Consider the following 69,395-nt stretch of genomic DNA (forward strand, 5'->3'; position numbering starts at 1 on the left):
TTAGGTAGGGTTAGATAGGGTTCACAGTGGGTTAGGTAGGGTTAGATAGGGTTAGCTAGGGTTAGGTAGGGTTTGGTATGGTTAGATAGGGTTTAGATAGGGTTAGGTAGGGTTCACAGTGTGTTAGGTAGGGTTCAGTGTGTTAGGTAGGGTTCTGAGGTTAGATAGGGTTAGATAGGGTTAGGTAGGGTTAGATAAGGTTAGGTAGGGTTTGGTATGGTTAGGTAGGGTTAGATAGGGTTCACAGTGGGTTAGGTAGGGTTAGGGTTATAGGGTTAGGTAGGGTTGGCTATGGTTAGATAGGTAGGGTTTGGTATGGTTAGTAGGGTTCACAGAGGTTTAGATAGGGTTAGGTAGGGTTAGATAGGGTTAGGTAGTGCTAGGGGTTAGGTAGGGTTTTATGGTTGGGTAGGGGTTAGATAGGGTTAGGTAGGGGTTAGATAAGGTTTAGGTGGGGTTAGATAGGGTTCACAGTGGGTTAGGTAGGGTTTTGGTATGGTTAGGTAGGGTTGGAATGGGGTTCACAGTGGGTTAGGTAGGGTTAGATAGGGTTAGCTAGGGATAGGTAGGGTTTGGTATGGGTTAGATAGGGTTCACAGTGGAGTAGCCAGTTAGCTAGCTGTACAGTCCTATATGAATGTTCAATTCTCACAATAAGTTGATCAGTAGCCAGTTAGCTAGCTGTACAGTCCAATATGAATGTTCAATACACACAATAGGTTGGTTATGGAGGTGATGTACCACATTCAAAGTCCTGCAATAAGAGCTAAGATGCTAATATATGTGTGAACTATACATAGTTGTGTTCTGTGGTTGTCACTGAGTTGGCTGATATCCCATTTCATGGGGTCACTCCATAGTTAAAGCTGAACAGTGACTATAGAACGTCTACACGCCTTTTAACTTCTGGTTCACGTTTTGCCTTAAAATTACATCTATAAAGGGATTAGATTAGATTTAATAGAAAATGTTGAACAATGTGTTTTGTTTTATAACATAATTGGATAAGTCCGTCCCCTGTCCAAGTTAATACTTGGTGGAAGCCATTACAGTTTCATTAAGATTCCACCAACTTTGTGCAAAATACATCCATCGTTTTTGTCAAAAGTGCTCATTGGTGGACAGCGATATTTAAACCAGATGGGTTTTTTCAGTACATTTAAGTCAGGACTGAGATCAGACCACTTAGGCACACTCAACAAGTCTTGGAAAGCCATTCTGGTGTGTCTTTTGCATAGAAAATGGTGTAATCCCAGAAACATAAAACCCTATCCCAGCCCTCCAGGCCTGGTGGTGGCAGCAGTGTAAACATCTGTGTAATTGTCCTTCAGAAAAATTAAACAATGTCCCAGGGTTAGGTTTTCAGAAGACTGAGGTGGGTTTTAACTTTTTACCTGGGCTTTGCTCCTTTCATATTTATTTTGATCCTGACAAGCATACCCATAACATGATGCTGCCACCACAATACTTATTGTGTGGTTAATGTGTGGTCTATCTCCAGGTCATCAGACTGTTAAATAGTCACCTCTAGCCGGCCCCCGCCCAGTACCCTGCCCTGAACTTAGTCACTGTTACTAGCCGTCTACCACCCAGTACTCCACCCTATATTCTAGTCAAGGCTCATCCTATATAACTACTACTGACACACCTTTTATATTCATATACGGTCCATAATGTCTAGACACACCATCATATACAGTAGGGCAAAAAGTATTTAGTCAGCCACCAATTGTGCAAGTTCTCCCATATTAAAAAGATGAGAGAGGCCTGTAATTTTCATCATAGGTACACTTCAACTATGATGGACAAAATGAGGAAAAAAATCCAGAAAATCACATTGTAGGATTTTTAATGAATATATTTGCAAATTATGGTGGAAAATAAGTATTTGGTCAATAACAAAAGTTTATCTCAATACTTTGTTTTATACCCTTAGTTGGCAATGACAGAGGTCAAATGTTTTCTGTAAGTCTTCACAAGGTTTTCACACACTGTTGCTGGTATTTTGGCCCATTCCTCCATGCAGATCTCCTCTAGAGCAGTGATGTTTTGGGGCTGTTGCTGGGCAACACGGACTTTCAACTCCCTCCAAAGATTTTCTATGGGGTTGAGATCTGGAGACTGGCTAGGCCACTCCAGGACCTTGAAATGCTTCTTACGAAGCCACTCCTTCGGCCCGAGCGGTGTGTTAGGGATCATTGTCATGCTGAAAGACCCAGCCACGTTTCATCTTCAATGCCCTTGCTGATGGAAGGAGGAAAAACTCACGATACATGGCCCCATTCATTCTTTCCTTTACACGGATCAGTCAGTCCTGGTCCCTTTGCAGAAAAACAGCCCCAAAGCATGATGTTTCCACCCCCATGCTTCACAGTAGGTATGGTGTTCTTTGGATGCAACTCAGCATTCTTTGTCCTCCAAACACGACGAGTTGAGTTTTTACCAAAAAGTTATATTTTGGTTTCATCTGACCATAAGACATTCTCCCAATCTTCTTCTGGATCATCCAAATGCTCTCTAGCAAACTTCAGATGGGCCTGGACATGTACTGGCTTAAGCAGGGGGACACGCCTGGCACTGCAGGATTTGAGTCCCTGGCGGCGTAGTGTGTTACTGATGGTAGGCTTTGTTACTTTGGTCCCAGCTCTCTGCAGGTCATTCACTAGATCCCCCCCGTGTGGTTCTGGGATTTTTGCTTTCTGTTCTTGTGATCATTTTGACCCCACGGGGTGAGATCTTGCGTGGAGCCCCAGATCGAGGGGGATTATCAGTGGTCTTGTATGTCTTCCATTTCCTAATAATTGCTCCCACAGTTGATTTCTTCAAACCAAGCTGCTTACCTATTGATGATTCAGTCTTCCCAGCCTGGTGCAGGTCTACAATTTTGTTTCTGGTGTCCTTTGACAGCTCTTTGATCTTGGCCATAGTGGAGTTTGGAGTGTGACTGTTTGAGGTTGTGGACAGGTGTCTTTTATACTGATAACAAGTTCAAACAGGTGCCATTAATACAGGTAACGAGTGGAGGACAGAGGAGCCTCTTAAAGAAGAAGTTACAGGTCTGTGAGAGCCAGGAATCTTGCTTGTTTGTAGGTGACCAAATACTTATTTTCCACCATATTTTGCAAATAAATTCATTAAAAATTCTACAATGTGATTTTCTAGATTTTATTTTCTCATTTTGTCTGTCATAGTTGAAGTGTACCTATGATGGAAATTACAGGCCCTCTCATCTTTTCAAGTGGGAGAACTTGCACAATTGGTGGCTGACTAAATACTTTTTGCCCCACTGTACATTTTAAACAAACTGTATATATTTATATTCCAGACTGACATTAATCGTTCCACTATTTCTATATTTCTTCATCCTTAAAATAACTTGTGGGGATTTGCATGTATTGTTTTGTTAGATATTACAGCACTGTTTCTCTACACCCGTGATGACATCAGAGAAATATGTGTATGAGACCAATAACATTTCATTTCATCTGATCTGTGGTCAGAGGTGTGCAGACAACAGATGGTGTTTATGGTGGAGAGGACTGTGGACTCAGTGGAGGACATCTCAGCCACTTAGCAGTGTTGACACTGCTACTTCCTACCTGACTGTTAGTAGGACTTCACTGCTACTTCCTATCTGACTGGTAATATGACTTCACTGCTACTTCCTATCTGACTGGTAATAAGACTTCACTGCTACTTCCTATCTGACTGGTAATAGGACTTCACTGCTACTTCCTATCTGACTGGTAATAAGACTTCACTGCTGCTACTTCCTACCTGACTGGTATTAGGACTTCACTGCTACTTCCTATCTGACTGGTAATATGACTTCACTGCTACTTCCTATCTGACTGGTAATATGACTTCACTGCTACTTCCTATCTGACTGGTAATAGGACTTCACTGCTACTTCCTATCTGACTAGTAATATGACTTCACTGCTACTTCCTATCTGACTGGTAGAAGGACTTCACTGCTACTTCCTATCTGACTGGTAATAGGACTTCACTGCTACTTCCTATCTGACTGGTAATATGACTACACTGCTACTTCCTATCTGACTGGTAATAGGACTTCACTGCTACTTCCTATCTGACTGGTAATAAGACTTCACTGCTACTTCCTATCTGACTGGTAATAGGACTTCACTGCTACTTCCTATCTGACTGGTAATAAGACTTCACTGCTACTTCCTACCTGACTGGTATTAGGACTTCACTGCTACTTCCTATCTGACTGGTAATAGGTCTTCACTGCTACTTCCTATCTGACTGGTAATATGACTTCACTGCTACTTCCTATCTGACTGGAAGAAGGACTTCACTGCTACTTCCTATCTGACTGGTAATAGGACTTATATTTCTAATTCTATTAAGCTGCACAATATGTTGAGTAAAGTTTTTACCATTATACTACTCCAGGTGTCTCTATCATGTATCCTACCATGACTATATCAACCCTACTCCATGTGTTGTCTCTATCATGTATCCTACCATGACTATATCAACCCTACTCCATGTGTTGTCTCTATCATGTATCCTACCATGACTATATCAACCCTACTCCATGTGTTGTCTCTATCATGTATCCTGCCATGACTATATCAACCCTACTCAGTGTGTTGTCTCTATCATGTATCCTACCATGACTATATCAACCCTACTCCATGTGTTGTCTCTATCATGTATCCTACCATGACTATATCAACCCTACTCCATGTGTCTCTATCATGTATCCTACCATGGCTATATCAACCCTACTCCATGTGTTCCACTATCATGTATCCTACCATGACTATATCAACCCTACTCCATGTGTCTCTGTCATGTATACTACCATGACTATATCAACAAACATTATTGGGTACAGAAGGCCGGCAACGCTGACCAGGATGGGTTAACACTGCTCTACACTTCTAGATAATGTGTTACTGTTGGGGGTAGTGGAGGACCAGGATGGGTTAACACTGCTCTACACTCTCCTAGATAATGTGTTACTGTTGGGGGTCGTGGAGGACCAGGATTGGTTTACACTGCTCTACACTGGCTCCTAGATAATGTGTTACTGTTGGGGGTCGTGGAGGACCAGGATTGGTTTACACTGCTCTACACTCTCCTAGATAATGTGTTACTGTTGGGGGTGTGGAGGACCAGGATTGGTTTACACTGCTCTACACTCTCCTAGATAATGTGTTACTGGTGTAGAGAGGAGTAGGCAGGATGCAGTTGCAGGTTTGAAACTACTGAATTTATTTCAGCACCATTTTCCAGGTTTCTGACATGTCCCTGATTTTCTGGTTAACAACAACATTGGATGTTCTAAGTTCACAACAATACTTAAACCACATCAGGAGACCACTTTTGAAGTCTGAGAAAAATCTAAGAAATGTTCATTTTTGTGTGTAGATACCCTTTAATTCAAGTGGCAACAGCAAGAGCCTTGCTTGGTAAGTGGTGTCTCTGTAGCACACATGTGATTGCAGAGTCTGCTGAACAAATCACAACTGGATTGATGCTAATATTCATGATATATTCTGCCAGGTAGGCATAGACTACTTTGTTGTTAACATTTAATTGACAAGGTTTGTGGGAAAGCTTTTTCATCAACCAGAAGATGGTTGTCATTAGCATCATCGCTAACAGCTACACATAGTGGTAGACTGCACTCAGACAGGGGCATTTCCTGGCTGTTTAATCTTCAAAAAGTTGAAGGGAAATACAAATCACATAGGCAAATTTAACGACAATTTTGAGGCAGAGAGTTCAGAATAAGTATAACAAAAAATGAATAAAAATTATACCAGGGCACTTTAGAGACTGGAAGGGCAAAGGGGCATGTGCTCTACACAGGTAGAGTCCTATCTGTCCATGTTGCCTTTTGCAAAGTGGGCACTGCTTCATGTGGTAACACCACCACTCACCTAAATAGCCCACATGCCGCTGAGTGAGAAGGTTTTTAAATTGTTTTTGGGCAGAATTATGTGAGGTGTTGTTAGTGATGAGCCTCGGTCCATTTAGGTCGGAATATGCCACCCTCGTCAATCTGTCACCTAATCCTGCCTAATGGGCAGGTCAGCCCTGGAGGAAAGTATTGGCTGTAAGAAGTAAGAGAAAATAACATCTGGTTGTTTTTAAATGACTTCTTTTGACATTGCATTATTTTTGTTCCGTTCTGTGTTGCTCACTCCAGTCAGCAGATGGCGATGTGAGTTTTTCAGGTGATGCTTCTTGCGTGACGTATAATCTAGTGGACGGAACACGAGGCTTCTTCAACGGAGACAAAAGGCTTCCGTTTCAACCAATGCGGTGGTTTGCTAGCGAACATAGATCCGGAGCATTTAAGCTCTTTAGACTAATCTTGTGTATATCAATCTTAGTGTTTAGAACACAATTCTGTTTACGCATCCACTTGTTAATTTAAACGTAGTTTGCTTCTTAAATTAGCGAATGTGTTAACTTGATACTGCACAAGGCTAATCGCCCGGAGCATGAGGTCACGAAACTAGACGGAGAAAGATCTGGTGAAAGGAGAGGAAGAAGCTTTCAGAATGGAAGAGGAGGCTATCACATTGAAACAAGAGGATGATATTACAGGGAAAGAGGAAGATGGGAAAGAGGTTGTCAGAGTGGAAAATGAGGAGGTAGAAGCTTTCAGAATCAAAAAGGATGAAGATCCCGTAACATTGAAGAAGGAGAATATAGTGAAAGAAGAGGAAGAACCTTTCAGAATCAAAAATGAGGAAGATGCCGTAACATTGAAGGAGGAGAATGTAGTGAAAGAAGAGGAAGAACCTTTTGGAGTAAAAGAGGAAGAGGAGGCTATCTCAATAAAAGAGGAGGAAGATGTTTTAGGAGTGAAAAAGGAGGAGTCAGAATATCCGATTACCATCAGTGAGTACTGTCTTAAAAACAGGGGCACAAACGATGCAATTGTTGAACTAATGTGGTTTTAAATGGGGCATTCTACTGAAGTTCTACACTTGAATATGTTGTTCAGTACTGCCATTGGTACATATATATTTTTTAAATGAGATGTATTTTATTCTCCATGTGGTCTATATTAAAGCTCACTTCATCTTGTATAACAGGATTCTACAATCCAATTCTGCTGCATCATTTCTACATAAAATATCAAAGGGATGTAAAAGCCACCCATTTCATGGAACGACCCTTTTACATTTGCATCACAAACAGTATTTTTTTTAAAGGCATAAATTTAGGCCCTTTTTAGACATATTAATGGCTCTGGTAAGACCCTATGATCGCAATAGAAGATCATAGGTTGACTGTCTGTTTGATGTTGTCATTCACACAGGAGAGAGACATGACGATCCTGGATCCTCTGGGGAACCTCAACAACATCCTGATCCTGCTGACGAGGCAGAGAAGAGTCTCTCCAGATCAGAACACCAGATGGTACAGCTTGGTCTGGTCTAGCATACAGCTTGGTCTGGTCTAGCATACAGCTTGCTCTATCTGGGTCTGGGCTGGGTTTCTGTAAAGCAGTTTATGACAACAGTGACATCAGCATCCATAATGATATGTGTCTGTGTCCCTCTTTGTGGTTACTAGGACAACGCTAGCCCTTCCTCCCTCCCGGAGTCCCCGTGTCGTGCCTCTCCCGGTAGCACCTTACTGCTGGGTATGAAGAGGTTGTCTGTGCTGCTGGTGGACTGCAGGAAAACAATGGGGCTGAGTGGAACTGTGAGAGGAGGAAAAGAGAAGAAAGGATCAGATTTGACTCATCAAAGTAAGTGCTGTAATTTAGTTTGAACAAATTAAATAGATCTGCCCACTGGAATCTGTTACCAGGACAACCAGCAGAGTTCTGTTTGTTGACAGGAAGATAGACTGGTATCTGTTACCAGGACAACCAGCAGAGTTCTGTTTGTTGACAGGAAGATAGACTGGTATATTTCCACCACAGTAGACAGTTCTGTTAGTTGACATGTAAAACCTTGATGTAAAACCTTGATGAATGTTAGCTTTAGAGAGAAACCAATAGACCATATAAAACCTTGATGAAAGTTAGCTTTAGAGAGAAACCAATAGACCATATAAAACCTTGATGAAAGTTAGCTTTAGAGAGAAAGTTTCAAGATGATCTGATGTAAGGTGCATGTTTTACAAAAACCTTTTCCATAAAACATGATGGATGTTACATTGCCTGTCCCAGTCAACCCCCCTATCTTTACAAGACTGTAGAACAGGAACAAGGCCCTGCATTAAGGACCAAATTGTGATAAATAGAAATGTTTACCAGTTCCATTTAAGGACCAAACAACTGACAGCTGTGCCAAATAAATGTCAAAATAGTTGGCAAGAGATTTTCATTGTACTGATTCCATGGCACATGGTTTATGAATTGACACGCAAAATGACGCCGGATTCAAAGCTTCAATTATTATACAAAATTCTTGCAACCAATATAATGTTATATATGGGGATACAATCTTCCCAGCTCTGCAGATTTTGCTGCGAGGAGGCAGTCATTAGATAATTTATTTTGGTACTGTCCATATGTAGCTCGTTGTTGGTCACAGGTCCAGGAATCGCTGAAGAATTGCAACATTTACCTAGAACTAACGCTGCAGATGGCAATACTGGGTGATTTGAAAAGTCCTATTCAATCAATCAATAATATTAGAATTATTTTAACAAAAATGTTTATCTTTAATTTACAATCTGTAGAAACTATGAGAATCGAAAAGTTTAGTACTTTTGTGAAGCATCACAGCACAGTTAAAATATAAATGGCAAATATAAATCCCATATGGATGTTAAGAGACAGACGGGAGGGGTTGAATGGAGCTGAAGGGACTGGATGGTGTTAAGAGACAGATGGGAGGGGTTGAATGGAGCTGAAGGGACTGGATGGTGTTAAGAGATGGGAGGGGTTGAATGGAAGGGACTGGATGGTGTTAAGAGATGGGAGGGGTTGAATGAGCTGAAGAGTGGGAGGTGTTAAGAGATGGGAGGGGTTGAATGGAGCTGAAGGGATGGTGTTTAGAGACAGATGGGAGGGGTTGAATGGAGCTGAAGGGACTGGATAGAGACAGATGGGAGGGGTTGAATGGAGCTGAAGGGACTGGATGGTGTTAAGAGATGGGAGGGGTTGAATGGAGCTGAAGAGTGGGACTGGATGGTGTTTAGAGACAGATAGGAGGGGTTGAATGGAGCTGAAGGCTGGGACTGGATGGTGTTAACTTTGCTTCTACTGCATTCGCGTAACAGGCAGGCTCCTCGTGGAGTGCAATGAGAGGCAGGTGGTTAGAGCGTTGGACAAGTTAACTGTAAGGTTGCAAGGCAGGATCCCCCGAGCTGACAAGGTGAAAATCTAGCGTTCTGCCCCTGGACAAGGCAGTTAACCCACCGTTCCAAGGCCGTCATTGAAAATAAGAATGCGTTCTTAACTGACTTGCCGAGTTAAATAAAGATTCAATAAAGGTGTAAAAAAAAATCTGCAAAATCGCCGCCCAAAAATACCAAACCTGAGATCGGCCCTAATTAATCGGCCATTCAGATGAATCGGACTACATCTAATATGGAGTATGTCAGTTTCAAATGTTACGGTCTTTGATTCAATTATATTTTTGAAACTCAGGCTGTGTGTGTTTATCTGCGTCATTCCTTGATCATTCCTTGTGGTCCTGTAGCTCAGTTGGTGGAGTATAGTGCTTGTTAAACCAGGGTAGTGGGTTTGATTCCTGGGACCATCCATATGTTAAGTGTTTGCAAACATGACTGCAAATCCCTTTGGATAAAAGTGTCTGCTAAATGGCAGATATATCCACTGATTATACCAAACATTTCGAACACCTTCCTAATATGGAGTTGGACCCTCCCCTTTCTCCCTCAGAATAGCCTCAATTCATCGGGGCATGGACTCTACAAGGTGTCGAAAGCTTTCCACAGGGATGCTGGCCCATGTTGACTCCAATGCTTCCTTTGGGTGCAGTGGAGGCTCCTCAGAGGAGGAAGGGGAGGCTCCTGAGAGGAGGAAGGGGAGGCTCCTGAGAGGAGGAAGGGGAGGCTCCTCAGAGGAGGAAGGGGAGGCTCCTCAGAGGAGGAAGGGGAGGCTATAAACTATACTAAAAATAATCACGTCACCAAATAATTGATGAAAACATGAAGGTCTACAGTAGCCTCAGCAGCATTCTGTAGGGTAGCACCATGGTGTAGCCTGGAGAACAGCGAGTTTCCGTTTCTCCTCTGAGTAATTTGACTTCAATACAAACCTACGAGGTTTTGGAAAAGTTTTTTTCACCTGGTCACATACAGCTGATGTGTTGTGCATTGAAGTCCAGAAGCGAAGGGAAAAGGTGAGAGGAGGAGAGAAGGAATACAACGTGGCTGTAATGAAAGTGAACTGTGTTTACACATGATCAGGGGTGTATTCATTCCGACGATTCTGTTGAAAAACATTTCTTAAACGGAACAAAACGGGGATAAACATACCTGAATTTGTTTTTAAAAAACTCTCGTTTGCAACTGCTGGACTAATGATTACATTCTAGATCAGTAGGCGAGAGTGGTATTGAATGTGTCACTGTCTGTCACCTTAAATTTTTCTCTCAACCTGTGTGCACCTACGTTGTAAACTTTCATTCATAGACTAGGTTGTAGCTACCTCATGATGGGTATAGGGAAAATGTTAGTATCATGTAGTAGTCCAAACCTATCACTGTTACATTGAACAGGGTGAATGGAATATGAATGACAGTCATCCAACATGCTGTAGTAGAAATAAGGCCATGCCCATGAAAAACAAAATGGTCCTCCCTCATCTTAACGGCACTGACCTCCACTGTTACGGTGGTGGACCATTCTTGGTACACATGGGAAACTGTTGAGTTGGAAAAACAAATCACAAATCGGTGCGCCTGGAACCTACTACCATACCCCGTTCAAAGGCACTTAAATATTTAGTCTTCCCAATTCACCCTCTGAATGGTACTCAGACACAATCCATGTCTCATTTCACTTAACAATCCTTATTTAACTGGCCTCCTCCCCTTCATCTACACGGATTGAAGTGGATTTAACTAGTGACATCAGTAAGGGATCATAGCTTTCACCTGGATTCACCTGGTCAGTCTATGTCATGGAAGGAGCAGGTGTTCTTAATGTTTTGTATACCCAGTGTATAGCACTACAGATATTCAAGTGCTATTTGCATGTGATGCATTTGCTCTGTTGTTTACAGGATGATTTGTATCTTATAGAGCGTGGCTTTAAGGGAATAGTATGGTCACATGTAGATAAAAAACGAATGTGAAAAATTAACAGAGAAAATGTGTATTAACACACTACCTATTCATATAAGTATTTATTCATCATCTACATATTCATATTAGCTTCTACGTCTGTGTACCGGAAAGTAGTAGTTGTAAGACGTAAGAGAAAATATATCAGCTTATTGTTAAATTATTATGACGTTCTTTCCAATACAAAAAGTGTAGTAACTATTGTTTCCAAACTGCGTTACCCACTCCAGTCAGCAGATGGCGATGAGCGTCTTTCAGGTGATGCTTCTTGCGTGACGTATAATGGACTGGACGGACGCTTCTTCAGGAACAACAAGGCGCCAACTCTTTCAACCACCTCGGTAGCTTGCTAGCCAACATAAAAGTGAAAGATTGACGCTTTAGACCATCTTAATGTACATTATCTAATCTCAGTGTTTTAAACACAGTTCTGTTGACGTATTAACTGGTTAACTGTAACCTAATTTGCAAACTTGTTAAAGATTGATGCTGAGCCTAGCACTAGGCTAGTCGCTAATGCTAGCTAACTAGCTAGCTAACATCCCTGACCATGAGTTCATTAAAGTACTCATCCCCTGCTATAGAAGAGGAGGTCTGCTGTTTGGAGAAAGAAGTTCTGGCGCTGAACATTGAAGAAGAGGATGAGGTTACAGTGAAAGAAGAGAAAGAACCTTTTAGAATGAAAAAGGAGGAAGATGAAACTGTTATAGTGAAGGAAGAAGATGCTGTTATAGTGAAAGAACATTTCAGAATGAAAAAGGAGGAAGAGGAGACTGTTATAGTGAAGGAAGAAGATGCTGTTATAGTGAAAGAACATTTCAGAATGAAAAAGGAGGAAGAGGAGGCTGTTATAGTGAAAGAAGAGAAAGAACCGTTTAGAGAGGAAGAGGATGCTATCTCAATAAAGGTGAAGAAGGAAGACGTTTTTGGAGTGAAAGAGGAGACAGAATATCAGATTAACACCAGTGAGTACTGTCTTCAACAGGGACACAAACTATGCCGTTGTTGAACTAATGTGTGGTTTTAAAGTGGCATTCTACTGAAGTTCTACACTTGAATATGTTGTTCAGTACTGTAGGAATTGTTAAAGGGTCAATCTGCCATTGGTTCATATATTTTAGGGACTTTTCAATTCGATGTATTGAATTCTCCATGTGGTCTACATTAAAGTTCCCCTCATCTAGTATAACAGGCTTTTAAAATTCAATATTGAAGCATAATCTCTACTTAAAATATCAAAGGGACATATTCATGCCTCTTGTAAGACCCTATGATTTTATTAGACGGTTATAAGTTTACTACTCATTTTGATGTTCTCATTAACACAGGAGAGAGACATGACTATGGTGGATCCTCTGGGGAGCTTCAACAACATCCTGATGCTGACGAGGCAGAGAAGAGTCTCTCCAGATCAGAACACCAGATGGTACAGCTTGGTCTGGTCTACATACAGCTTGGTCTGGTCAGCAACAGCTTGGTCTGGTCTAGCATACAGCTTGGTCTGGACAAGCAAACAGCTTGGTCTGGTCTTACAGCTTGGTCTGGACTAGCAAACAGCTTTCTCTTGCTTGGGGGCTGGGTTTCTGTAAAGCACTTTATGACAACAGTGACATCAGCATCCATAATGATGTGCGTCTGTGTCCCCTCTTTATGGTTACCAGGACAACACTAGCCCTTCCTCCCTCCCGGAGTCCCTGTATCGTGCCTCTCCCGGTAGCACCTTACTGCTGGGTATGAAGAGGTTGTCTGTGCTGCTGGTGGACTGCAGGAAAACAACGGGGCTGAGTGGAACTGTGAGAGGAGGAGAAGAGAAGAAAGGATCAGATTTGACACATCAAAGTAAGTGCTGTAGTTTAGTTTGAACAAATACAATAGATCTGCCCACCGGTATCTGTTACCAGGACAACCAGCAGAGTTCTGTTAGTTGACAGGAAGATAGACTGGTGTATATGGATGTTATGAATATCATAACACTGAAAAAGGATTCTGCCAATGAAAAGAGAGAAACCAATTGACCATATAAAACCTTGATGAAAGTTAGCTTTGGAGAGAAAGTTTCAATGATCCGATGTAAGATGCTTGTTTTTCAAAAACTTTTCCTTAAAACATTATGGATGTTACATTGCCTGTCCCAGTCAAAGCCCCTATCTTTACAAGACTGTAGAACAGGCAAACTAAACTCAAGACTTTGGTAATTAATTAACTAATACTGGAGGAAAGCTGTGATCAGGCTGCCTACTCAAGCAAAAGCTTCAAACTGTAACCAGTGCCGGCAACCTTGTTCAGGTTATCAATCAACTTACCAGGGTAGTGACAAACAGTAGAGGAATGAAATCATCAACATGGTTTGATCATATCTTTAGTAATGCTGCAGAAATGGGTTTTAAAGCAGTATCCAGATCCACCAGATGTAGTGATCACAATATAGTAGCCATGTCTAGGAAAACCACCGTTCCAAAGGCTGGGACTAATATTGTGTACAAGAGGTCATACATTTTTTTGTAGTGATTCCTATGTTGTTGATGTACAGTGCCTTGCGAAAGTATTCGGCCCCCTTGAACTTTGCGACCTTTTGCCACATTTCAGGCTTCAAACATAAAGATATAAAACTGTATTTTTTTGTGAAGAATCAACAACAAGTGGGACACAATCATGAAGTGGAACGACATTTATTGGATATTTCAAACTTTTTTAACAAATCAAAAACTGAAAAATTGGGCGTGCAAAATTATTCAGCCCCCTTAAGTTAATACTTTGTAGCGCCACCTTTTGCTGCGATTACAGCTGTAAGTCGCAATTGGGGTATGTCTCTATCAGTTTGCACATCGAGAGACTGAAATTTTTCCCATTCCTCCTTGCAAAACAGCTCGAGATCAGTGAGGTTGGATGGAGAGCATTTGTGAACAGCAGTTTTCAGTTCTTTCCACAGATTCTCGATTGATTCAGGTCTGGACTTTGACTTGGCCATTCTAACACCTGGATATGTTTATTTTTTAACCACTCCATTGTAGATTTTGCTTTATGTTTTGGATCATTGTCTTGTTGGAAGACAAATCTCCATCCCAGTCTCAGGTCTTTTGCAGAAATCAGGTTTTCTTCCAGAATGGTCCTGTATTTGGCTCCATCCATCTTCCCATCAATTTGAACCATCTTCCCTGTCCCTGCTGAAGAAAAGCAGGCCCAAACCATGATGCTGCCACCACCATGTTTGACAGTGGGGATGGTGTATAACAGAGGGTGATGAGCTGTGTTGCTTTTACGCCAAACATAACATTTGCATTGTTGCCAAAAAGTTCAATTTTGGCTTCATCTGACCAGAGCACCTTCTTCCACGTTTGGTGTGTCTCCCAGGTGGCTTGTGGCAAACTTTAAACAACACTTTTTATGGATATCTTTAAGAAATGGCTTTCTTCTTGCCACTCTTCCATAAAGGCCAGATTTGTGCAATATACGACTGATTGTTGTCCTATGGACAGAGTCTCCCACCTCAGCTGTAGATCTCTGCAGTTCATCCAGAGTGATCATGGGCCTCTTGGCTGCATCTCTGATCAGTCTTCTCCTTGTATGAGCTGAAAGTTTAGAGGGACGGCCAGGTCTTGGTAGATTTGCAGTGGTCTGATATCCTTCCATTTCAATATTATCGCTTGACACAGTGCTCCTTGGGATGTTTAAAGCTTGGGAAATCTTTTTGTATCCAAATCCGGCTTTAAACTTCTTCACAACAGTATCTCGGACCTGCCTGGTGTATTCCTTGTTCTTCATGATGCTCTCTGCGCTTTTAACGGACCTTTGAGACTATCACAGTGCAGGTGCATTTATACGGAGACTTGATTACACACAGGTGGATTGTATTTATCATCATTAGTCATTTAGGTCAACATTGGATCATTCAGAGATCCTCACTGAACTTCTGGAGAGAGTTTGCTGCACTGAAAGTAAAGGGGCTGAATAATTTTGCACGCCCAATTTTTCAGTTTTTGATTTGTTAAAAAAGTTTAAAATATCCAATAAATGTCGTTCCACTTCATGATTGTGTCCCACTTGTTGTTGATTCTTCACAAAAAAATACAGTTTTATATCTTTATGTTTGAAGCCTGAAATGTGGCAAAAGGTCGCAAAGTTCAAGGGGGCCGAATACTTTCGCAAGGCACTGTAAATAATATTTGTTGGTCCGTGGTGTGTAATGATGAGCAACCAGACACTGCCCGTGACACATTTGAAACTGCTTATACCAGTTACTAATAAGCATGCACCCATTAAGAAAATGACTGTAAAAACGGTTAAATCCACGTGAATTGATGAGGAATTTTAAAAATGGTATGATGAAGAGGGAGGCAAAAGAGATGGCATATAGGTCTGGCTGAATAACTGATTGGCAAACTTATTGCAAATTGAGACATCATTTGACTAAACTGAATAAAAAGACGAAAGTACACAATGAAACAAAGATAAAATACATGAAGAATGATTGTAAAAATCTTTGGAGCATCTTCAATGAAATTTTGCGCAAATAAAATCTATTTGACCAGATACAATGCTATTTTACAGTAAACAAATATAGACTTTTAGCTTATAGGGAAGTTCATTCAGCAAGCACAGCACTTGCAAATGACTGATTGGCTGAGAGAAATTCATGATAAAAATATTGTTGGGGCTGTTTTGTTAGACTTCAGTGCAGCTTTTGGCATTATCGATCATAGTCTGCTGCTGACAAAAACGTATGGCTTTACACCCCCTGCTATATTGTGGATAAAGAGTTTTTCTTTTAAAATGTAACCTTTATTTAACTAGGCAAGTCAGTTAAGAACAAATTATTTTTTTCAATGACGGCCTACGACTGCCTTGTTCAGGGGCAGAACGACAGAGTTTTTTACCTTGTCAACTCGGGGATTCGATCCAGCAATCTTTCGGTTACTGGCCTACCGCTCTAACCACTAGGCTACCTGCCACCCCAGAGCTACAAAATCAAGTTTGAATCAGGAATTCCCCAGGGCAGCTGTTTGGCACCTACTTTTTTCAATCTTTACCAACAACATGCCAATGACATTTGAGTAAAGCCAGTGAGTCTATGTATGCGGATGACTCAACACCGTACACGTCAGCTACTACAGCGACTGAAATGACTGCAACACTTAACATAGAGCTGCAGTTAGTTTCAGAATGGGTGTCAAGGAATAAGTTAGTTCTAAATATTTCTGATTACCTTAAAACCTCTTGGTGTTAGGGGGCAGTATTTTCATTTTTGGGAAAAAAACGTCCCCGTTTTAAACGGGATATTTTGTCGGGGAAAGATGCTAGAATATGCATATAATTGACATCTTTGGATAGAAAACACTGTAAAGATATTGTCTGGGAGTATAACAGAACTGATGTTGCAGGCAAAAGCCTGAGAAAAATCCAATCCGGAAGTGCCCCAGGTTTTGGAAGCGCTGCGTTCTAATGACTCCCTATATGGCTTTGAATGTACCATCAACGAGCTTAAGCTTTCTACGTATTCCCCAAGGTGTCTACAGCATTGTGACGTAGTTTTACGTATTTCTGTTGAAGAATAGCCGTATGGGGGCACATTGCGTAAGTGGTCACATGGTGACTCCGAGAGAGATTCTCGCATAAAGTGCAGAGGTAGCCATTACTCCAATTGGTCCTAGAGAAAAAGGAATTGTCCCGACGGATATATTATCAAATAGATATTAGAAAAACACCTTGAGGATTGAGTCTAAACAAGTTTGCCATGTTTTTGTCAATATTATGGAGCTAATTTGGAATATTTTTCGGAGTTGTGACCGCAATTTCCGGACGATTTCTCAGACAAGCGTGAAGAACAAACGGAGCTATTTCGCCAACAAAAATAATATTTTGGGAAAAAATGAACTTTGGCTGTCTACCTGGGAGTCTCGTGAGTGAAAACATCCGAAGTTCATCAAAGGTAAACGATTTAATTTGATTGCTTTTCTGATTTCCGTGACAAGTTTGCCTGCTGTTAGCAAGGCATAATGCTATGCTAGGCTATGATAAACTTACACGGATGCTTGTCTAGCGTTGGCTGTAAAGCATATTTTGAAAATCTGAGATGACAGGGTGATTAACCTCTTAAGCCCACCCGACACGCAGGCGTGCCATCTAGCCATCTGGAAATGCAAATGCAAACGCTAAATACTAATAGCACTCGTTAAAACTCAAACGTTCATTAAAACACACATGCAGGGTACTGAATTAAAGCTACACTCGTTGTGAATCTAGCCAACAAGTCAGATTTTTAAAATGCTTTTCAGCGAAAGCATGAGAAGCTATTATCTGATAGCATGCAACACCCCAAAATACCTGAAGGGGACGTAAACAAAATAATTAGCATAGCCGGCCCTACACAAAACGCAGAAATAAAATATAAAACATTCATTACCTTTGACGAGCTTCTTTATTGGCACTCCTAGATGTCCCATAAACATCACTATTGGGTCTTTTTTTCGATTAAATCGGTCCATATATACCCAAATATCGATATATGAAAAGTGTGTGAATCAGAAAAAAACACCGTTTTAAAACGCAACGTCATTTTTTTAAATTAAAAAAGTCAACGATAAACTTTCACAAAACACTTCGAAATACTTTTGTAATCCAACTTTAGGTATTAGTAAACGTTAATAATCTATCAAATTGATCACGGGGCGATGTGTATTCAATAGCTCCACGTCTTCAAATCATGGTCGGAAATCTCTCTTCCAAAACATCCTGTCTCTCTTACTCGTTTGACCAAGAAACAACGCCCAGGCAATTGACAAGACTGGCGACATCGTGTGGAAGCTGAAGGACTTGCAATCTCGGCCCCATCTAATTTGCTGTCCCATAGACAATACATGCAAGTGGCGCATTGATATTTTTTCCAGTTTTCGGTGATCAGTTTTTCTTCCGCTTTTCGATGAAACACACGTTCTGTTATAGTCACAGCCGTGATTTAACCAGTTTTAGAAACGTCAGAGTGTTTTCTATCCACACATACTAATCATATGCATATACTATATTCCTGGCATGAGTAGCAGGACGCTGAAATGTTGCGCGATTTTTAACAGAATGTTCGAAAAAGTAAGGGGTCGGCTTAATTAACAAAAGGCGAAGCTGTGTTCCAATATATTTCACTTGTGATTTTCATGACTAGGAATATTTTCGAGGAAGATTTATGTCCGTTGCGTTATGCTAATTAGTGTCAGATGATGATAACGGTCCCGTTCACGGGCTGGGTGTCACTACAGGTTAAGTTACATGGCCTACTATGCTAATTCTGTAGCGGTATTGTTAGAGGGGGCTAAAGAAATATTTTGTTGGTGCGCCAGGCAGGTATTAACCCTAGTTATTAAAGTTAGTTATTACCTATAATAACATGATTATTTTTAAATATTATTAAAACCGAAAGGATGAGAGTAGAATAGATAGAGTAGCGCTTCCAGACACATTCTAAACATGATGGAGACTTAAAGGAGGACTGTAGCATCTAATGATGAAACATTATGGAGTCTTAAAGGAGCCTTGTAGCATCTAATGATGAAACATTATGGAGTCTTAAGCTTTAATTTGTGGTATTGCACTTGTGAATGCATGAAAGTTAAATATTTCTAATAAAAAAATCTGTATTTTGCACTCTGCAATTTCACCGGATGTTGTCGAACTGTTCCGCTAGCGGAATCCCTAGCATAACAGGTTTTAATGTGTTTGAACCAATCAGTTGTGTTGTGACAAGGTAGGGGTGGTATACAGAAGATAGCCCAATTGGGTAAAAGACGAAGTCCATATTATGTCAAGAACAGCTCAAATAAGCAAAGAGAAACAACAGTCCATCATTACTTTAAGGACCACCACAAGAATGGAAGATCCAGAGTTACTTCTGATGCATAAGTTCATTAGAGTTACCAGACTTAGAAATTGCAGCCCAAATAAATGCTTCACAAAGTTCAAGTAACAGACACATCTCAACATCATCGGTTCAGAGGAGACTGCGTGAATCAGGCATTCATGGTCGAATTGCTGCAAGGAAACCACTACTAAAGGACACCAATAAGAAGAAGAGACTTGCTTGGGCCAAGAAACACGAGCAATGGACATTAGACCGGTGGATATCTGTCCTTGGGTCTGATGAGTCCAAATTTGAGAGATTTTTGGATCCGAGCGTCATGTCTTTGTGAGACGAGGAGTAGATGAACAGATTATCTCCGCATGTGTGGTTCCCACCGTGAAGCATGGAGGAGGAGATGTGATGGTGTGTGGGTGCTTTGTGTTGACAATGTCATGAATAAATAAATCAAAGTCACACTTAACCAGCATGGCTTCCACAGCATTCTACAGCTATATGCCATCCCATCTGGTTTGGGCTTAGTCCCACTGTCATTTGTTTTTCAACAGGACAATGACCCAACACACCTCCAGGCTGTGTAAGAGCTATTTGATCAAGTAGGAGAGTGATGGAGTGCTGCATCAGATGACCTGGCCTACACAATCCCCCGACCTCAACCAAATCAAGATGGTTTGGGATGAGTTGGATCGCAGAGGTGAAGGGAAAGCGGCCTACAAGTTCTCAGCATATGTGGGAACGCCTACAAGACTGTTGGAAAAGGATTCCAGGTGAAGCTGTTTGAGAGAAAGCAAGGGTGGCAACTTTTGAAGAATAAAATATATATTTTGATTTAACACTTGTGGTTACTACATGATTCCATGTGTTTTTTAATCATTTTGATGTCTTTATTATTCTACAATGTAGAAAATAGTAAAAATAAAGAAAAACCCTTGAATGAGTAGGTGAGTCCAACCTTTTGACTGGTACTGTACATTAAATTTCCTAACAGCTCCAGTGGACATTCCTGCAATCAGCATGCCAATTGCCCGCTCCCTCAGAGACCTGTGGCATTGTTGTGTGAACAAACTGCACATTTTCGAGTAGCCTTTTATTATCCCCAGCACAAGGTGCACCTGTGTAATAACCAAGCTGTTCAATCAGCTTCTTGATATGCCACACCTGTCAGGTGGATGGATTATCTCGGCAAAGAATAAATGTTGACTAACAGTGATGCTCATGAAACATCCAACACTTTACATGTTGCGTTTATATTTTTGTTTTTGCTGTTACTATCAGTTTCAACAACGGGGAGATGTTACTGATGTGCTTTGTATCTTCGACGTAAAAACAAGTTTTGGACTTCCACACAAAATTACTTCTTTAGTTATTTTATGTTTAAGGAAGTGTGTAGGTCACATTCTGTATCATACAGCTATGAATGTTATATATTTAGAACCACTTGTTCAATTGGAATCCAGCGACGTCTGTGTCTTCAGTGTCCTAGAACTGTCTAGTTTTTTGTGTTCTGACTTGTAAAACAGGATGAATAAGTAATGTAAACATATCAGTAATTACCAGGAAGCTCTACATTTGTTTTAAAATCACACTAAGATTGTTAAAACTGGCCTCGGGTTATTGAGAGATCTGATTTAGGATTTACCCTCGTAGCAAGGTTGTTTTATCATGTGGTTTCATTTGGGTCTCTATTTAAAAATAACACTGTCTTTGGCAGGAGAAAGACCAGACTCAGAGGAACCAAAGCCAGGGACGTCCAAACTAGCAAGACGACACCAGTGCTCCCACTGTAGAAAGGGTTGTAACCGGTTATGGGACCTGAAACATCATGAGAAAATACACACAGGAGAGAAGCCTTACCACTGTTCCCAATGTGGAAAGAGTTTCAAACGGAAAGCATACCTGAACCAACACGAGAGAATACACACAGGAGGGAAGCCTTACCACTGCTCCCAATGTGGAAAGAGTTTCATCCGGAAAGCAAACCTGAAAGCTCATGAGAGAATACACACAGGAGAGAAGCCTTACCACTGCTCCCAATGTGGAAAGTGTTTCAACCAGAGAGGAAACCTGAAAAAACATGAGAGAATACACACAGGAGAGAAGCCTTACCACTGCTCCCAATGTGGAAAGTGTTTCGTCCGTTCGGGGGAGCTGAAACAACATGAGAGAATACACACAGGAGAGAAGCCTTACCACTGCTCCTGGTGTGGAAAGAGTTTCAACCGGAAACCATGCCTGAACCAACACGAGAGAATCCACACAGGAGGGAAGCCTTACCACTGCTCCCAATGTGGAAAGAATTTCATCCGGAAAGCAAACCTGAAAGCTCATGAGAGAATACACACAGGAGAGAAGCCTTACCACTGCTCCCAATGTGGAACGCGTTTCAACCTGAGAGAATACCACACATGTGGAAAGAGTTTGGGGGAAGCTGAAACCTGAGAGAATACACACAGGAGAGAACCCTTACCACTTCTCCCAGGTTGCAAAGCTTTTGCCCATTTAGGAAGCCTGAAAGAACACATTAGACTGCACACAGAGGAGAAGGCTTAGAAAAGCTCAGACTGTGGGAAAACATATTACTCATAACAGTCATTTAAACGTCATTAGAGAATCCACACAGGACAGAGAAATTACTTCTCTTAGCGTGTATATTTATATACATCACATTGACTTAAAATTCATCAGAGAACATACACAGTGCTCCCGTTGTCTTATATTGTTGACTGACAATGTGTTTACCTGTCTTTACCAGATGAAATTAAATGGTACAGGGTATACTCAAACATATATTTGTTTGTTTTTATTAGAAAACATGAATTGAATATGGAGTCTGTCAGTTTGAATATAAAGAAGATCAGGTTCCTTCTTTTAAACTGTCCTTTTTTAAACTCTTTGTGTGTTTATCTGGGTGTGTCATTCCTCCAGCACTACAGATAATCAAGTGATATTTGGATGTGATGCATTTGTTCCATTGTTGACATTTGCATTGTTGGCCCACTGATGATTTAATGAAATGAAAATGTTCAGACTCTGTAATGGAAAATGTTAATTGTTTGTGTGTCCACATAACTGAGTATGTGACTAACCTTGTGAAACTGTCCTATTATAATCTCCTGTTCTTGGGACTATCATCCTGTGTTGCAAACCAATTTGCACCTGTGTCCTTGTATGAATAAAGTCCCTCCCAGGAACAGGAAACTATAAAGATATGTGCTAATCACTCAATGCTTCAGGAATTCAGACTGTCTACACTGCGCTGTGTAACTCTGTTATTCTCTCTGAGCTCAGAAATAAAGAATCTTGGTTTGACTTGGACTCCAGCAGATCCTTATTTTATAATATCCACCACAACTCTCCCAAGGATTGCTGTTTATCATTGTCTCAAAGAAGAGTTCCTCGTTCCACTTTCCTGGGGGAATTTACAAGCCTCCCACTGATTGAATAAACATTGTTTCCACAGGTAACATTTTGTGTTTCACCCAACCAGCAACCGATATCCAATGACTGGTAACATTTTGTGTTTCACCCAACTTGCAACCTAAATCCAATGACAGGTGACATTTTGTGTAGATTTCGTGTTAAATTCACTTTAGTTGAGGAATCAAAGAAATGTAAATAGAAACTAGATGTTGAACTGACGTCTGTGCCCAGTGGGCTGGTTTGAATAAGCAGCAGGTGTTGGATCGATATCCACCTTAGTAGCTAAGTTTCCATGTAATTTGAGACTGATTTTCATGTGAATATTCAAAAATCTGCATAAAACAATATATACATTTTCCCACCAGAAATGTTTCTATCAAACAGATTTATTGCAGATTAAAGGCTTTGCGTGACAAATAAATAACTTTTGCTGTTAAATTCCCAATGGTTTCCATCGCATTTTCAACTGTACTGATGGTTTAACAAAACTGTTGCATTATATTGCAAAAATTCTCTTGTCCCGTGCACTGTAGCCAGCAGCTCACAGATACAGTGTTGGTAGGCTACCTACATGATGAGATTATTATGGATGAGAGCGATATTATTTTATTTGTCAAATGGCAGCCAAGCATCAATCATCATGTCACCAGAATAAGACCATCAAAATGTATTGGAAAGGAGCATCAAGCTCATCACATGCACTTTCACCACCCTGTGAAGTTCATAACTTATTTAATCTGTAGCCTAATAAACTACATGGGTTCCCAAGTCGTAGTGGGAGGACCACACAACATATCATCACGTGACTCCAAGTTAACTAAGATGTGATGGTTATTTTATAAATATTTGCTCATAAAGGAGTTTCCACCTCCATTTCTCGCTTATACATTTTTACTGACACAAAAAGTCCCCACCATGTCAAACAAACTAACATATAGTTTGTTGGCTTTTATAAAATTGTTCAGGCATATCCTGTTTCCGTCAGCCCGGTCATTACTTTTGAAATGGTTGGATCAATATCCACCTTCATGATGTGGATGAAGCCTGATTTGGAATGTCTGAGTAGTTCTATATGATGTCATAATACACCCCTCTGATAATCAAGTGATATTTGGAATGTCTGAGTAGTTCTATCTGATGTCATAATACACCCCTCTGATAGTGATACATTTGCTCCATTGTTTCCATGTCAGTTGGTTTCCCACTCTGATGATTTATATCTGACAGAGGGGCTTTAAATGAATAGTATGGGGACATCTTAGTGGGGCTTGAAGTAAATAAGATTATTAATCATAAACTCTGACAGCAACAATACACTGCAGCTTTGACATCAAGAAGAGAATGGGCTGATGGGTGGTGGTGCTACTCTATAGGTAAGGCTGTTCAATATGAATGTTCAATACACACAATAGGTTGGTTATGGAGGGTCATGTACCACAGTCAAAGTCCTGCAATAAGAGCTAAGAGACAAATATTTGTGTAAACTATACATTGTTGTGTTCTGTAGTTGTCACTGAGTTGGCTGATATCCGATTTCCTGGGGTCACTCCACAGTTAAGGCTGTACAGTGCCTATACAAAGTCTACACTTTGCTCTTTTCATATTTCTTTTGATCCTGACAAACTCCCCAGTCCCTGCCGGTGACAAGCATACCCATAACATGATGCTGCCACCACAATAGTTAATGTGTGGTCTATCTCCAGGTCATCAGACTGTTAAATAGTCACCTCTAGCCGGCCTCCGCCCAGTACCCTGCCCTGAACTTAGTCACTGTTCCTAGCTGTCAACCACCCAGTACTCCACCCTGTATTCTAGTCAAGGCTCATCCTATATAACTACTGCTGTACACACCTTTTATATTCATATACGGTCCATAATGTCTAGACACACCATCATATACATTGTAAACCAACTGTACATATTTATATTCCAGACTCTGACATTCCTCGTTCTACCATTTCTATATTTCTAAATCCTTAAAATAAATTGTAGGGAAAATCATTAGGTCACACAAATGACTATTTCTAAACAAAGATAATAGACAAGTAGAATGGGAGAGGTTTCTTATACTATCTTTACTTGCTCAGTGAAGAGACTCCAGGGACGGTGATGAAGGCTGTAGGAATGAAGATGAGTGAAAGACTCCAGGGAGGAATGAAGGCTGAGGAATGAAGATCAGACAGTGAAGAGACTCCAGGGACGGTGATGAAGGCTGTAGGAATGAAGATCAGACAGTGAAGAGACTCCAGGGATGGTGATGAAGGCTGTAGGAATGAAGATCAGACAGTGAAGAGACTCCAGGGATGGTGATGAAGGCTGTAGGAATGAAGATCAGACAGTGAAGAGACTCCAGGGATGGTGATGAAGGCTGTAGGAATGAAGATCAGACAGCAATACTGGTCCTGTGGTCAGGTGGGGGAGTGGTCGATCCAGACAATGATTGTGAGGAAGCATGCAGGGAACAGGCTCCTTTCTACTACCATTCTGGGGTCTGGATACATGCCAACAAAGACTACAACTGCTTCAAACAATGGGAGAGGCTACCATTGACCATCACACTTTCTTTCATAACCAGGAAGCCCATGTTGAGCCATCAGTGTTCTCACTATGGAAGAGGGAGCAGCCGTCATCCAAGAAAACCATGTTGAGCCATCATCCAGGGATCATCCAGGACAAAGGTGCAGCACTGGTGTTAGTGGCTGATGACAGAAGTGACAGCCTGACAGATCATTGTTGTTGAGCAGAGACAGCCAGAGAATCAACCAGATTGATTCACAGTCAGTTTGATCACAGAGAATCATTGTTGTTGAGCAGAATCAAGAGAATCACAGCCAAGTTTGACACAGTCAGTGTTGTTGAGCAGAGAATCAACCAGATTGATTCACAGTCAGTGTTGTTGAGCAGAGAATCAACCAGAGAATCAACCAGATTGATTCACAGTCAGTGTTGTTGAGCAAAGAATCAACCAGATTGATTCACAGTCAGTGTTGTTGAGCAGAGAATCAACCAGAGAATCAACCAGATTGTCCATGTTGAAGTTATTCAGGTGCATAATACATTTGATTTGTTTAATTCAGTTTTATTCAATGAGAATAATTTACTCTGAATGAGAACAATCACATCTGTGATCTTTATGCATTATAACATCGATTGACTAAATGATGACGTTGACAGATTTGTAGTAAAACCAGGGTTGGAGTCAATTTCCATTTCAATTCCAGTCAATTCAGAAAGTAAACCAAATTCCACATTTTCCTCATTGAAAACCATAGAAAAGAATTGGAATTTTCAGTTTACTTCCTGAATTTACTGGAATATTCTAAAATGGATTCAATTGTTAGGTTTTCCTCATGAATCTGCACAACAACACCCTATAATGACGAAGCAAAAACGGGATTTTAGAAATGTTTGCAAATGCATTAAATGCATTCAAATTAAAACTGAAATATCACATTTAAATAAGTATTCAGAACCTTAACTCAGTGTTTTGTTGAAGCATTTTTGGCAGTGATTATAGCCTCAAGCCGCCTTTGGCATAACACTACAATCTTGGCACCCCTGTATTTGTGGTGTTTTCTCCCATTCTTCTCTGCAGATCCTCTCAAGATCTGTCAGTTTGGATGGAGAGCGTCACTGCGCAGCTTTTTCGGGATTTCTGAGTTGTTCGATCAGGTTCAAATCCTTAACTTCCGGCGCCGACAGAGATGGCCGCCTCGCTTCGCGTTCCTAGGAAACTATGCAGTTTTTAGTTTTTTTACGTGTTATTTCTTACATTAGTACCCCAGGTCATCTTAGGTTTCATTACATACAGTCGAGAAGAACTACTGAATATAAGAGCAGCGTCAACTCACCATCAGTACGACCAAGAATATGACTTTCGCGAAGCGGATCCTGTTTTCTGCCTTTCACCCAGGACAACGGAATTGATCCCAGCCGGCGACCCAAAAAAAACGACTTCGTAAAAGAGGGAAACGAGGCGGTCTTCTGGTCAGACTCCGGAGACGGGCACATCGTGCACCACTCCCTAGTATACTTCTCGCCAATGTCCAGTCTCTTGACAACAAGGTTGATGAAATCCGAGCAAGGGTAGCATTCCAGAGGAACATCAGAGACTGTAACGTTCTTTGCTTCACGGAAACATGGCTCACTGGAGAGACGCTATCGGAGTCGGTGCAGCCAGCTGGTTTCTCCACGCATCGCGCCGACAGAAACAAACATCTTTCTGGTAAGAAGAGGGGCGGGGGCGTATGCCTTATGGCTAACGAGACGTGGTGTGATCACAAAAACATACAGGAACTCCTTCTGTTCACCTGATTTAGAATTCCTCACAATCAAATGTAGACCGCATTATCTACCAAGGGAATTCTCTTCGATTATAATCACAGCCGTATATATTCCCCCCCAAGCAGACACATCGATGGCTCTGAACGAACTTTATTTGACTCTTTGCAAACTGGAATCCATACATCCTGAGGCTGCATTCATTGTAGCTGGGGATTTTAACAAGGCTAATCTGAAAACAAGACTCCCTAAATTGTATCAGCATATTGATTGCGCAACCAGGGCTGGCAAAACCTTGGATCATTGCTTTTCTAACTTCCACGACGCATATAAGGCCCTGCCCCGCCCTCCTTTCGGAAAAGCTGACCACGACTCCATTTTGTTGATCCCTGCCTACAGACAGAAACTAAAACAAAAAGCTCCCACGCTGAGGTCTGTCCAATGCTGGTCCAACCAATCTGATTCCACACTCCAAGACTGCTTCCATCACGTGGACTGGGATGTTTCGTATTGCGTCAAACAACAACATTGACGAATACGCTGATTCGGTGTGCGAGTTCATGAGAACGTGCGTTGATGATGTCGTTCCTATAGCAACGATTAAAACATTCCCAAACCAGAAACCGTGGATTGATGGCAGCATTCGCGTGAAACTGAAAGCGCAAACCACTGCTTTTAATCAGGGCAAGGTGACCGAAACATGACCGAATACAAACAGTGCAGCTATTCCCTCCGCAAGGCAATCAAACAAGCTAAGCGTCAGTGTAGAGACAAAGGAGAATCTCAATTCAACGGCTCAGACACGAGGTATGTGGCAGGGTCTACAGTCAATCACGGATTACAAAAGAAAACCAGCCCCGTCACGGACCAGGATGTCTTGCTCCCAGGCAGACTAAATAACTTTTTGCCCGCTTTGAGGACAATACAGTGCCACTGACACGGCCTGCAACGAAAACATGCAGACTCTCCTTCACTGCAGCCGAGGTGAGTAAAACATTTAAACGTGTTAACCCTCGCAAGGCTGCAGGCCCAGACGGCATCCCCAGCCGCGCCCTCAGAGCATGCGCAGACCAGCTGGCTGGTGTGTTTACGGACATATTCAATCAATCCCTATCCCAGTCTGCTGTTCCCACATGCTTCAAGAGGGCCACCATTGTTCCTTTTCCCAAGAAAGCTAAGGTAACTGAGCTAAACGACTACCGCCCCGTAGCACTCACTTCCGTCATCATGAAGTGCTTTGAGAGACTAGTCAAGGACCATATCACCTCCACCCTACCTGACACCCTAGACCCACTCCAATATGCTTACCGCCCAAATAGGTCCACAGACGATGCAATCTCAACCACACTGCACACTCCACACTGCCCTAACCCATCTGGACAAGAGGAATACCTATGTGAGAATGCTGTTCATCGACTACAGCTCGGCATTTAACACCATAGTACCCTCCAAGCTCGTCATCAAGCTCGAGACCCTGGGTCTCGACCCCGCCCTGTGCAACTGGGTACTGGACTTCCTGACGGGCCGCCCCCAGGTGGTGAGGGTAGGCAACAACATCTCCACCCCGCTGATCCTCAACACCGGGGCCCCACAAGGGTGCGTTCTGAGCCCTCTCCTGTACTCCCTGTTCACCCACGACTGCGTGGCCACACACGTCTCCAACTCAATCATCAAGTTTGCGGACGACACAACAGTGGTAGGCTTGATTACCAACAACGACGAGACGGCCTACAGGGAGGAGGTGAGGGCCCTCGGAGTGTGGTGTCAGGAAAATAACCTCACACTCAACGTCAACAAAACTAAGGAGATGATTGTGGACTTCAGGAAACAGCAGAGGGAACACCCCCCTATCCACATCGATGGAACAGTAGTGGAGAGGGTAGTAAGTTTTAAGTTCCTCGGCATACACATCACAGACAAACTGAATTGGTCCACCCACACAGACAGCATCGTGAAGAAGGCGCAGCAGCGCCTCTTCAACCTCAGGAGGCTGAAGAAATTCGGCTTGTCACCAAAAGCACTCACAAACTTCTACAGATGCACAATCGAGAGCATCCTGGCGGGCTGTATCACCGCCTGGTACGGCAACTGCTCCGCCCACAACCGTAAGGCTCTCCAGAGGGTAGTGAGGTCTGCACAACGCATCACCGGGGGCAAACTACCTGCCCTCCTGGACACCTACACCACCCGATGTTACAGGAAGGCCATAAAGATCATCAAGGACAACAACCACCCGAGCCACTGCCTGTTCACCCCGCTATCATCCAGAAGGCGAGGTCAGTACAGGTGCATCAAAGCTGGGACCGAGAGACTGAAAAACAGCTTCTATCTCAAGGCCATCAGACTGTTAAACAGCCACCACTAACATTGAGTGGCTGCTGCCCACACACACTGACTCAACTCCAGCCACTTTAATAATGGGAATTGATGGGAAATGATGTAAAATATATCACTAGCCACTTTAAACAATGCTACCTAATATAATGTTTACATACCCTACATTATTCATCTCATATGTATACGTATATACTGTACTCTATATCATCTACCGCATCTTTATGTAATACATGTATCACAAGCCACTTTAACTATGCCACTTTGTTTACATACTCATCTCATATGTATAGACTGTACTCGAGACCATCTACTGTATCTTGCCTATGCTGCTCTGTACCATCACTCATTCATATATCTTTAAATCTTTATGTACATATTCTTTATCCCCTTACACTGTGTATAAGACAGTAGTTTTGGAATTGTTAGTTAGATTACTTGTTGGTTATTACTGCATTGTCGGAACTAGAAGCACAAGCATTTCGCTACACTCACATTAACATCTGCTAACCATGTGTATGTGACAAATAAAATTTGATTTGATTTGAAATCCGGGCTCTGGCTGGGCCACTCAAGGACATTCAGAGACTTGTCCCAAGGCCACTTCTATGTTGTCTTCGCTGTGTGCTTAGGGTCGTTGTCCTGTGGGAAGGTGAATCTTTGCCCCAGTCTGAGGTCCTGAGTGCTCTTGAGCAGGTTTTCATCAATTATCTCTCTGTACTTTGCTCCGTACATCTTTCCCTCGATCCTGACTAGTCTCCCAGTCCCTGCCACTGAAAAATATCCCCAATAACACCATGATATTGCATCACCACGATTCACCGTAGGGATGGTGCCAGGTTTCCCCCAGACCTGACGCTTGGCATTCAGGCCAAAGAGTTTAATCTTCGTTTCATCAGATCAGAGAATCTTGTTTCTCATGGTCTGAGAGTCCTTTAGGTCCCTTTTGGCAAACTCCAAACAGACTTTCATGTGCCTTTTACTGAGAAGTGGCTTCCGTCTGGCCACTCTACCAAAAAGGCCAAATTGGTGGAGTGCTGCGGAGATGGTTGTCCTTCTGGAAGGTTCTCCCATCTCTACAGAGGAACTCTTGAGCTCTGTCAGAGTGACCATCGGGTTCTCAGTAACCTCCCTGACCAAGGCCCTTCTCCCCAATTGTTCAGTTTGGCTGGGCGGCCAGCATGAGGAAGTCTTGGTGGTTCCAAACTTCCAAACTTTCCATTTAAGAATGATGACGGCCACTGTGTTCTTTAGGACCTTCAATGCTGCAGAAATGCTTTGGTCCACTTCCCCAGATCAGTGACACAATCCTGTCTCGAAAGGATTATATCACAACAAATAAAGGCTACTTAAAGTTCATGAGAGAACACGCATATGCTCGTACACTTGTCTCATGTTTACAAAAATAGAATTGTGCTTTTGGTCATTAAGCCTCATTAAATCAAACTGTATGAAGCTGTATGTATTTTATTTCAACACCTGCTCCTGATCTGTACCTCAGAACATTGACTCTGTACTGGTACCCCCTGTATATAGCCTCCACATTGACTCTGTACTGGTACCCCCTGTATATAGCCTCCACATTGACTCTGTACTGGTACCCCCTGTATATAGCCTCCACATTGACTCTGTACTGGTACCCCCTGTATATAGCCTCCACATTGACTCTGTACTGGTACCCCCTGTATATAGCCTCCACATTGACTCTGTACTGGTACCCCCTGTATATAGCCTCCACATTGACTCTGTACTGGTACCCCCTGTATATAGCCTCCACATTGACTCTGTACTGGTACCCCCTGTATATAGCCTCCACATTGACTCTGTACTGGTACCCCCTGTATATAGCCTCCACATTGACTCTGTACTGGTACCCCTGTATATAGCCTCCACATTGACTCTGTACTGGTACCCCTGTATATAGCCTCCACATTGACTCTGTACTGGTACCCCCTGTATATAGCCTCCACATTGACTCTGTACTGGTACCCCTGTATATAGCCTCCACATTGACTCTGTACTGGTACCCCTGTATATAGCCTCCACATTGACTCTGTACTGGTCCCCCTGTATATAGCCTCCACATTGACTCTGTACTGGTACCCCCTGTATATAGCCTCCACATTGACTCTGTACTGGTACCCCTGTATATAGCCTCCACATTGACTCTGTACTGGTACCCCTGTATATAGCCTCCACATTGACTCTGTACTGGTACCCCCTGTATATAGCCTCCACATTGACTCTGTACTGGTCCCCCTGTATATAGCCTCCACATTGACTCTGTACTGGTACCCCTGTATATAGCCTCCACATTGACTCTGTACTGGTACCCCCTGTATATAGCCTCCACATTGACTCTGTACTGGTACCCCCTGTATATAGCCTCCACATTGACTCTGTACTGGTACCCCCTGTATATAGCCTCCACATTGACTCTGTACTGGTCCCCCTGTACATAGCCTCCACATTGACTCTGTACTGGTACCCCCTGTATATAGCCTCCACATTGACTCTGTACTGGTACCCCTGTATATAGCCTCCACATTGACTCTGTACTGGTACCCCCTGTATATAGCCTCCACATTGACTCTGTACTGGTACCCCTGAAAATAGCCTCCACATTGACTCTGTACTGGTACCCCCTGTATATAGCCTCCACATTGACTCTGTACTGGTACCCCCTGTATATAGCCTCCACATTGACTCTGTACTGGTACCCCCTGTATATAGCCTCCACATTGACTCTGTACTGGTACCTCCTGTATTTTGCCTCGTTATTGTTTTTTATTGTGTTACTTTTTTGAACTTTTTATTTAGGGAATATTTTCTGAACACTTATTTTTCTTATCTACGTTGTTGGTTAAGGGCTTGTCAGTAAGCATTTCACGTTAAGATCTACACCTGTTGTATTCAGCGCATGTGACAAATAATATTTGATTGTAACTAAATATGAAGTATGTCAGTTTCAATGTTACGGTCTTTGATTCAATTATATTTTTGAAACTCAGGCTGTGTGTGTTTATCTGCGTCATTCCTTGATCATTCCTTGTGGTCCTGTAGCTCAGTTGGTGGAGTATAGTGCTTGTTAAACCAGGGTAGTGGGTTTGATTCCTGGGACCACCCATATGTAAAGTGTTTGCACACATGACTGCAAATCCCTTTGGATAAAAGTGTCTGCTAAATGGCAGATATATCCACTGATTATACCAAACATTTGGAACACCTTCCTAATATGGAGTTGGACCCTCCCCTTTTCCCCTCAGAACAGCCTCAATTCGTCGGGGCATGGACTCTACAAGGTGTCGAAAGAATTCCACAGGGATGCTGGCCCATGTTGACTCCAATGCTTCCCACAATTGTGTCAAGTTGGCTGGGTGTCCTTTGGGTGCAGTGGGGTCTCCTCAGAGGAGGAAGGGGAGAACCATCGTCCTCAGTTATTTTCAGAAAAATAAAAATGGTAAAATATTTAAAAGTGGTCCTTTTTAGATAAAACTATACTAAATATAATCACGTCACCAAATAATTTATTAAAACATACTATTTTGCATCCTCCTCTGGGTACATTGACTTCAATACAAAACCTAGGAGGATTATGGTTCTCAAGGCTTCCATAGACTTACACAGTTAATTATGACAACTTCCGGAGGACATCCTCCAACCATCAGAGCTCTTGCAGCATGAACTGACATGATGTCCAACCAATGAAAGGATCAGAGAATGAATCTAGTACTGAAAGCATAAGCTACAGCTAGCTAGCACTGCAGTGCATAACATGTGGTGAGTAGTTGACTAAAAGAGAAAAAATACAATAGTTGAACAGTTTTGAACAAATTATTTTATTCCAAAATGAAGGAGAAGCGAGAGAGAGATATTTCGTCATTTATTTTCCACTTTCAGTTTCACTTACTTAGCTAGCAAATGCAGCTATCTAGTTTAGTCTACTCAAACACTTGGCTCAAACAGAGGGATGCTATGTTAGCTAGCTGGCTATGACTATCCAACACAACACTGGAACTCTTCCAAGTCAAGGCAAGCTTTTGGTTTTACTAATTTATTGCCACTGGGACCCGCCAAGGTAAGTGCTAAACTGCTTACTGACTGTACACTGTAACGTTACTGCATGATTGTAGCAGGTTTACTAACGAGTTAGTTCTATTAGCTCTGTTGACTATGATGTTATTTTAGCTAATATGTTGACAACAATGTAAGCTGTGTGTAGCAGTTATGAAATGGTTTGGCTTGGAAAGGTTTTTTCTCCTGGTGACATACAGCTGATGTGTTGTGCATTGAAGACAGAAACAAAGGGAGAAGGTGATAAGAGGAGAGCACATAGATGCAAGAAGGAATACAACGTGTCTGTAATGAAAGTGAACTGTGTTTATGCATGATCAGGGGTGTATTCATTCCGCCGATTCTGTTGACAAACGTTTCTTAAATGGAACAAAACGGGGATAAACATACCTGAATTTGTCCAGTAATATCTCTATTTCAGCTAGATGCAGGCAAGAGTGTGCAAGGCAGTATTGAATGTGTCACTGTCTGTCTATGTGTCACTGTCTGTCACCGCAAAATTTTCTCTCGACCTGTGTGAACCTACATTCTAAACTTTCATTCATAGGCTAGGTTGCTACCTCATGATGGGTATAGGGACAATTAGAGTATCATGTAGTAGCCTAAACCTATTGCTGTTACATTGAACAGGGTGAGTGAAATATGAATGACAGTCGTCCAATATGCTGTAATAGAATTAAGGCCATGCTCATGAAAAAACAAATTGTCCTGCCTCATCTTAAACGGCACTAACCACCACTGTTTGGGTGGTGGACCACTCTTGGTACAATGGGAAACTGTTGAGCTGAAAAACCCAGCAGCGTTGCAGTTCTTGACACAAACTGGCGCGCCTGGCACCTACTACCATACCCCGTGCAAAGTAACTTAAATATTTTGTCTTCCCCATTAACTCTCCAAATGGCACACATGCACAATCCATGTCTCATGTCTCAAGGCTTAAAAATCCTTATTTAACCTGTCTCCCCCCTTCATCTACACGGATTGAAGTGGATTTAACTAGTGACATCAGTAAGGGATCATAGCTTTAGCCTGGATTCACCTAGTCTTTCTAAGTCATGGAAGGAGCAGCTGTTCTTAATGTTTTGTCTACCCAGTGTATAGCACTACAGATAACCAAGTGCTATTTGCATGTGATGCATTTGTTCTGTTGTTTACAGGATGATTTGTATCTTATAGAGCGTGGCTTTAAGGGAATAGTATGGTCACGTGAAGATAAAAACGATTGTGAAAAATGAACAGAGAAAATGTATATCAACACACTACCTATTCATATAAGTATTTATTAATCATCTACATATTCATATTGAGCTTCTACGTCTGTGTACAGGAACGTATTATTTGGAAGAGAAAATGTATCAGCTTATTGTTAAATAATTATGACGTTCTTTCCAATACAAAAAGTGTAGTAACTATTGTTTCCAAACTGCGTTACCCACTCCAGTCAGCAGATGGCGATGAGCGTCTTTCAGTTGACTCTTCTTGCGTGACGTATAATGGACTGGACGGACGCTTCTTCAGGAACAACAAGGCGCCAACTCTTTCAACCACCTCGGTAGCTTGCTAGCCAACATAAAACTGAAAGATTGACGTTTTAGACCATGTTAATGTACATTATCTAATCTCAGTGTTTTAAACAAGTTTCGGTTGACGTATCAACTGGTTCAATTTGCAAACGTGTTAAAGATTGATACTGAGCCTAGCACTAGGCTAGACGCTAATGCTAGCTAGCTAGATAACATCCCTGACCATGAGCTCACTAAACTACTCCTCCCTTGCTAATGAAGAGGGGGTCTGCTGTTTGGAGAAAGAATCTTTCAGAATGAAAAAGGAGGAAGAGGAGGCTGTTATAGTGAAAGAAGAGAAAGAACCGTTTAGAGAGGAAGAGGATGCTATCTCAATAAAGGTGAAGGAGGAAGACGTTTTGGGAGTGAAAGAGGAAGAGACAGAATATCAGATTAACACCAGTGAGTACTGTCTTAAACAGGGACACAAACTATGCCGTTGTTGAACTAATGTGTGGTTTTAAAGTGGCATTCTACTGAAGTTCTACACTTGAATATGTTGTTCAGTACTGTAGGAATTGTTAAAGGGTCAATCTGCCATTGGTTCATATATTTTAGGGACTTTTCAATTCGATGTATTGAATTCTCCATGTGGTCTATATTAAAGTTCCCCTCATCTAGTATAACAGGCTTTTAAAATTCTATATTGGTGCATATTTTCTACTTAAAATAACAAAGGCCACCCATTTTGTGGAACGACCCTTTTACATTTGCATCACAAACAATATTTTAGGAAATCATGATGAAAGTGGCCATTTTAGACATATGCATGCCTCTTGTAAGACTCTATGATTGCAATAGATGGTCATAAGTTTACCATCTGTTTGATGTTCTCATTCACACAGGAGAGAGACATGACTATCGTGGATCCTCTGGGAGCCTCAACAACATCCTGATGCTGACGAGGCAGAGAAGAGTCTCTCCAGATCAGAACACCAGATGGTACAGTCTGGTACAGCTTGGTCTGGTCTAGCATACAGCTTTCTCTATTGGGGTCTGGGCTGGGTTTCTGTAGAGCACTTTATGACAACAGTGACATCAGCATCCATAATGATGTGTGTCTGTGTCCCCTCTTTATGGTTACCAGGACAACGCTAGCCCTTCCTCCCTCCCGGAGTCCCCGTGTCGTGCCTCGTGGATATCTGTCCTTGGGTCTGATGAGTCCAAATTTGAGATTTTTGGATCCGAGCGTCATGTCTTTGTGAGACGAGGTAGATGAACAGATTATCTCCGCATGTGTGGTTCCCACCGTGAAGCATGGAGGAGGAGATGTGATGGTGTGTGGGTGCTTTGCTGTTGACAATGTCATGATTTATTTATTCAAGTCACACTTAACCAGCATGGCTACCACAGCATTCTGCAGCTATATGCCATCCCATCTGGTTTGGGCTTAGTCCCACTGTCATTTGTTTTTCAACAGGACAATGACCCAACACACCTCCAGGCTGTGTAAGAGCTATTTGATAAGTGCTAGATACATCTATTTGACCAAGATGGAGTGTGATGGAGTGCTGCATCAGATGACCTGGCCTACTTTTTGGTACAATTCGACCTCACCCAAATCGAGATGGTTTGGGATGAGTTGGATCGCAGAGTGAAGGAAAAGCAGCCTACAAGTTCTCAGCATATGTGGGAACTCCTACAAGACTGTTGGAAAAGGATTCCAGGTGAAGCTGGTTGAGAGAAAGCAAGGGTGGCAACTTTTGAAGAATAAAATATATATTTTGATTTAACACTTGTGGTGGTTACTACATGATTCCATGTGTTTTTTAATCATTTTGATGTCTTCTCTATTATTCTACAATGTAGAAAATAGTAAAAATAAAGAAAAACCCTTGAATGAGTAGGTGAGTCCAAACTTTTGACTGGTACTGTACATTAAATTCCCTGACAACAACTCCAGTGGACATTCCTGCAGTCAGCATGCCAATTGCCCACTCCCTCAGAGATCTGTGGCATTGTTGTGTGACCAAACTGCACATTTTCGAGTGGCCTTTTATTATCCCCAGCACAAGGTGCATCTGTGTAATAAATAAGCTGTTCAATCAGCTTCTTGATATGCCACACCTGTCAGGTGGATGGATTATCTTGGCAAAGAATAAATGTTGACAAACAGGGTTGTAAAAAATTCTGCAATCTTTTTTTTCAGCTCATGAAACATCCAACACTTTACATGTTGCGTTTTATATTTTTGTTGTAGTTACTATCAGTTTGAGGAACATTTACCCAAATATTTCACCTTATTTTTTACTTTACCCAAAATATGACATCAGTAATAATCAAAATGTTGAAAATCTGTGAATGTCTAAATAAGAAAATGGTCCAATTAAACAGCAATGTGTCGAACCCTTTCAACAACGGGGAGATGTTACTGATGTGCTTTGTATCTGCGACGTAAAAACAAGTTTTGGACTTCCACACAAAATTACTTCTTTAGTTATTTTATGTTTAAGGAAGTGTGTAGGTCACATTCTGTATCATACAGCTATGAAAGTTATATATTTATAACCACCTGTTCAATTGGAATCCAGCGACGTCTGTGTCTTCAGTGTCCTAGAACTGTCTAGGTTTTTGTGTTCTGACTTGTAAAACAGGATGAATAAAATAAATAATGTAAACATAGCAGTAATTACCAGGAAGCTCTACATTTGTTTTAAAATCACACTAAGATTGTTAAAACTGGCCTCAGGTTATTGAGAGATCTGATTTAGGATTTACCCTCGTAGCAAGGTTGTTTTATCATGTGGTTTCATTCGGGTCTCTATTTAAAAATAACACTGTCTTTGGCAGGAGAAAGACCAGACTCAGAGGAACCAGAGCCAGGGACGTCCAAACCAGCAAGACGACACCAGTGCTCCCACTGTGGAAAGAGTTGTAACCAGAAAGCACAACTGAAAGCTCATGAGAGAATACACACAGGAGAGAAGCCTTACCACTGCTCCCAATGTGGAAAGTGTTTCGTCAGTTTGGGGGACCTGAAACAACATGAGAGAATACACACAGGAGAGAAGCCTTACCACTGCTCCCAATGTGGAAAGTGTTTCAACCAGTCGGGGATGCTGAAAGAACATGAGAGAATACACACAGGAGAGAAGCCGTACCACTGCTCCCAATGTGGAAAGTTTTTCGTCAGTTCGGGGGTGTTGAAACAACATGAGAGAATACACACAGGAGAGAAGCCTTACCACTGCTCCCAATGTGGAAAGTGTTTTCGGGGGTTAGAAGGCCCATGAGTCGAGGGATGCTGAAAGAACACAGGGGGTGCTGAAAGAACATGAGAGAATACACACAGGAGAGAAGCCTTACCACTGCTCCCAATGTGGAAAGTGTTTTCAACCAGTCAGGGGGAGCTGAAACAACATGAGAGAATACACAGGAGAGAACACACAGGAGAGAAGCCTTACCACTGCTCCCAATGTGGAAAGTGTTTCGCCCGGTCGGGGATGCTGAAAGAACACGAGAGAATACACACAGGAGAGAAGCCTTACCACTGCTCCCAATGTGGAAAGTGTTTCAACCAGTCGGGGGAGCTGAAACTACATGAGAGAACACACACAGGAGAGAAGCCTTACCACTGCTCCCAATGTGGAAAGTGTTTCGCCCGGTCGGGGGAGCTGAAACTACACGAGAGAACACACACAGGAGAGAAGCCTTACCACTGCTCCCAATGTGGAAAGTGTTTCACCCGGTCGGGGGATCTGAAACGACATGAGAGAATACACACAGGGCAGAAGCCTTACCACTCCTCCCAAGAACACACTAGACTGCACACAGAGGAGAAGGCTTAGAAAAGCTCAGACTGTGGGAAAACATATTACTCATAAGTCACTTAAACGTCATTAGAGAATCCACACAGGAGAGAGAAATTACTTCTCTTAGCGTGTATGTTGATATTTCACATCACATTGACTTAAAATTCATCAGAGAACATACACAGTGCTCCCGTTGTCTTATATTGTTGACTGACAATGTGTTTACCTGTCTTTACCATATGAAATTAAATGGTACAGGGTATACTCAAACATATATTTGTTTGTTTTGATTAGAAAACATGAATTGAATATGGAGTCTGTCAGTTTGAATATAAAGAAGATCAGGTTCCTTCTTTTAAACGGTCCTTTTTTAAACTCTGTGTGTTTATCTGGGTGTGTCATTCCTCCAGCACTACAGATAATCAAGTGATATTTGGATGTGATGCATTAGTTCCATTGTTGACATTTGCATTGTTGGCCCACTGATGATTTAATGAAATGAAAATGTTCAGACTCTGTAATGGAAAATGTTAATTGTTTGTGTGTCCACATAACTGAGTATGTGACTAACCTTGTGAAACTGTCCTATTATAAGCTCTTGTTCTTGGGAGTATCATCCTGTGTTGCAAACCAATTTGCACCTGTGTCCTTGTATGAATAAAGTCCCACCCAGGAACAGGAAACTATAAAGATATGTGCTCATCACCCAATGCTTCAGGAAATCAGACTGTCTACACTGCGCTGTGTAACTCTGTTATTCTCTCTGAGCTCAGAAATAAAGAATCTTGGTTTGACTTGGACTCCAGCAGATCCTTATTTTATAATATCCACCACAACTCTCCCAAGGATTGCTGTTTCATGATTGTCTCAATGAAGAGTTTCTCTTTCGACTTTCCTGGGGGCATTTACAAACCTCCCACTGGTTGAATAAACGTTGTTACCTGAATGATGAGATTATTATGGGTGAGAGCAAATATTTTAATTGTCAAATGGCAACCAAGCATCGGTCATCATGTCACCAGATTAAGACCCTCAAAATGTATTGGAAAGGAGCATCAAGCTCATCACATGTAGTTTCACAACCCTGTGAAGTTCATAACTTATTTCATCTGTAGCCTAATAAACTACATGGTTTTCGAAGTTTTAGAGGGAGGACCACACAACATATCATCACGTGACTCCAAGTTAACTAAGATATGATGGTTATTATATAAATATTTGTACATAAAGGAGTTTCCATCGCCATTTCTCACAAAAACGTTTTCACTGACACAAAAAGACCCAACCATGTCAAACAAACTAACATATCATCTGTCGCTATTTATAAAAGTGTAAAGGCATATCCTGTTTCCATCAGCCCGGTCATTACTTTTGAAATGGTTGGATCAATATCCACCTTCATGATGTGGATGAAGCCTGATTTTGAATGTCTGAGTAGTTCTATATGATGTCATAATACACCCCTCTGATAGTGATACATTTGTTACTTACAGGGCACCACTGCCCCTGACCAGCTGAATGCAGGTGGGCTCTCCTGTCAACATGGGGCTCCTGCTGCAGGTAGCCTAGCGGTTAACAGTTTTGGGCCAGTAACTGAAAGATCCCTGGTTTGAATCCCAGAGAGGACTAGGTGGAAAATCTGTCAATGTGCCCTTGAGGGGTGCAACAGGAGCCTCATGTTGACAGGAGAGCCCACCTGCACTCAGCTGGTCAGGTGTCTTAACAGGAACAGGATGTGCCTGTCCAACACTCCTCCCCACATCAAGGATGGTGTCACATGGTCACGCAGCTCTCTTCATTGAGGAGACACACTAGAAGCATCAGTAAGTCATCACAAATGACTATTTCTAAAGAAAGATAATAGACAAGTAGAATGGGACAGGTTTCTTATAGGCTACACATTACTGGACATAATACCATATTAACTTTGTGCTGTTGATGTATTGCCACTAATAATATTATTTCAGAGACTCTGAAACTCTGCTCCTAACAAAGAAGTACTCTGCTCCTAACAAGGAAGTACTCTGCTCCTAACAAGGAAGTACTCTGCTCCTAACAAGGAAGTACTCTGCTCCTAACAAGGAAGTACTCTGCTCCTAACAAGGAAGTACTCTGCTCCTAACAAGGAAGTACTCTGCTCCTAACAAGGAAGTACTCTGCTCCTAACAAGGAGATGAAGTACAGCTTCTGCAACTCTTCAGAACTTGTCTGATGTACAGGAAGACCCTCCAGGGACGGTGATGAAGGCTGTAGGAATGAAGATCAAACAGTGAAGAGACTTCAGGGACGGTGATGAAGGCTGTAGGAATGAAGATCAGACAGTGAAGACACTTCAGGGACGGTGATGAAGGCTGTGGGAATGAAAATAGTGTTCTCACTATGGAAGAGAGGAACAGTCTCTCAGAAGCTCATGTTTTTCTTCTTTTCTGTTATTCAACTAAAAAATGTTCTCTGAATGAGAACAAGCACATCTGTGAGCGTTATGCATTATCACATCGTTTGACTAAATGATGAAGCTAACAGCTTTGTAGTCAATTCCATTTCAATTCCAGTCAATTCAGGAAGTAAATCAAATTCCAATTCCACCTCTTCATAATTGAAAACCATAGAAGGGAATTGGCATTTTCAGTTTACTTCCTGAATGCTGAATGGCAGTGAGATGCCACCCTCCTTCTCACATCCAGCCTGTTCCTGATATTCTGGTCTACATACAACGCATTCGGGAGGTATTCAGACCTCTTGACTTGTTCCACATTTTGTTATGTTCTGTACTGGTAGGCCGCCTATTTACAATGGCGGCCTACCAAAAGGCAAAAGGCCTCCTACGGCGGCTGGGATTCAAAACAAGAATACATCCCTAACCAAGGCCCTTCTTCAGTGGCTTCTTCCTTGCTGAGCGGCCTTTCAGGTTATGTTGATATAGGACTCATTTTACTATGGATATAGATATTTTTGTACCTGTTTCCTCCAGCATCTTCACAAGGTCCTTTGCTGTTGTTCTGGGATTGATTTGCACTTTTTGCACCAACGTATGTTAATCTCTAGGAGACAGAACAAGTCTCCTTCCTGAGCGGTATGACGGCTGTGTGGTCCCATGGTGTTTATACTTGCAGACTATTGTATGTAAAGATGAACATGATACCTTCAGGCGTTTGGAAATTTCTCAGAAGGATGAACCAGACCTGTGGAGGTCTACAAATCTTTTTCTGAGGTCTTGGCTGATTTCTTTTGATTTTCACAAGCAAAGAGGTACTGAGTTTGATGGTAGACCTTGAAATACATCCACAGGTACACCTCCAATTGACTCAAATTATGTCAATTAGCCTATCAGAGGCTTCGAACGCCATGTCATCATTTTCTGGCATTTTCCAAGCTGTTTAAAGGCAAAGTCAACATAGTGTATGTAAACTTCTGACCCACTGGAATTGTGATACAGTGAATTATAAGTGAAATAATCTGTCTGTAAACAATTGTTGGAAAAATGACTTGTGCCATGCACAAAGTAGTTGTCCTAACTGACTTGCCAAAACTATAGTTTGTTAACAAGACATTTGTGGAGTGGTTGAAAACCGAGTTTTAATGACTCCAACCTAAGTGTATGTAAACATCCCTTGTATAGCCTCCACTCTGTACTGGTACCCCCTGTATATAGCCTCCACATTGACTCTGTACTGGTACCTCCTGTATATTGACTCTGTACTGGTACCTCCTGTATATAGCCTCCACATTGACACTGTACTGGTACCTCCTGTATATAGCCTCCACATTGACTCTGTACTGGTATCCCCTGTATATAGCCTCACATTGACTCTGTACTGGTATCTCCTGTATATAGCCTCCACATTGACTCTGTACTGGTATCTCCTGTATATAGCCTCCATGTTGACTCTGTACTGGTACCCCCTGTATATAGCCTCCACATTGACTCTGTACTGGTACCCCTGTATATAGCCTCCTCCACATTGACTCTGTACTGGTACCCCCTATATAGCCTCCACATTGACTCTGTACTGGTACCCCTGTATATAGCCTCCACATTGACTCTGTACTGGTACCCCCTGTATATAGCCTCCACATTGACTCTGTACTGGTATCCCCTGTATATAGCCTCCACATTGACTCTGTACTGGTACCCCCTATATTCCACATTGACTCTGTACTGGTACCTCCTGTATTTAGCCTCGTTATTGTTTTTTTTATTGTATTGTTTTTTTTTTTTTTTTTTTTATTTGGGGAATATTTTCTTAACCCTTTATTTTTCTTATCTACGTTGTTGGTTAAGGGCTTGTCAGTAAGCATTTCACGTTAAGATCTACACCTGTTGTATTCAGAGAAATGACAAATAATATTTGACTTATTAACTAAATATGAAAACCTCTTACCTTTAATATTGATTCAATGTTAAAAGGAAACCAGCTTTCATATGTTTCATGTTCTGAGCAAGGAATTCCTTGATCATTAGCTTTTTTTACATGGCACATATTGCCATTTATTTACTTTCTCCACACTTTGTTTTTTCAATATTATTTAAACCAAATTGAACATGTTTCAAATTTATTTGAGGCTAAATTGTTTTTTATTGATGTATTATATTAATGTTAAAATAAGTGTTCATTCAGTATTGTTGTAATCATTATTGTCATTATTAGAAACGTTGAATTCGGTCGAACTCTACTCCATATTTAGTTCAAATCAAATATTATTTGTCAGACTTCAATATTCCAAGGTAAGAGGTTTTTTGGGTTAATATAGTAGTTTATAGTATTTATAGAACTATTTCTCTCTGTACAATTTGTATTTCATATACCTTTGACTATTGGATGTTCTTATAGGCACTCTAGTATTGCCAGTGTAACAGTATAGCTTCCGTCCCTCTCCTCGCCCCTACCTGGGCTCGAACCAGGAAAGCATCGACAACAGCCACACTCAAAGCAGCGTTACCCATTACTCCACAAAAGCCGCAGGCCCTTGCAGAGCAAGGGGAATAACTACTCCAAGTCTCAGAGAGAGTGACGTTTGAAACGCTATTAGCGTGCGCCCGCTAACTAGCTAGCCTTTGGTCATTAATATGGTCGAATACGGAAACTCATTTTGAAAACAAAACGTTTATTATTTCAGTGAAATACGGAACCGTTTGGTATTTTATCTAAAGGGTGGCATCACTAAGTCTAAATATACTTGTTACATTGCACAACCTTCAATGTTATGTCATAATTAATTAAAGTCCTGGCAAATTAGTTTGCAATGAGCCAGGCTGCCCAAACTGTTGCATATACCCTGACTCTGCAATGCAAGAGAAGTGACACAATTTCACCTGGTTAATATTGCCTGCTAACCTGGATTGCTTTTAGCTAAATATGCAGGTTTAAAAATATATACTTCTGTGTATTGATTTTAAGAAAGGCATTGGTGTTTATGGTTAGGTACACATTGGAGCAACGATACGCACCGCATCGACAGGACATGCTAGATAAACTAGTAATATCATCACCCATGTGTAGTTATAACTAGTGATTATGATTGATTGGTTTTTATAAGAAGTTTAATGCTAGCTAGCAACTTCTACTACATTTGTGTAACAGGCAGGATCCTCGTGGAGTGTAATGAGGCAGGTGGTTAGAGCGTTGGACGAGTTAACTGTAAGGTTGCAAGTTTGGATCCCCCGAGCTGACAAGGTGAAATTCTAGCGTTCTACCCCTGGACAAGGCAGTTAACCCACCGTTCCTAGGCCGTCATTGAAAATAAGAATGTGTTCTTAACTGACTTGCCTAGTTAAATAAAGATTAAATAAAGGTGTAAAAAAAAATTTTTTGACAAACTTGAAATCGGCCCTAATTAATCGGTCTACGTCTAAGATGAAGTATGTCAGTTTCAATGTTACGGTCTTTGATTTAATTATATTTTTGAAAACTCAGGCTGTGTGTGTTTATCTGCGTCATTCCTTGATCATTCCTTGTGGTCCTGTTGCTCAGTTGGTGGAGTATAGTGCTTGTTAAACCAGGGTAGTGGGTTTGATTCCTGGGATCATCTATATGTTAATTGTTTGCAAACATGACTGCAAATCCCTTTAGATAAAAGTGTCTGCTAAATGGCAGATATATCCACTGATTATACCAAACATTTCGAACACCTTCCTAATATGAAGTTGGACCCTCCTCTTTCTCCCTCAGATTAGCCTCAATTCATCGGGGCATGGACTCTACAAGGTGTGGAAAGCTTTCCACAGGGATGCTGGCCCATGTTGACTCCAATGCTTCCCACAAAAGTTGGCTGGATGTCCTTTGGGTGCAGGGGAGGCTCCTCAGAGGCTCCTCAGAGGAGGAAGAGGAGGCTCCTGAGAGGAGGAAGGGGAGGACCCTCAGTGATTTTCATAAAAATAAAAATAATAAAACATGTAAAAAAGTTGAATCCTTTTTAGATATTAGAAATTACGGTACGTTCTTTCCAATACAAAAGTGTAGTGTATTGTTTCCAAACTGCGTTACCCACTCCAGACAGCAGATGGCGACGAGCGTCTTTCAGGTGATGATTCTCCGTGACGTATAATGGACTGGACGGACGCTTCTTCAGGAACAACAAGGCGTCTACTCTTTCAACCACCTCGGTAGCTTGCTAGCCAACATAAAAGTGAAAGATTGACGCTTTAGAGCATCTTAATGTACATTATCTAATCTCAGTGTTTTAAACACAGTTCTGTTGACGTATTAACTGGTTAACTGTAACCTAATTTGCAAACTTGTTAAAGACTGATGCTGAGCCTAGCACTAGGCTATTCGCTAATGCTAACGAGCTAGCTAACATCCCTGACCATGAGTTCATTAAAGTACTCATCCCCTGCTATAGAAGAGGAGGTCTGCTGTTTGCAGAAAGAAGTTCTGGCGCTGAACATTGAAGAAGAGGATGAGGTTACAGTGAAAGAAGAGAAAGAACCTTTTAGAATGAAAAAGGAGGAAGAGGAGACTGTTATAGTGAAGGAAGAAGATGCTGTTATAGTGAAAGAACATTTCAGAATGAAAAAGGAGGAAGAGGAGACTGTTATAGTGGAAGAACATTTCAGAATGAAAAAGGAGGAAGAGGAGGCTGTTATAGTGAAAGAAGAAGATGCTGTTATAGTGGAAGAACATTTCAGAATGAAAAAGGAGGAAGAGGAGGCTGTTATAGTGATAGAAGAGAATGAACATTTTAGAGAGGAAGAGGATGCTGTCTCAATAAAGGTGAAGGAGGAAGACATTTTGGGAGTGAAAGAGGAGGAGACAGAATATCCGATTACCATCGGTGAGTACTGTCTTAAAAACAGGGGCACAAACTATGCAGTTGTTGAACAAATGTGTGGTTTTTAAGGGGCATTCTACTGAAGTTCTACACTTGAATATGTTGTTCAGTACTGTAGGAATTGTTAAAGGGTCAATCTGCCATTGGTTCATATATTTTAGGGACTTTTCAATTAGATGTATTGAATTCTCCATGTGGTCTATATTAAAGTTCCCCTCATCTAGTATAACAGGCTTTTAAAATTCAATATTGAAGCATAATCTCTACTTAAAATATCAAAGGGACATATTCATGCCTCTTGTAAGACCCTATGATTTTATTAGACGGTTATAAGTTTACTAATTTTGATGTTCTCATTAACACAGGAGAGAGACATGACTATGGTGGATCCTCTGGGGAGCCTCAACAACATCCTGATGCTGACGAGGCAGAGAAGAGTCTCTCCAGATCAGAACACCAGATGGTACAGCTTGGTCTGGTCTAGCATACAGCTTGGTCTGGTCTAGCATACAGCTTGGTCTGGTCTAGCATACAGCTTGGTTTGGTCTAGCATACAGCTTGGTCTGGTCTAGCATACAGCTTGTTCTGGTCTAGCATACAGCTTGTTCTGGTCTAGCATACAGCTTGCTCTCTCTGGGTCTGGGATGGGTTTCTGTAAAGCACTTCATGACAACAGTGACATCAGCATCCATAATGATGTGCGTCTGTGTCCCCTCTTTATGGTTACCAGGACAACGCTAGCCCTTCCTCCCTCCCGGAGTCCCTGTGTCGTGCCTCTCCTGGTAGCACCTTACTGCTGGGTATGAAGAGGTTGTCTGTGCTGCTGGTGGACTGCAGGAAAACAACGGGGCTGAGTGGAACTGTGAGAGGAGGAGAAGAGAAGAAAGGATCAGATTTGACACATCAAAGTAAGTGCTGTAGTTTAGTTTGAACAAATACAATAGATCTGCCCACTGGTATCTGTTACCAGGAAGATAGACTGGTGTCTGTTACCAGGATAACCAGCAGAGTTCTGTTAGTTGACAGGACGATAGACTGGTATCTGTTACCAGGACAACCAGCAGAGTTCTGTTAGTTGACAGGAAGATAGACTGGTGTATATGGATGTTATGAATATCATAACACTGAAAAAGGATTCTGCCAATGAAAAGAGAGAAACCAATTGACCATATAAAACCTTGATGAAAGTTAGCTTTGGAGAGAAAGTTTCAAGATGATCCAATGTAAGGTGCTTGTTTTACAAAAACTTTTCCTTAAAACATTATGGATGTTACATTGCCTGTCCCAGTCAACACCCCCTATCTTTACAAGACTGTAGAACAGGCAAACTAAACTCAAGACTTTGGTCATTAATTAACTAGTACTGAAGAAAAGCTGTGATCAGGCTGCCCACTCAAGCAAAAGCTTCAAACTGTAACCAGTGCCGGCAACCTTGTTCAGGTTATCAATCAACCTACCAGGGTAGTGACAAACAGTAGAGGAATGACATCATCAACATGGTTTGATCATATCTTTACTAATGCTGCAGAAATGGGTTTTAAAGCAGTATCCAGATCCATCAGATGTAGTGATCACAATATAGGAGCCATGTCTAGGAAAACCACCGTTCCAAAGGCTGGGACTAATATTATGTGTTAATATTAGTTATGTGTTAATATGTTATTGATGTAAATAATATTTGTTGGTCCGTGGTGTGTATTGAGGAGCAACCAGACACTGCCCTTGACACATTTGAAACTGCTTATCCCAGTTACTAATAAGCATGCACCCATTAAGAAAATGACTGTAAAAACTGTTAAATCCACGTGAATTGATGAGGAATTTAAAAATGGTATGATGAAGAGGGAGGCAAAAGAGATGGCATATAGGTCTGGCTGTATAACTGATTGGCAAACCTATTGCAAATTGAGAAATCATGTGACTAAACTGAATAAAAATAATAAAGTACACAATGAAACAAAGATAAATGACATGAAGAATGATAGTAAAAATCTTTGGAGCATCTTCAATGAAATTTTGCGCAAATAAAATCTACAATGACAAGTCACTGGTGTCTGACAACGTGGATGGAAAATTGAGGATAATAGCGGCCGATATTGCCATTCCTATTTGCCTTGTCTTTAATTTAAGCCTTCTAGAAAGTGTGTGCCCTCAGGCCTGGAGGGAAGCTAAAGTCATTCCACTACCCAAGAATAGTAAAGCTCTCTTTACTGGCTTAAATAGCTGACCAATCAGCCTGTTACCAACCCTTACAATTTTGACCAGATACAATGCTATTTTACAGTAAACAAATATAGACTTTTAGCTTATAGGGAAGTTCATTCAACAAGCACAGCACTTGCAAATGACTGATTGGCTGAGAAAAAATTGATGATAAAAATATGACTCAAAAATGATCATAGTCTGTTTGAATCAAAAACGTATGGCTTTACCCCCTGCTATATTGTGGATAAAGAGTTGTTCTTTTAAAATGTAACCTTTATTTAACTAGGCAAGTCAGTTAAGAACAAATTATTTTTTTCAATGACGGCCTAGGACTGCCTTGTTCAGGGGCAGAACGACAGAGTTTTTTACCTTGTCAACTCGGGGATTCGATCCAGCAATCTTTCGGTTACTGGCCTACCGCTCTAACCACTAGGCTACCTGCTGCCCCAGAGCTACAAAATCAAGTTTGAATCAGGAATTCCCCAGGGCAGCTGTTTGGCACCTACTTTTTTCAATCTTTACCAACAACATGCCAATGACATTTGAGTAAAGCCAGTGAGTCTATGTATGCGGATGACTCAACACCGTACACGTCAGCTACTACAGCGACTGAAATGACTGCAACACTTAACATAGAGCTGCAGTTGAAAAATCCAATCCGGATAAGTTACAGAATGGGTGTCAAGGAATAAGTTAGTCCTAAATATTTCTGATTACAGTATTTTAAAACTAATTCTTGGTATTATTAGGGGGCAGTATTTTCATTTTTGGGAAAAAAACGTCCCCGTTTTAAACGGGATATTTTGTCAGGAAAAGATGCTAGAATATGCATATAATTGACAGCTTTGGATAGAAAACACTCTAACGTTTCCAAAACTGTAAAGATATTGTCTGTGAGTATAACAGAACTGATGTTGCAGGCGAAAGCCTGAGAAAAATTGCCATGTTTTTGTCGATATTTGGAGCTAATTTGGAATATTTTTTGGCTTTGTTGTGACCGCAATTTCCGAGCTATTTCTCAGCCAAACCTGAAGAACAAACAGAGCTATTTCGCCTACAAAAATAATCTTTTGGGAAAAAATGAACTTTGGCTGTCTACCTGGGAGTCTCGTGAGTGAAAACATTTGAAGTTCATCAGAGGTAAACAATTTAATTTGATTGCTTTTCTGATTTCCGTGACAAGTTTGCCTGCTGCTAGCAAGGCATAATGCTATGCTAGGCTATGATAAACTTACACAGATGCTTGTCTAGCGTTGGCTGTAAAGCATATTTTGGAAATCTGAGATGACAGGGTGATAAACAAAAGGCTAAGCTGTGTTCCAATATATTTCACTTGTGATTTTCATGAATAGGAAGATTTTCTAGGAAGATTTATGTCCGTTGCGTTATGCTAATTAGTGTCAGATGATGATAACGGTCCCGTTCACGGGCTGGGTGTCACTACAGGTTAAGTTACATGGCCTACTATGCTAATTCTGTAGCGGTATTGTTAGAGGGGGCTAAAGAAATATTTTGTTGGTGCGCCAGGCAGGTAATAACCCTAGTTATTAAAGTTAGTTATTACCTATTATAACATTATTATTTTTAAATATTATTAAAACCGAAAGGATGAGAGTAGAATAGATAGAGTAGCGCTTCCAGACACATTCTAAACATGATGGAGTATTAAAGGAGGACTGTAGCACCTAATGGGGAGGCAGGGTAGCCTAGTGGTTAGAGCGATGGACTAGTAACCGGAAGGTTGCAAGTTCAAACCCCGAGCTGACAAGGTACAAATCTTTGTTCTGCCCTGAACAGGCAGTTAACCCAATGTTCCTAGGCCGTCATTGAAGAATTTGTTAAGAAGTTTGGTTAACTGATGCCTATAAATAAATTATTTTTTATAATTAAAATAAATAATGATGAAACATGATGGAGTCTTAAAGGAGGACTGTAGCATCTAATGATGAAACATTATGGAGTCTTAAAGGAGGACTGTAGCATCTAATGATGAAACATTATGGAGTCTTAAAGGAGCCTTGTAGCATCTAATGATGAAACATTATGGAGTCTTAAAGGAGCCTTGTAGCATCTAATGATGAAACATTATGGAGTCTTAAGCTTTTTGTGGTATTGCACTTGTGAATGCCTGAAAGTTGTATATTTCTAATTTTTAAAAAAAATATTTTGCACTCTGCAATTTCACCGGATGTTGTCGAAATGTTCCGCAATCAGTTGTGTTGTGACAAGGTAGGGGTGGTATACAGAAGATAGCCCTATTGGGTAAAAGACGAAGTCCATATTATGTCAAGAACAGCTCAAATAAGCAAAGAGAAACAACAGTCCATCATTACTTTAAGGACCACCACAAGAATGGAAGATCCAGAGTTACTTCTGATGCAAAAGTTCAGTAGAGTTACCAGCCTTAGAAATTGCAGCCCAAATAAATGCTTCACAAAGTTCAAGTAACAGACACATCTCAACATCATCGGTTCAGAGGAGACTGCGTGAATCAGGCCTTCATGGTCGAATTGCTGCAAGGAAACCACTACTAAAGGACACCAATAAGAAGAAGAGACTTGCTTGGGCCAAGAAACACGAGCAATGGACATTAGACCGGTGGATATCTGTCCTTGGGTCTGATGAGTCCAAATTTGAGATTTTTGGATCCGAGCGTCATGTCTTTGTGAGACGAGGAAGATGAACAGATTATCTCCGCATGTGTGGTTCCCACCGTGAAGCATGGAGGAGGAGATGTGATGGTGTGTGGGTGCTTTGCTGTTGACAATGTCATGAATAAATAAATCAAAGTCACACTTAACCAGCATGGCTTCCACAGCATTCTACAGCTATATGCCATCCCATCTGGTTTGGGCTTAGTCCCACTGTCATTTGTTTTTCAACAGGACAATGACCCAACACACCTCCAGGCTGTGTAAGAGCTATTTGATCAAGTAGGAGAGTGATGGAGTGCTGCATCAGATGACCTGGCCTACACAATCCCCAGACACAATCCCCCACGGTTTTTTATTTTATCTTTTTTTTTTTTTTTTTTTGGTCCACATTTCCAGAGATGGAAGTAATTTTTACTGTACTTTTTGGTACCTTTGAATCTAATGTATTGTATCAAGATGGTTTGGGATGAGTTGGATCGCAGAGGTGAAGGGAAAGCGGCCTACAAGTTCTCAGCATATGTGGGGAACGCTACAAGACTGTTGGAAAAGGATTCCAGGTGAAGCTGTTTGAGAGAAAGCAAGGGTGGCAATTTTTGAAGAATAAAATATATATTTTGATTTAACACTTGTGATTACTACATGATTCCATGTGTTTTTTAATCATTTTGATGTCTTTATTATTCTACAATGTAGAAAATAGTAAAAATAAAGAAACCCTTGAATGAGTAGGTGAGTCCAACCTTTTGACTGGTACTGTACATTAAATTTCCTAACAGCTCCAGTGGACATTCCTGCAATCAGCATGCCAATTGCCCGCTCCCTCAGAGACCTGTGGCATTGTTGTGTGAACAAACTGCACATTTTCGAGTTGCCTTTTATTATCCCCAGTACAAGGTGCACCTGTGTAATAACCAAGCTGTTCAATCAGCTTCTTGATATGCCACACCTGTCAGGTGGATGGATTATCTTGGCAAAGAATAAATGTTGACTAACAGTGATGCTCATGAAACATCCAACACTTTACATGTTGCGTTTATATTTTTGTTTTTTGTTGTTACTATCAGTTTTAGGAACATTTACCCAAAATATGACATCAGCGATAATCAAAATGTTGAAAATCTGTGAATGTCTAAATAAGAAATTGGTCCATTTAAACAGCAATGTGTCGAACCCTTTCAACAACGGGGAGATGTTACTGATGTGCTTTGTATCTTCGACGTAAAAACAAGTTTTGGACTTCCACACAAAATTACTTCTTTAGTTATTTTATGTTTAAGGAAGTGTGTAGGTCACATTCTGTATCATACAGCTATGAATGTTATATATTTAGAACCACCTGTTCAATTGGAATCCAGCGATATCTGTGTCTTCAGTGTCCTAGAACTGTTTTTTGTGTTCTGACTTGTAAAACAGGATGAATAAAATAAGTAATGTAAACATAGCAGTAATTACCAGGAAGCTCTACATTTGTTTTAAAATCACACTAAGATTGTTAAAACTGGCCTCGGGTTATTGAGAGATCTGATTTAGGATTTACCCTCGTAGCAAGGTTGTTTTATCATGTGGTTTCATTCGGGTCTCTATTTAAAAATAACACTGTCTTTGGCAGGAGAAAGGCCAGACTCGGAGGAACCAGAGCCAGGGACGTCCAAACTAGCAAGACGACACCAGTGCTCCCACTGTGGAAAGAGTTGTAACCGGTTATGGGACCTGAAACAACATGAGAGAATACACACAGGAGAGAAGCCTTACCACTGCTCCCAGTGTGGAAAGAGTTTCAACCGGAAAGCAAACCTGAAAGCTCATGAGAGAATACACACAGGAGAGAAGCCTTACCACTGCTCCCAATGTGGAAAGTGTTTCAACCAGTCGGGGGAGCTGAAACAACATGAGAGAATACACACAGGAGAGAAGCCTTACCACTGCTCCCAATGTGGAAAGTGTTTCAACCAGAGAGGAAACCTGAAACAACACGAGAGAATACACACAGGAGAGAAGCCTTACCACTGCTCCCAGTGTGGAAAGTGTTTCAACCAGAGAGTAAACCTGAAAGAACACGAGAGAATACACACAGGAGAGAAGCCTTACCACTGCGCCCAGTGTGGAAAGAGTTTCACCAGGAGGACACCTGAGAATACACACAGGGGAGAAGCCTTTCCACTGCTACCAGTGTGGAAAGGGTTTCAACCAGAGAGGACACCTGAAACAACATGAGAGAATACACACAGGAGAGAAGCCTTACCACTGCTCCCAATGTGGAAAGTGTTTCGTCCGGAAAGCATTCCTGAACCAACATGAGAGAATACACACAGGGGAGAAGCCTTACCACTGCTCCCAATGTGGAAAGTGTTTCAACCAGTTAGGGGAGCTGAAACAACACGAGAGAATACACACAGGAGAGAAGCCTTACCACTGCTCCCAATGTGGAAAGTGTTTCAACCAGAGAGTAAACCTGAAACAACATGAGAGAATACACACAGGAGAGAAGCCTTACCACTGCTCCCAGTGTGGAAAGAGTTTCAGCCGGGAGCATTCCTGAAACAACACGAGAGAATACACACAGGGCAGAAGCCTTACCACTCCTCCCAGGGTGCAAAGCTTTTGCCCATTTAGGAAGCCTGAAGGAACACATTAGACTGCACACAGAGGAGAAGGCTTAGAAAAGCCCAGACTGTGGGAAAACATTTTACTCATCACAGTCACTTAAATGTCATGAGAGAATCCACACAGAAGAGAATAATTACTTGTATATTGATGTTTCACATCTCATTGACTTAAAATTCATCAGAGAACATACACAGTGCTCCTGTTGTCTTATATTGTTGACTGACAATGTGTTTACCTGTCTTTACCAGATGAAATTAAATGGTACAGGGTATACTCAAACATATATTTGTTTGTTTTTATTAGAAAACATGAATTGAATATGGAGTCTGTCAGTTTGAATATAAAGAAGATCAGGTTCCTTCTTTTAAACTGTCCCTTTTTTAAACTCTTTGTGTGTTTATCTGGGTGTGTCATTCCTCCAGCACTACAGATAATCAAGTGATATTTGGATGTGATGCATTTGTTCCATTGTTGTTGACATCTGCATTGTAGCCCACTGATGATTTAATGAAATGAAAATGTTCAGACTCTGTAATGGAAAATGTTAATTGTTTGTGTGTCCACATAACTGAGTATGTGACTAACCTTGTGAAACTGTCCTATTATAATCTCCTGTTCTTGGGACTATCATTCTGTGTTGCAAACCAGCTGCACCTGCATCCTTGTATGAATAAAGTCCCTCCCAGGAACAGGAAACTATAAAGATATGTGCTAATCACTCAATGCTTCAGTAATTCAGACTGTCTCCACTGCGCTGTGTAACTCTGTTATTCTCTCTGAGCTCAGAAATAAAGAATCTTGGTTTGACTTGGACTCCAGCAGATCCTTAGTTTATAATATCCACCACAACTCGCCCACAGATTGCTGTGTATTATTGTCTCAATGAAGAGTTCCTCTTTCGACTTTCCTGGTGGCATTTACAAGCCTCCCACTGGTTGAATAAACGCTGTTAACCGAATGATGAGATTATTATTTTATTTGTCAAATGGCAACCAAGCATCGATCATCATGTCACCAGAATAAGACCCTCAAAATGTATTGGAAAGGAGCATCAAGCTCATCACGTGCACTTTCACCACCCTGTGAAGTTCATAACTTATTTCATCTGTAGCCTAATAAACTACATGGTTTCTCAAGTCATAGTGGGAGGACCACACAACATATCATCATGTGACTCCAAGTTAACTAAGATGTGATTGTTATCATTAAGGAGTTTCCACAGCCATTTCTCACTTAGACATTTTTACTGACACAAATATACAAACAAATTGTCAAACGAAGAAACAAATCGTCTGTCAGCATTTATAAAAGTGTACAGGCATATCCTGTTTCCGTCAGCCCGGTCATTACTTTTGAAATGGTTGGATCAATATCCACCTTCATGATGTGGATGAAGCCTGATTTGGAATGTCTGAGTAGTTCTATATGATGTCATAATACAGTTCCCTCTGATAATCAAGTGATATTTGAATGTCTGAGTAGTTCTATCTGATGTCATAATACACCCCTCTGATTTAGTGATACATTTGCTCCATTGTTTCCATGTCAGTTGGTTTCCCACTCTGATGATTTATATCTGACAGAGGGGCTTTAAATGAATAGTATGGTGACATCTTAGTGTGTCTTGAAGTAAATAGGATTATTAATCATAAACTCCTACAGCAACAATACACTGCAGCTTTGACATCAAGAAGAGAATGGGCTGATGGGTGGTGGTGCTACTCTATAGGTAAGGCTGTCCAATATGAATGTTCAATACACACAATAGGTTGGTTGGGGAGGTGATGTACCACAGTCAAAGTCCTGCAATAAGAGCTAAGAGACTAATATTTGTGTAAACTATACATAGTTGTGTTCTGTAGTTGTCACTGAGTTGGCTGATATCCCATTTTATGGGGTCACTCCACAGTTAAGGCTGTACAGTGCCTATACAAAGTCTACACTTTGCTCCTTTCATATTTCTTTTGGTCCTGATAAACTCCCCAGTCCCTGCCAGTGACAAGCATACCCATAACATGATGCTGCCACCACAATACTTAATGTGTGGTCTATCTCCAGGTCATCAGACTGTTAAATAGTCACCTCTAGCCGGCCTCCGCCCAGTACCCTGCCCTGAACTTAGTCACTGTTACTAGCCGTCTACCACCCAGTACTCCACCCTGTATTCTAGTCAAGGCTCATCCTATATAACTACTGCTGTACACACCTTTTATATTCATATACGGTCCATAATGTCTAGACACACCGTCATATACATTTTAAACCAACTGTATATATTTATATTCCAGACTCTGACATTCCTCGTTCTACCATTTCTATATTTCTAAATCCTTAAAATAAATTGTAGGGAAAATCAGTAGGTCACACAAATGACTATGGTACATCACCCTCCATAACCAACCTATTGTGTGTATTGAACACAAATGACTATTTATAAACAAAGACATAAACATAGACAAGTAGAATGGGAGAGGTTTCTTATACTATACTATCAGAGACTCACGTCTGTAGCCATCAATTGCTTTGAAAGGCTGGTCATGGCTCACACCACACCATTATCCAAGAAACCCTGGACCCACTCTAATTTGCATACCGCCCCAACAGATCCACAAATGATGCAATCTCTATTGCACTCAACACTGCCCTTTCACATCTGGACAAAAGGAATACCTATGTACAGTCGTGGCCAAACTTTTTGAGAATGATACAAATATAAATGTTCACAAAGTCTGCTGCCTCCGTTTGTATGACGGCAATTTGAAGATACTCCAGAATCTTATGAAGAGTGATCAGATGAATTGCAATTAATTGCAAAGTCCCTCTTTGCCATTCAAATGAACTGAATCCCCCAAAAACTTTTCCACTGCATTTCAGCCCTGCCACAAAAGGACCAGCTGACATCATGTCAGTGATTCTCTCGTTAACACAGGTGTGAGTGTTGACGAGGACAAAGCTGGAGACTCTGTCATGCTGATTGAGTTCGAATTTTTTATTTTTTATTTAATTTTTTACCTTTATTTAACTAGTTAAGAACAAATTCTTCCAGAATAACAGACTGGAAGCTTCAAAGGGAGGGTGGTGCTTGGAATCATTGTTCTTCCTCTGTCAACGATGGTTACCTGCAAGGAAACACGCGCCGTCATCATTGCTTTGCAGGCAAGGATATTGCGGCCAGTAAGATTTGACCTAAATCAACCATTTATCGGATCATCAAGAACTTCAAGGAGAGCGGTTCAATAGTTGTGAAGAAGGCTTCAGGGTGCCCAAGAAAGTCCAGCAAGCTCCAGGACCGGCTCCTAAAGTTGATTCAGCTGCGGGATCGGGGCACCATCAGTACAGAGCTTGCTCAGGAATGGCAGCAGGCAGGTGTGAGGGCAGCAGGCAGGTGTGAGTGCATCTGCACGCACAGTGAGGTGAAGACTTTTGGAGGATGGCCTGTTGTCAAGAAGGGCAGCAAAGAAGCCACTTCTCTCCAGGAAGAATATCAGGGACAGACTGATATTTTGCAAAAGGTACAGGGATTGGACTGCTGAGGACTGGGGTAAAGTCATTTTCTCTCATGAATCCCATTTACGATTGTTTGGGGCATCCGGAAAAAAGCTTGTCTGGAGAAGACAAGGTGAGCGCTACCATCAGTCCTGTGTCATGCCAACAGTAAAGCATCCTGAGACCATTCAAGTGTGGGGTTGCTTCTCAGCCAAGGGAGTGGGCTCACTCACAATTTTTACTCAGAACACAGCCATGAATAAAGAATGGTACCAACACATCCTCCGAGAGCAACTTCTCCCAACTATCCAGGAACAGTTTGGTGATGAACAATGGCTTTTCCAGCATGATGGAGCACCTTGCCATAAGGCAAAAGTGATATCTAAGTGGCTCTGGGAACAAAACATCGATATTTTGGGTCCATGGTCAGGAAACTCCCCAGACCGTAATTGAGCATTGGTGTTCAAGCCTCAAGAGGCGGGTGGACAAACGAAAACCCACAAATTCTGACAAACTCCAAGCATTGATTATGCAAGAATGGGCTGCCATCAATCAGGATGTGGCCCATAAGTTAATTGACAGCATGCCAGGGTGGATTGCAGAGGTCTTGAAAAAGAAGGGTCAACACTGCAAATATTGACTCTTTGCATCAACTTCATGTAATTGTCAATAAAAGCCTTTGACACTTATGAAATGCTTGTAATTATACTTCACTATTCCATAGTAACATCTGACAAAAATATCTAAAGACACTGAAGCAGCAAACTTTGTGGAAATTAATATTTGTGTCATTCTCAAAACTTTTGGCCATGACTGTAGAGGCGGCAGGTGGTTAGAAAATTGTGCCAGTAACCGTAAAGGTGCTAGATCCAATCTCTGAGCTAACAAGGTAAAAATCTGTCTTTCTACCCGTCAACATGGCAGTTATGTTACGGCTTCTAGGAATGGTGGGTGGAGGAGTCAAGCGCAGAGAGCAGGTTAGTTCCGAACATGGATCTTTATTCCAAAGACAGCGAAAACGGACATGCAAAACACAAGGGCGCATGAAACAACCCGTCCAAACAAACAGGACTAAACTGTCTGGAAAAATAGAGACCACAAAATAAACCAACACCATAAAACAGAGAACAAGCCCGCACAATAGCCAGCAGGCCTAGTGCCCTTAAATAGCCTACAAACAAAACTAAACTCAAAACAGGTGTTACCAATTAGACCCAACTAACAGAAACAAAAAGGAAATGGAATCGATGGCAGCTCGTAGGCCGGCGACGACGACCGCCGAGCGCCGCCCGAACAGGAAGAGGCACCATCTTCGGCGGGATTCGTGACAAGTTAACCCACTTTCATAGGCTGTCATTGTAAATAAGAATTTGTTCTTTAACTGACTTGCCTAGATAAAAAATAAAAAAGGTGAGAATGCTATTCATTGACTACAGCTCCGCTTTCAACACCATAGTGCCCTCAAAGCTCATCTTTAAGCTTAGGAACCTGGTAACTGGATCCTGGACTTCCTGACGGGCCACCCCCAGGTGGTAGGAGTAAGTAACAACACATCTGCCACGCTGATCCTAATCACAGGGGGCCCCTCAGGGGTGCATGCTCAGCCCCCTCCTGTACTCCCTGTTCACTCATGACTGCATGGCCAGACACGACTCCCACACCATCATTAAGTTCGCTGATGACACAACAGTGTCATCAGGCCTGATCACTGACAACAACAACAAGAAAGCCTACAGGGAGGAGGTCAGAGACCTGGTCATGTGGTGCCAGGACAGCAACCATTCCCTCAATGTGATCAAGATAAAGGAGATGATTGTGGACTACAGGAAAAGGAGGACCAAGCACGCCCCATTCTCATTGACAGAGCTGTAGTGAAGCAGGTTGAGAGTTTCAAGTTCCTTGGTGTCCGCATCACCAACAAACTATCATGGTCCAAGCACACCAAGACAGTCGTGAAGAGGGCACGACAAAACCTATTCCCCCTCAGGATACTGAAAAGATTTGTCATGGGTCCTCAGATCCTCAAAACGTTCTACAGCTGCACCATCGAGAGCATCCTGACTGATTGCATCACTGCCTGGTTTGGCAACTGCTCGGCCTCTGACCGCAAGGCACTACAGAGGGCAGTGCGTACGGCCCAGTACATCACTAGGGCCAAGCTTCCTGCCACTCAGGACTTCTATACCAGGCGGTGTCAGAGGGACTGCCCCCCCACCCCTTTACGCTGCTGCTACTATTATCTATGCGTAGTCACTTTAACTCTACCTACATGTGCATATTGCCTCATTTACCTTGACTAACCGGTGCCCCGGCACATTGACTCTGTACCGGTACCCCCTGTAAATAGCCTCCACATTGCCTCGCTATTGTTATTTTACTGCTGCTCTTTAATTATTTGTTACTTTTATTTCATCATTCTTTTTAAACATAACAATTTTTTCTTCACAAGTATTTTTCTTAACTGCATTGTTGGTTAAGGGCTTGTAAGTAAGCATTTCACTAAGGTCTACACCGGTTGTATTCGGCACGTGAATAATAATATTTAATTTGATTTTCATACTTTTCTAATAAAACACTTTTCAACCCATATGATCTATTACATAATAAAAGTCTAAAAAAACGTATACAAATATCATGTCATAGTGAATTCATGACGTGAACGAACAAGCCTTTTCATACTTTATAATATGGCTTTACAGTGGGGAGAACAAGTATTTGATAACCTGCAAAATCGGCAGTGTTTCCTACTTACAAAGCATGTAGAGGTCTGTCATTTTTATCATAGATACACTTTTTTATTTTATTTTTTATTTCACCTTTATTTAACCAGGTAGGCAAGTTGAGAACAAGTTCTCATTTACAATTGCGACCTGGCCAAGATAAAGCAAAGCAGTTCGACACATACAACGACAGAGTTACACATGGAGTAAAACAAACATACAGTCAATAATACAGTATAAACAAGTCTATATACGATGTGAGCAAATGAGGTGAGATAAGGGAGGTAAAGGCAAAAAAGGGCCATGGTGGCAAAGTAAATACAATATAGCAAGTAAAACACTGGAATGGTAGATTTGCAGTGGAAGAATGTGCAAAGTACAAATAAAAATAATGGGATGCAAAGGAGCTAAATAAATAAAATACAGTTGGGAAAGAGGTAGTTGTTTGGGCTTAAATTATAGGTGGGCTATGTACAGGTGCAGTAATCTGTGAGCTGCTCTGACAGTTGGTGCTTAAAGCTAGTGAGGGAGATAAGTGTTTCCAGTTTCAGAGATTGTTGTAGTTCGTTCCAGTCATTGGCAGCAGAGAACTGGAAGAAGATGCAGCCAAAGAAAGAATTGGTTTTGGGGGTGACCAGAGAGATATACCTGCTGGAGGGCGTGCTACAGGTGGGTGATGCTATGGTGACCAGCGAGCTGAGATAAGGGGGGACTTTACCTAGCAGGGTCTTGTAGATGACATGGAGCCAGTGGGTTTGGCGACGAGTATGAAGCGAGGGCCAGCCAACGAGAGCGTACAGGTCGCAATGGTGGGTAGTATATGGGGCTTTGGTGACAAAACGTATTGCACTGTGATAGACTGCATCCAATTTGTTGAGTAGGGTATTGGAGGCTATTTTGTAAATGACATCGCCGAAGTCGAGGATTGGTAGGATGGTCAGTTTTACAAGGATATGTTTGGCAGCATGAGTGAAGGATGCTTTGTTGCGAAATAGGAAGCCAATTCTAGATTTAACTCTGGATTGGAGATGTTTGATGTGGGTCTGGAAGGAGAGTTTACAGTCTAACCAGACACCTAGGTATTTGTAGTTGTCCACGTATTCTAAGTCAGAGCCGTCCAGAGTAGTGATGTTGGACAGGCGGGCAGGTGCAGGCAGCGATCGGTTGAAGAGCATGCATTTAGTTTTACTTGTATTCAAGAGCAATTGGAGGCCACGGAAGGAGAGTTGTATGGCATTGAAGCTTGCCTGGAGGGTTGTTAACACAGTGTCCAAAGAAGGGCCAGAAGTATACAGAATGGTGTTGTCTGCGTAGAGGTGGATCAGAGACTCACCAGCAGCAAGAGCGACATCATTGATGTATACAGAGAAGAGAGTCGGTCCAACAATTGAACCCTGTGGCACCCCCATAAAGACTGCCAGAGGTCCGGACAGCAGACCCTCCGATTTGACACACTGAACTCTATCAGAGAAGTAGTTGGTGAACCAGGCGAGGCAATCATTTGAGAAACCAAGGCTGTTGAGTCTGCCGATGAGGATGTGGTGATTGACAGAGTTGAAAGCCTTGGCCAGATCAATGAATACGGCTGCACAGTAATGTTTCTTATCGATGGCGGTTAAGATATCGTTTAGGATCTTGAGCGTCGCTGAGGTGCACCCATGACCAGCTCTGAAACCAGATTGCATAGCAGAGAAGGTATGGTGAGATTCGAAATGGTCGGCAATCTGTTGGTTGACTTTGCTTTCGAAGACCTTAGAAAGGCAAGGTAGGATAGATATAGGTCTGTAGCAGTTTGGGTCAAGAGTGTCCCCCCCTTTGAAGAGGGGGATGACCGCAGCTGCTTTCCAATCTTTGGGAATCTCAGATGACACGAAAGAGAGGTTGAACAGGCTAGTAATAGGGGTGGCAACAATTTCGGCAGATAATTTTAGAAAGAAAGGGTCCAGATTGTCTACCCCGGGTTGATTTGTAGGGGTCCAGATTTTGCCGCTCTGTCAGAACATCAGCTGACTGGATTTGGGAGAAAGAGAAATGGGGAAGGCTTGGGCGAGTTGCTGTGGGGGTGCAGTGCTGTTGACCGGGGTAGGAGTAGCCAGGTGGAAAGCATGGCCAGCCATAGAAAAATGCTTATTGAAATTCTCAATTATGGTGGATTTATCAGTGGTGACAGTGTTTCCTATCTTCAGTGCAGTGGGCAGCAGGGAGGAGGTGTTCTTATTCTCCATGGACTTTACAGTGTTCCAGAACTTTTTTGAGTTAGTGTTGCAGGAAGCAAATTTCTGCTTGAAAAAGCTAACCTTGGCTTTTCTAACTGCCTGTCTATAATGGTTTCTAGCTTCCCTGAACAGCTGCATATCACGGGGCTGTTCGATGCTAATGCAGAACGCCATAGGATGTTTTTGTGTTGGTTAAGGGCAGTCAGGTCTGGGGAGAACCAAGGGCTATATCTGTTCCTGGTTCTAAATTTCTTGAATGGGGCATGCTTATTTAAGATGGTTAGGAAGGCATTTAAAAAAAAAAATACCCAGGCATCCTCTACTGACGGGATGAGATCAATATCCTTCCAGGATACCCCGGCCAGGTCGATTAGAAAGGCCTGCTCGCTGAAGTGTTTCAGGGAGCGTTGGACAGTGATGAGTGGAGGTCGTTTGACCGCTGACCCATTACGGATGCAGGCAATGAGGCAGTGATCGCTGAGATCTTGGTTTATAACAGCAGAGGTGTATTTAGGGGGCAAGTTGGTTAGGATGATATCTAGGAGGGTGCCCGTGTTTCAGGCTTTGGGGAGGTACCTGGTAGGTTCATTGATAATTTGTGTGAGATTGAGGGCATCAAGCTTAGATTGTAGGATGGCTGGGGTGTTAAGCATGTTCCAGTTTAGGTCGCCTAGCAGCACGAGCTCTGAAGATAGATGGGGGGCAATCAGTTCACAAATGGTGTCCAGAGCACAGCTGGGGGCAGAGGGTGGTCTATAGCAGGCTTCAACCATGAGAGACGGAATCTAAAACAAAAATCCAGAAAATCACATTGAATGATTTTTAAGTAATTAATTAGCATTTTATTGAGACCCAGAGTTACTTCTGCTGCAGAGGATAAGTTCATTAGAGTTACCAGCCTCAGAAATTGCTGCCCAAATAAATGCTTCACAGAGTTGAATGAACAGACACATCTCAATTTCAACTGTTCAGAGGAGACTGTGTGAATCAGGCCTTCATGGTCGAATTGCTGCAAAGAAACCACTACTCAAGGACACCAAAAAGAAGAAGAGACTTGGGCCAAGAAACACGAGCAAGCCTTCACATTGACCCTGTACTGATACCCCCTGTTTACAGTCTCCACATTGACTCTGTACTGGTACCCCATGTATATAGCCTCCACATTGACTCTGTACTGGTATCTCATGTATATAGCCTCCACATTGACTCTGTACTGGTACCCCATGTATATAGCCTTCACATTAACTCTGTACTGGTACATTCTGTATATAGCCCCCACATTGACTCTATACTGGTACCCCCTGTATATAACCTCCACATTGACTCTGTACTGGTACATCCTGTATATAGCCTACACATGGACTCTGTACTGTTATCCCTTGTGTATAGCCTCCACATTAACTCTGTACTGGTACCCCCTGTATATAGCCTCCACATGGACTCTGTACTGGTACCCCCTGTATATCACCTCCACATTGACTCTGTACCGGTACCCCCTGTATATAACCTCCACATTGACTCTGACTACCCCCTGTACATTGACTCTGTACTGGTACCCCTGTATATAGCCTCCACATTGACTCTGTACTGGTACCCCCTGTATATAGCCTCCCACATTGACTCTGTACTGACTCTGTACCCCCTGTATATAGCCTCCACATTGACTCTGTACTGGTACCCCCTGTATATAGCCTCCACATTGACTCTGTACCGGTACCCCCTGTTTATAACCTCCACATTGACTCTGTAGCCATGGTATAGTTTTTTTATTGTGTAACTTTTTTTCTTACCTCTTAACTACATTGTTGGTTAAGGGCTTGTCAGTAAGAATTTCACGGTAATGTCTACACCTGTTGTAGCTTTGTAGCGTAGCTTTAAGGGAATAGTATGGTCACATCTAGATAAAAAATTAACAGAGTAAACGTGTATAAACACACTACCTATTCTTAGAAGTATTTATGCATCATCTACATATTCATATTAAGCTTCTACGTCTGTGTACAGGAAAGTATTAGTTGTAAGACGTAAGAGAAAATATATCAGCTTATTGTTAAATAATTATGACGTTCTTTCCAATACAAAAAGTGTTGTAACTATTGTTTCCAAACTGCGTTACCCACTCCAGCCAGCAGATGGCGATGAGCGTCTTTCAGTTGACTCTTCTTTCGTGACGTATAATTAACTGGACGGACGCTTCTTCAGGAACAACAACACGGATACTATTTCAACCATGTCGGTAGCTTTCTAGACAAGGTGAAACTGAAAGATTGACGTTTTAGGCCATGTTAATGTACATTAGCTAATCGCAGTGTATAAAACACATTTGAGTTGACGTTAACTTGAACCTAATTTGCTTGTTCAATTTGCAAATGTGTTAAAGATTGATACTGAGCCTAGCACTAGGCTATTCGCTAATGCTAACTAGCTAGCTAACATCCCTGACCATGAGCTCATTAAACTACTCATCCCCTGCTGAAGAAGAGGATGTCTGCTGTCCGGAGAAAGAAGCTCTGGCGCTGAACATTGTCGTGAAAGACGAAGAGGAGGATATTACAGTGAAAGGAGAGAAAGATGCTCTGGCTCTGAACATTGTCGTGAAAGACGAAGAGGAGGAGGATATTACAGTGAAAGGAGAGAAAGAACCTTTCAGAATGAAAAAGGAGGAAGAGGAGGCTGTTATAGGGGAAGAAGAGATAGAACCTTTTAGAGAGGAAGAGGATGCTATCTCAGTAAAGGTGAAGGAGGAAGACGTTTTGGGAGTGAAAGAGGAGGAGACAGAATATCAGATTAACACCAGTGAGTACTGTCCTAAAAACAGGGGCACAAACTATGCAGTTGTTGAACTAATGTGTGGTTTTTAAGGGGCATTCTACTTAAGTTATTCACTTCAATGTGATGTTCAGTACTATATAAATTGTTAAAGGGTCAATCTGCCATTGCTACATGTATTTTTGGGACTTTTAAATGAGATTTAATTATATATAACAGGCTTTTAAAATGTAATAATGGAGCATAATTTATACTTAAAATATCAAAGGGACACAAAAGGCATCCAATTAATTTAGAGATATTAATGCCACTTATAAGACCCTATGACTGTAATAGACAGTAATAATTGATGATGGTAATAAGTTCACCATCTGTTTGATGTTCTCGTTAACACAGGAGAGAGACATGACTATCGTGGATCCTCTGGGGAGACTCAACATCCTGATGCTGACGAGGCAGAGAAGAGTCTCTCCATTTCAGAACACCAGATGGTACAGCTTGGTCTGGTCTAGCATACAGCTTGCTCTATCTGGGTCTGGGCTGTGTTTCTGTAAAGCAGTTTATGACAACAGTGACATCAGCATCCATAATGGTATGTGTCTGTGTCTCCTCTTTATGGTTACCAGGACAACGCTAGCCCTTCCTCTCTCCTGGAGTCCCCGTGTCGTGCCTCTCCCGGTAGCACCTTACTGCTGGGTATAAAGAGGTTGTCTGTGCTGCTGGTGGGCTGCAGGAAAACAACAGGGCTGAGTGGAACTGTGAGAGGAGGAGAAGAGAAGAAAGGATCAGATTTGACTCATCAAAGTAAGTGCTGTAGTTCAGTTTGAACAAATAAATAGATCTGTCCACTGGTATCTGTTACCAGGACAACCAGCAGAGTTCTGTTAGTTGACAGGAAGATAGAGTAGTGTATATGGATGTTATGAATATCATAACACTGAAAAAGGATTCTGCCAATGAAAAGAGAGAAACCGATAGACCATATAAAACCTTGATGAAAGTTAGCTTTAGAGGGAAAGTTTCAAGATGACCTGATATAAGGTGCTTGTTTTACAAAAACATTCCATAAAACATTATGGATGTTACATTGCCTGTCCCAGTCAACCCCCCTATCTTTACAAGACTGTAGAACAGGCAAACTAAACTCAAGACACTGTTAATTAATTAACTAATACTGGAGGAAAACTGTGATCAGGCTGCCTACTCAAGAGAAAGCTTCGAACTGTAACCAGTGCCTGTGTAACGGATGTGAAACGGCTAGCTAGTTAGCGGTGGTGCGCGCTAAATAGCGTTTCAATCGGTGACGTCACTTGCTCTGAGACCTTGAGGTAGTGGTTCCCCTTGCTCTGCAAGAGCCGCGGTTTTTGTGGAGCGATGGGTAACGATGCTTCGTGGGTGACTGTTGTTGATGTGTGCAGAGGGTCCCTGGTTCGCGCCCGGGTATGTGCGAGGGGACGGTCTAAAGTTATACTGTTACACCTGCAACCTGGTTCAGTTTATCAATCAATCAACGTACCAGAGTAGTTACAAACAGTACAGAAATCGAATCATCAACATATTTTGATCATATCTTTACTATTGCTGCAGAAATGAGTTTGAAAGCAGTATCCAAATTCATCGGATGTTGTGATCACAATATAGTAGTCATATCTAGGAAATCCAAAGTTCCAAAAGGCTAGGCCTAATGTTCTATATAAGAGGTCATACAATTGTTTGTGGGGATTCCTATGTTGTTGATGTTATTAGGTTGTTTTTTTCACAGTAAATAACTCACGGACACTAGAGAAGCTTTAACCAAGTTTAATTATTCCCAAAGGTTCTGTACATCTGTAATTCAGACAACCCAACATTTGTTCCATCCAGATATGTCTCACTTAAGACACTCCCTCTCTCCAATCCTTACATCTTATGGTTCCACAGGAAGAGAGTAAAGAGGGTAACAGGATACCAGACCTTTATCTCCCTGATGAGAATCTGTCCTGACCTCAACCTCTCCTTCATCTAATCCACAGATGTTCGTCTCCCTGTTTCACACTTTGCTCTCCTCTCGTCCACCCAACACATTCCAAAGCCGTCTGTCTTTCTTCAGAGAACCATTAACTTCTGACATAACACCCAGTCTCTTTTACTTCCTATCACTTCTTCAATGTCTCCATCTTCAAAGTTTAGCCGATTCCAACAATGGAAACAATATTTGTTGGTCCGTGGTGTGTAATGACGAGCAACCAGACGCTGCCCTTGACACGTTTATGAAATTGCTTATCCCAGTTACTAATAAGCATGCACCCATGAAGAAAATGACTGTAAAAACTGTTAAATCCACGTGGATTGATGAGGAATTTAAAAATGGTATGATGAAGAGGGAGGCAAAAGAGATGGCATATAGGTCTGGCTGAATAACTGATTGGCAAACCTATTGCAAATTGAGAAATCATGTGACTAAACTGAGTAAAAAGAAGAATTACACTATGAAATAATGATAAATTACATGAAGAATGATTGTAAAAAGCTTTGGAGCACCTTCAATGAAATTTTGGTGTCTGACAACGTGGATGGAAAATGATTGAGGATAATAGCAGCTGATATTGCCAGTTCTATTCGCATTATCTTCAATTTAAGCCCACTAGAAAGTGTGTTCCCTCAGGCTTGGAGGGAAGCTAAAGTCATTCCACTCCCCAAGAATAGTAAAGCTCCCTTTACTGGCTCAAATAGCCGACCAATCAACCTGTTACCAACCCTAAAAAATGGTGTTTGGCCAGATACAATGCTATTTTACAGTAAACAAATATAGACTTTCAGCTTATAGGGAAGTTCATTCAACAAGCACAGCACTTACAAATGACTGATTGGCTGAGAGAAATTGATGATAAAAATATTGTTGGGGCTGTTTTGTTTGACTCAGTGCGGCTTTTGACATTATCGATCGTAGTCTGCTGCTGAAAAAAACGTATGGCTTTACACCCCCTGCTGTATTGTGGATAAAGAGTTATTTTTAAAAATGTAACCTTTATTTAACTAGGCTAGTCAGTTAAGAGCTAATTATTTTTTTCAATGACGGTCTAGGACTGCCTTGTTCAGGGGCAGAACGACTCGATTCGACCCGGATTCGATCCAGCATTCTCTCGGTTACTGGCCTACCGCTCTAACCGCTAGGCTACCTGCCGCACCAGAGCTACCTGTCTAACAGAACACAGTGTTCTTTAATGGGAGCCTGTACAACAAAATCAGGTAGAATCAGGAATTCCCCAGGGCAGCTGTTTGGCACCTTCTTTTTTCAATCTTTACCAACAACATGCCAATGACATTTGAGTAAAGCCAGTGTGTCTATGTATGCGGATGACTCAACACTGTACACGTCAGCTACTACAGCGACTGAAATCCCTGCAACATTTAACATAGAGCTGCAGTTAGTTTCAGAATGGGTGGCAAGGAATAAGTTAGTCCTAAATATTTCTGATTACCTTAAGTTACATGGCCTACTACGCTAATTCTGTAGCGATATTGTTAGAGTGGGGTAAATATGAAGATTTTGTTGGTGCGCCAGGCAGGTATTAACCCTTGTTATTAAAGTTAGTTATTACCTATTATAACATTATTATTATTATTATTAAATATGATTAAATCCGAAAGGATGAGAGTAGAATAGATAGAGTAGCGCTTCCAGACACATTCTAAACATGATGGAGTCTTAAAGGAGGACTGTAGCATCTAATGATGAAACATGATGGAGTCTTAAAGGAGGACTGTAGCATCATGAGGTAATCATCGGGAATTCATTTCAATTAACATGTGTGCCTTTTTAGAAGTTAAGTTGTGGAATTTCATTCCTTATAACCTGTTTGGGATAGGGGGCAGTATTTTCACGTCCGGATGAAAAGCGTTCCCAAAGTAAACTACCTGCTACCTGCCCAGAAGCTAGGATATGCATATAATTGGTAGGTTTGGATAGAAAACACTCTAAAGTTTCTAAAACTGTTAAAATAATGTCTGTGCGTATATCATAACTTATTTGGCAGGTGAAACCCCGAGGACAAACCATCCAGGAGGAATTTTTTGTTGTTGAGGTGACTCTGTTTTCAAATGGTTTTGTGTGGCACTTTTCTGTGGCACTTGGTTGCAGTTCCTATTGCTTCCACTAGATGTCAACAGTCTTTAGAAATTGGTTGATGTTTTTCTTTAGAGAAATGAAGAAGTTCGGCTATTCAGAACGAGGGTCCAGCCTCGTGCTCTCTAATGTTTTGATGCGCGCTCCAGGTCACGCGCTTCACGTTGTTTTTATCCGGTATTAAACACAGTTTATCCCATCTTAAATTTTCTCTTATTTACGTTTTAAAATACCTAAAGTTGGATTAGGAAAGTTGTTTTAAATGTTTGGACAGCATTTCCAGGTATCGTATTAGATATTTTGTAGTCATGCTGGGCGAGTTGGAACCAGTGTTTTTTTTTTAATCAAACGCGCCAAATAAATTGACATTTTGGAGATATAACGACGGAATTAATCGAACAAAAGGACCATTTGTGATGTTTATTGGACATATTGGAGTGCCAACAGAAGAAGCTCTTCAAAGGTAAGGCAGAAATTATATCGTTATTTCTGAGGTTTGTGTCGCACCTGGCGGGTTGAAATATGATTGTCGTGTGTTTGTTTGATGGGGTGCTGTCCTCAGATAATCGCATGGTTTGCTTTTGCCGTAAAGCCTTTTTGAAATCTGACACGGTGGCTAGATTAACAAGAAGTTAACCTTTGCACTTGTGAATGCATGAAAGTTAAATATTTCTAATAAATAAAAAAATACTTTGCACTCTGCAATTTCACCGGATGTTGTCAACGTTCCGCTAGCAGGTTTTAATCTGTTTGAACCTTTTGGAACTACGCCTCCCGGATCCGGGAGAATTGTCATCAACTACACTAATTAGCATAACGCAATGGACAA

The 69,395-nt window shown here is 41.6% G+C and overlaps 2 protein-coding genes and 1 pseudogene across 2 annotated transcripts; all 3 read left to right on the plus strand.

The window, feature by feature from the left end:
• Positions 1-6,135: 6,135 nt before the first annotated feature.
• On the plus strand, positions 6,136-38,013 carry LOC121843654 (zinc finger and SCAN domain-containing protein 21-like). Its single transcript, XM_042313415.1, has 6 exons — positions 6,136-6,890; positions 7,315-7,415; positions 7,572-7,749; positions 12,595-12,692; positions 12,928-13,105; positions 37,571-38,013. The coding sequence occupies exons 1-6, from the start codon at positions 6,548-6,550 to the stop codon at positions 38,011-38,013; spliced, it is 1,341 nt and encodes a 446-aa protein (XP_042169349.1). The 5' UTR covers positions 6,136-6,547.
• A 7,013-nt stretch (positions 38,014-45,026) lies between these two features.
• LOC121843652 lies at positions 45,027-54,077 on the plus strand (annotated as a pseudogene).
• Positions 54,078-63,796: 9,719 nt separating this feature from the next.
• On the plus strand, positions 63,797-65,265 carry LOC121843653 (zinc finger protein interacting with ribonucleoprotein K-like; the record flags this gene model as incomplete). The annotated part of the gene is given in 3 exon segments (XM_042313414.1): positions 63,797-64,488; positions 64,858-64,952; positions 65,088-65,265. Coding segments are annotated over 3 exon segments (625 nt in total), but the record flags the coding sequence as incomplete, so codon positions are not given.
• Positions 65,266-69,395: the final 4,130 nt, after the last annotated feature.

This window comes from Oncorhynchus tshawytscha, unplaced genomic scaffold (genome assembly GCF_018296145.1).
Source record: "Oncorhynchus tshawytscha isolate Ot180627B unplaced genomic scaffold, Otsh_v2.0 Un_contig_14086_pilon_pilon, whole genome shotgun sequence".
NCBI lineage: Eukaryota > Metazoa > Chordata > Actinopteri > Salmoniformes > Salmonidae > Oncorhynchus > Oncorhynchus tshawytscha.

Coding starts and splice junctions, on each gene's coding strand:
- LOC121843654 (XM_042313415.1), top strand. CDS start 6,548: ATGGAAGAGGAGGCTATCACATTGAAACAAGAGGATGATATTACAGGG. Junction 7,416..7,571: donor CCAGATCAGAACACCAGATG/GTACAGCTTGGT, acceptor TGTGGTTACTAG/GACAACGCTAGCCCTTCCTC. Junction 12,693..12,927: donor CCAGATCAGAACACCAGATG/GTACAGCTTGGT, acceptor TATGGTTACCAG/GACAACACTAGCCCTTCCTC.